This window comes from Pholcus phalangioides, unplaced genomic scaffold, assembly GCF_987345545.1.
Source record: "Pholcus phalangioides strain wild (caught in Gottingen) unplaced genomic scaffold, Ppha-v1.0 ptg000015l_1, whole genome shotgun sequence".
Lineage (NCBI taxonomy): Eukaryota > Metazoa > Arthropoda > Arachnida > Araneae > Pholcidae > Pholcus > Pholcus phalangioides.
This window is the reverse complement of record NW_028301608.1, coordinates 14,467,354-14,539,442: the sequence shown is the minus strand read 5'-3', so window position 1 is coordinate 14,539,442 and position 72,089 is coordinate 14,467,354. Positions and strand designations below refer to the sequence as shown.

The 72,089-nt window shown below is 37.3% G+C and overlaps 2 protein-coding genes across 2 annotated transcripts; one reads left to right on the top strand and one right to left on the bottom strand.

The window, feature by feature from the left end:
* The first annotated feature begins 6,900 nt into the window (after positions 1 to 6,900).
* Positions 6,901 to 22,778, top strand: LOC149075502 (venom peptide isomerase heavy chain-like). The gene is made up of 6 exons (XM_089245410.1): positions 6,901 to 6,962; positions 10,184 to 10,275; positions 13,089 to 13,198; positions 17,688 to 17,977; positions 20,486 to 20,643; positions 21,959 to 22,778. The coding sequence occupies exons 1-6, from the start codon at positions 6,926 to 6,928 to the stop codon at positions 22,115 to 22,117; spliced, it is 846 nt and encodes a 281-aa protein (XP_089101536.1). The 5' UTR covers positions 6,901 to 6,925; the 3' UTR covers positions 22,118 to 22,778.
* A 6,164-nt stretch (positions 22,779 to 28,942) lies between these two features.
* On the bottom strand, positions 28,943 to 68,241 carry LOC149075501 (serine protease 30-like). Its single transcript, XM_089242865.1, has 6 exons — positions 67,606 to 68,241; positions 46,126 to 46,214; positions 41,475 to 41,563; positions 38,198 to 38,475; positions 31,613 to 31,770; positions 28,943 to 29,594 (listed from the first exon to the last, which is right to left on the bottom strand). The coding sequence occupies exons 1-6, from the start codon at positions 67,976 to 67,978 to the stop codon at positions 29,427 to 29,429; spliced, it is 1,155 nt and encodes a 384-aa protein (XP_089098991.1). The 5' UTR covers positions 67,979 to 68,241; the 3' UTR covers positions 28,943 to 29,426.
* Between the last annotated feature and the right edge of the window lie 3,848 nt (positions 68,242 to 72,089).

The following is a 72,089-nucleotide window of genomic DNA, read 5'->3' as shown; positions in this document are numbered from 1 at the left end:
GATCAAATAACTTGGCGAGCCGCATTTGGCACGTAAGCCGGATGTTGTGCACCCGTGTTTTACACAGATCATTTAACATTCTCAAAGTATACTTTATTTTATTCATTTTCATAAATTTTAGATAGTCGAAATTTTGACAAAATAATAATAATAATAACCGTTGGTTCAACGGGATGTTGAAAACCAGCAAATGTTGCTTCAAAATAGATTGAATATAATTTGATAAATATGAGATGAATCCGTAATGTTTTCGACAATAGCTAATTTTTTTGAAATAAGATATATTTTGCTAAATATTTAATCTTCTCGTTTTAGATAATAATTGATGTGTTGCAATTTCCATCGTTATCGATCGCATCCACCAATTTACCATCTGCTGGTTTTTTTCTTTTCTAATTTTATGCGGGATCGAATCAAGAGGATACTGACTCTTCACGGTCGACCAGCTTATTTCATGTGATTATCCGATCTTTGACCATCAAGCTATGGCATCGATCTAATTTATTAGCAATCAATTGCTATGGGAATCCTTGATTCGCCATAAGCCGTAACTCGCACAAGGCTGTTACGAAACCTTGCGCACTCATCTCTCTTCACAACGAGCAATAACCTCATATCCTACACCGAAATTTCAAATATATAACCACAGTAAATTTACTAATTTCACCTCTCCTTGGAACTAGAACAATGGTTCTTAACCGGGAGGTGCAAGAGGTGGAAAGATTACAACATGTTGACTGATTATTCAGGGAAATTGAAATGATAAAAATTGAATTTTTCGATTCTTAAAAAAAAACCCATGAACTAGAAACAGAAATTTTCTGACACCTTATCTTTCAACTTTCGCTAGTAGAAATGTATCACATAAAATTTTGCGTTGCAAAAGTTTCTTTTTTTTTCGGTTACTTGTTTTTCATTTCGATTGAGAAAAAACACCATTAATACCCAAAATATTTCACGGTTTGTTTCACATTTGTATCCCCCCCCCTCTCTGTTATTAGCGTGTTGCGCTTAAATCTGATAATGTTGTGAGGATGGCGCTGGAAAACGTCAGAAAATTTAATCAAGTGCCAAACAAACATACATACAGGGTGTCTTGTAAGTCCTAATTCGGTCTTTATCTCACCATCCATTTGTCGTAAAGAGGTAGGTTTCTAATTTAGAAATATTCCCAAAATAAGTTCAGAAATCACTCTCTGCCAGTTTCGGGAGTGAAGATACAGTGTGTCATAAAAAAAATCTAAACTTTTATGCGGCCCCGTGTTCTTAAATTTCTAATTAGAAATTTGCTTACCTGCCTCTCCTGAGGCCAACGAAAAAAAAATTGTTCCATGTTTATAAGTGCAATATTCGCTGAGATATTTGAACTCAAGATCTGGAGAGAAGTTGGGAACGAACATCATAAACCAACGCACAACGCTTTTTTTTTCCTCGTTTATGCTGTTCTTTTTCCCTTTTTTCAGATTTTTGAATTTAAACATCTCAGCTAATATTGCACTTAGAAAGAGGGAATTGTTATTATTATTTTTTGTTGGCCTCTGGAGAGGCAGGGAAACAACTTTCTGATTGGAAATTAGAGGAAAAGGACAGTATAAAAATGTAGATTTTTTTTATTTTGAGGCACACTGTATTTTCACTGCCAACTTCCTATACTCTCATATGCCTGTGAAATCTGGGAACCCCATACACTCTATAATATAGAAAAACTAGAATCTATTCAAAATAAATCCACCTGTTTCATTTTAAACTGTTGGTCATCCTCCGTCTCCGCCACTGAACGCAAGCACCAAACTCAAAATATTCAACTACTTTTCACCCATAGACATTTCTCTCGATTAACTTTCCTTTTCAAAATCCTTCATGGCCATTTTCATATCGACACTTTCAATTTTTTAACTCCAATTTCATACTTTTCCAATAGAATCAATCATTCCCATAAATTGAAACCCATCTTTGCATCCACTCTGATTGTTTCAAATTTAGTTTCATTCCTCGAACAATAACCGATTGTAACAACCTCCCACCAAACATTTTGGATTGCACAACAGTTTCCGATTTCCTTCGTAACATCAACCCTCTCTTCTGTCAAACTTTACCACCGCATTCCCTTGTATAGGCCTCGGCCAAGCAATATTGAATAAATAAATAAATACTGGTATAGGGTGATTTCTAAACACATTTTGAGCATTTTTTGAACTCAATCCGTACATTTACGATGAACGGCTGATGAGATAAAGGTCTCGTCAGGACTTATCGGACACCCTCTATATTTTGTACCGACTAGAATTAATAAATGAAGAACAATTTATTGAGTAAAAGAGTTTGTGAGAATTAATTAATATTGATAATTAATGTAATTGATTACAGAAATAATGTCTAGAAAAGTATCCAACGGGGTGCGGGATGGAAAAAAGGTTAAGAACCACTGAACTAGAATATCTGTTGTTTTTATCACTTTGAATTGTCCCATATAAAAGTTTCTTTCAATGTGTAAAATTGGGTAATATCCCTCTTGGGCAAAAAACAGGTAAAAACTAGTCGAGATTCAAAGACTAGAGCCATGGTAACGCTCAGACAATTATAGAAATTGTGTTGTGCTGAATGGAAACATTGAAGATGGAAAAATATCTTGCGAATTGCTCTCACGTGAATTAAATGAAATAGATTAATTATACAGAAACTTTTTACATAAAAATTTCCACAGGCAAATTAGGATATAGTATCATATCACGTTATGTTTTTGTTCTGGTCGTAATGGGTTATTCGCTAGAATATATTCAGAACACAATAGAAGAAAATTTTTCAGCAATTAACTATGAAAACTCAAGAGCAATATACTTTCAAAACTCAGAACTATTCATTTGGTACTTGAAAATGGATCAATATCTGACGATTTCGTGTCAAATATACACTTGAGAGTTTCATAATTTCAGTCCGTGTACTCATTGACCTGGATAATTTTCCTCTCTTAACCTGCCCATACAACTAACTAGAATAAAGAATGATAAAATAGTATCGATGATAATTTTGTTTCAATTATATGAATCGATGATTATTTCAATTTACCAGATAATTAATGGTCTATTCGTTTCTATTACTCGGATATAGTGAGAAAATGTGATGTAGGTGAAATTTACCTCAACAGTAAGCAGTAAAATGCGGATTTTTCTATTTAAAATCCATCAAAAAATTGTCGTCGATTTTTTTTCTTCATTCAAATTTGAAAAAATTCATTTTGAAATTGCTAAATTGATTATTAATTATTTCTGATTATTTTTGTGCACGTAGAAGTTACCACGAACCTTGTTACAAGTTACTCTTTATGTTCCATGGAAAGATCATTCTTTTGAGTCATGTAGTTGTTTGTTTTTGTAATTGTCTTGTTTAGTTTTGTGTTATTTTGCCTTGTTTTGCCTAAATAAAAAATGAGAAATACAGTAAATAGAAAAAAAATCAAATAACAAATCTAAAAATAGTTCAAAAATTTTGAGAGGAGGTCGAGAAGTTTTTGGGCGAAGGTCTCCACCATCCCATATACGTATTTTACTGCGTTGTCCTAAAAGTTCTGAACGTTTTTCCGTCATTGGCGAGATAAGTTAAATAAACTTTTTTATATAAAACTTTTTTTATAAAATTTAAAAAAAGGATGATTGTCGGCTTGTCACTATATTGAATTTAAAAAAAATTAAGAGAATCATATGTGCTTTGAGGTATACTTAATTTTTTACCACAATATTCAGCGTTTTTTATGTACTTTCGGAATTGCGTTTCGGTAGAAATTAACTAGTTTCGAGACAGAAAGTTCCTCTGCACGGCTTTTGACAGCATCACTTCGGTGAGTGATTCATCATATAAAAAACCTTGATGGATGCGAAAAAATGAAAGATCGATGATGAGACTAGAAAATATGGAAGGCAGATGGCAGCACCGGCAAGAACACGAAACACGAAACAAGTACTACTCTGAAAACATGGATACGTTAAAGCCACGCATATCCACACACGCACACGCACGCGTTGCGGCATGTACGGATTCGTTGGAAAATCCACAGAGAAATGTACATGTGTGGTTTAGTAGTAGTAATAGTATCTCAGACGCAAATAATGAATATTTGCGAATTTGATTTTTGGAATTTTCAGTATCACTGAAAAGTTCCGATTGGTTAATTTTAAGATCTTTTTCATTTCTAACTGTAAAACATCGTGATCCTTTCGGATTTTCATTTTCGAACTGAAATTATCGAATTCGAAACTTCGTGAATCCATCAAATTATTGATACACATGAAATATCATCTCAAAAGATTCTAAAAATATTTATACCGAATTCTGTAACACAATATAGATTAAAAATAAATAAAAAATACAGACATCAAATCCCTCAAATGCTATTTTAGATCGGTCGTGTTAAACAATATGTAAGATACACCGATTAACGATAATAGCCGCATCGGACGTTTCAACTCTTACATGTTTTGCTAAAAGTTTTATTTTAGTATGATAAAAAGTCACACTGCGGCAGCGCTGAAAGCTTCGTCTTCAAAAACAGACAAACAGACTTAGAACTTTTGAGATGATCTAATACAAAATCTTAAGAGAAAAAGGAGTTTCACCCGTAGTACAACAGACGTTATGTTTGAAGACGACCACAACAACACAAGAAATGAGGACGGTTAACATAATAGTATGATATTTGGGGTAAGAAAAATGAGATAGAGATACAGGAGAAAACGTCCAGCTCACCATAAAAATGTATCTTTTACATTTTACAACATAAAATCTCTAAATTTAAAAAAAAAAAGGTAATTTGACAAAGTTAGTGAGAGCACGATACTGGCTTTCAATGCTTTCCTCTGGGAAAAAATCTTCTGCGTTGAAGAACATATAAAAATTTTCTATTCACTTTTTAGGCTCTCAATTTTTTTCCCCAAATTCCATGAATATATAATTCAACGAGAGTTTTTGGGATTTTAGTCGCTGGTTATTATAATTTTTTTTTCGAATTTTTTAAATTATACAAAATGAATTTTTTTCAAAAATCCCTTAAATTAACACCCATATTTTGAATCATTAATTTCTTTGAAACCATTTTAATGAAAAATCTTTTCGTTAACCGTTAAAAAAAATCACCTTAAAATTTCGTTATATGCCAAAACTATTATTTCTCACTTTTTCAAAAAAAAAATAAAAAAATTCATTTTTATAACATAGATGAAATATGGAAGGGAACTATTGGAAAAAAGTGTGTTATTAAATTAAAATTACTAATTAATCAATTATTATTCATTAAAATTATTTTTATTGAGATTTATAACTCTTTAGCAATTCAAAAAATATAGGTGCAACGATCAAAACTAAAAGTTCGCTTTGGCAAAAAAGAAAAAACGTTCGAAGAAAAGAGGCAATAGTAAATAAATGGGTGTGTAAACACACAAAGTTTCAGGCAATTTGAACAATTAGTGTTTGAAAAAACAAATTCCTTATCTAAACAAAAAACAAGTTTTACAGACATATAATGCCTGTCAGCATTTTATACTAAAGTATTTTAGAAATACTTCTAGTGCAGGTAGAATAAAAACTCGAACGCAGTGTTAGGTGCAAAACATTTTCTAGTATTTTGAAAACTGAAAAATATACTTTTTGGGCAAATTTATGCGTACCACAAACCCCTTAATTCATATTTTTAAAGTACCCGACTACCTTTATACAAATACAAAGTCACAGCAGGCAAAATGCCCAGCGAGGTGGCTGAGAAAAAATGCCACTCTGACTAGAGATTTAAAACATGAAAAAATAAAAATCAATAATTTCTTCTGAATTGACATTTTCATACTTTAAACTCTACATGCACATGAATATAACTCTATGCCGCAGGCATTTATAACACGACACAACAGCAGCTGGAACATACGCCTATAATTTTCCATAGACAAATTATCTCCACCAGAACATTAAAAAACAACTCAACTGCAAAATACTTATCTAAATTTGAAAAGGGGGAAATCCACATTAGAAACTAAATACATTTGGATTAACTATTTGAGTAAAAAGTAATGGGGTTTCCTTGAATCTCTAAGAGAGAGAAGGTAATTAAAAAACCATTATACATTATATAGTTTCAAAACCATTGTAGGAGTCACAGTTTGCTCGTTAATGCCAAATCATCCCGAGGTCAATTACTCAATAACATAATTTCGGTGCTGTTGACTTTTTATGGTGACTTTTTTAAGGGTTAACGTGGCGTCTTTTTTTTTTTTGGCCCACGTGCGTTTCTCAATAATTACTACTTTTTTTTTTCCTCTTTAAGGGCGCTGTCACCGTCGAAATAGACATCCTGTCTTTGACCTTCGTCTATTACAAACACGTGCGTACACTTCTTGTGTATGTATCTTTCGATTAGTTCGAAGGCCGTCGTCAGTCACATGAGGGGGCGGGAGGGCGATCGACCGCGCGACCGTGAATCGAACTAATGACTCTGCATCGAAATTTTGTCGGTAGAAACGCCCTGGAAAAAAAAAAACCGCTTGAACTTCAAAAAGAAAACGATTCTTCACCCAAAACAACTCTTGCTTTCGACGGTATGTATAGATAGATGGAGATTCGAAAAGCGGGTCAGTGGGCCAAACCGCCCTCACACGCTTGACCCACATATCTCTTGTATTCGACACTTTCTCTCTCTCCACCAAATATACTTTCTCCTGCTTCTCCGTCTCCTCTCTCTCTATTATTATTTTTTTTTTCGGGAGAAACACATCCAGAATACACAGCAATTTAAATAGAGTCAGTGTCTGTATCCCATCATGGAAACATCAAAAACTCATCGTCTCGGAGATCATAAACCGGTTAATCCTCACTAAATTTTATTCGCTTCTTTTGTGTTTGTTTGTGTACGATAATGATGGATTTATCGTTTGTTATTGTTGTTGTTATGACTGCTTCGTACGTCACTTGGTGTGATGGAGCTGGTAAGATAACTAGAATTATTACTGTTATGACAAAACTTACATTTTTCTCTAATCCAGCGTTTCTCAACCTTTCTGTGTCCAAGAGCTAGTATAATGTCTGGAACAATTGGATGGACTGCTTTTTCATAGCATTAGTGGTTTGACCGTGTGTCACAAGACATTCTTGTATTTTCATATACAGTGAAACCTCGTCAAAAACGATACTCTGCGGACCAAGAAAAAAATATCGTTGTAGAGAAGTTATCGTTATATCGATAGGTAGCATAATTACCAGTCGCCACCAAATTTATGCTGTTGTTCGCATTTCTTCTTAGTTCGCGTTGTTGGTACTACCATAAAATGCATTCATAAGTGTTTATTTACAATAAGGAATTGTAATTGATTAATCCATGATTACTAAAAATAATTATAATGATAATTATATTCGTCAGTTTCAGTTAGTTGTTCTTCACTGTGAAGTGGTTTACTGCACTACACTTAAGCAAGCTTAATAAATATTAACTTAATCTGTTGATTATTGTATGTAGAATTTGATAAAATTACATTATGTGATACGTGTATGGTAAGTAGCTGTTCAGCTGAGTTGAGACATTTTTTAGTTTTGACATAATTTTTACTTATTTTGCACAAAAATAAAAATAAATTTCTTATTCGGATGTTTTCATTTTGGAGAATCTCTTGCTAAAGTGATGCTGTCACAGAAACCCTTTTCCCAGCTAAATTCCGCGAAAGAGGGGATTCTGAAAAAAAAAACGCGAAATATTACTGAAAGTTGTGAGGAAAAATGAAGTATTTTTTCGAAGATAATAAGGAAATTCTTGAGCATTTTACTTCGCTCAAATAAATTAGAAGAAAAATTCTTGGAATTTTCAAGATGAGAGACCCAATAGATGAAAAATTGTTTACAGTAACTACGTGCAAGTTATGAAAAGAGTTATTTGAAAATTGTCGAAAATGATTTTATAAATTTATTCGAAAGAATGTTTTACATAGAATTCAAAACTGTTTTATTCTTGTAAATGCAATAGGTAGAAACATGGCTGATTTAAATAATCTGGAACAATGGTTTTTCAATGGCAACAAATAATATTCAACCGCGTTATTTGAAGATTCAATTTTTTTTTTTTTTTTTGCTACTTTATCCCACGCGAAACCAAATTCCTCAAAAACTATACAAGATATTCTCATAAAATTTTTTTAAATCATTTCAGATAACATTGGCACATTGGCTGTGTAGTGAACTAAAATCTTGGTTATATATTATCAGAATTTAACATTTTATAGCTCTTTTAAAAAAAATTTTTGAATATTTTTTGGCGAAACTTTACGTATTGTTTCACGAAATCTGTCATATCTCAGAGAGTATTTTTTGTACCTTATAACTTTCATTTCATTGCACAGAGAACAGTCATATAAACATATAGTACAAAAACTATTCCAATGTATTCTGTAGTTTTTAGTGTACAATATCTGGCGTAAGTGCTGAAAATAAGCAAATTTTGACAGCATAATATAAAATATCTGAAAAAATATTGAAATATTTCAGAAATTTCACTGGATTTCCTTGTTTTATACAGTATTATGATTAAAACGTTATGTGACTATATGTTATAAAGTTGGCTCCGTTGCATGTCATGTGGATGGTTCAGTCTGTCAATGATAATGTCTATCGAACTAAAGGTATAACTATTACTATTAGAATTATATATAGGTATTCTTTATTAATATAAGTATTAACATAAGTATTCTGTATGGGCATTGTATAATATTTTATCACGTGTATATATTGTTTATAATTTTTATTAATTGCATTTTTAATTGGGTTGCTGTATTTTTGAAATATATGACATCCATATTTTTATGGACATCTTTTTCTCAGCCACCTCGTTGGGCATTTTGTCTGTTGTGGCGTTGTATTTGTATTTGTATCCAGCCATTATGAGGAGTCTGAATGGAACTGGTGTGTTTTAAGAATTATGATATTTTTAATGTATGGTGTACGTCCCATAAATCCATAGATATAATGTAAATATGTAAGTTAATCTTATGTCTATGCATACATCCCTTGAGAAAGTCTTTCGGCCGAGTAATTGTGAAACTGTGAAAGAAACTGACCAAGAACTGAAGAAAGGGACTTTTGTTCTTACATTACATTCGTTTCCACTATATATAGGTGGGCCATTGCAAAAGAAACTTCATGCACACATGGATCATAGCTGCTAACACAATAATTTATGTCGCACCACGGTCATTTTCTGTACACGACGGCTCATTAGACCGGGACCTACAATTTATTGCCGATTCCGGACGGCAGCCTTTTTTTCATACTCATAGAAAGGTTGGTGCGCTAACCACCCTTGATGTGGGACTCCCTGCGGCAGTAATCTTTTTCGGTGGTCAAGTAACTGTTTCTGTCGTACAGGAAAGTTTTCTGACAAGGACGAACCGGGTATCGAACTCGCGACACCTCTAAACATCCTTTGGCACTTCAGGCGAGTATCTTACCGACCTGGGCTACCGCGTCCTGTAGCTGCTACTACTGTCCAAGTGGCATTGTGAACCGAATAGAGAAACGATTGCCGATGACGAAAGGGTAAACACTTCTGACCGCCTACATAGTCTTATAGGTTAATAACGATAATTTATCGGAGGAAAAGGTCTGATTCAAGCTCAGCGTCCAAATACCCAAAAAAATTTCTAACGGACAAAAAAATTTCACATAAAATAAAATCCTGATAACTATAAACGATTTTTTTCCCCATGTTATGATATTGAACCGTTCCGTTCTTTGCAAAAATCATAACAATTTCCGAATAATAACATAATCCATGATTCGAAGAAAGTGGTGTCTACTGTATTATTTCAAAGGGCTTTTTCAAATAACTTCCAGTAATCCGGCGATTTCGATAATCCGGCACAACCTGGTCTGATATGTCCCGGATTAGCGAGATTCTGCTGTATACTCAGTGTTAACGTGTGGAGATTTTTCATTAGTTTGAGATAATTTTTCTGCCAGAATGTTTTTTTTTTGGACTAATTTTATCCATCATCCTCATCGTTCGTGTCCCAGAGGGATTAGCTTAGGCAATGTTGCCACTAATTTTTGTCAAAGTATAATTGGTTTGTATGAATATTTTAATATGAGTGTAAGTGTAAAACAATAAGAAAATGTTTTGTGTTTGATACATATATATAACACATTTTTTTTTTTTCTGATATAGTCGTCAAAGACGAAAACTGTGGCAAACCGGTGGCCAGAAACGGGCGCATCATCGGAGGATCCGATACATCACCAGGAGAATATCCTTTTCTAGTAAGTACAGAAAAAGATTCACCCGCAAAAAAAATTTATTTCTGTTCAAAAAAGGAAAGTTGCTGGAATATTAGCAATCATTAAATCGATTTCATCTGGACTAGCTAGGGCCGATTTAGCTACCGGTCTTACAGATAGAGGTTATATAGATTTAAGAAAATCCCTACAACTTCTTTCCGGCTTTCCTACAATTCATAGGCTATAGAAATCAATACTCTTTATTGAATTTCATTGAACAATCAAGATCTATAGAGATGAAATTCTGGACAAACGAAATGCTCCGACAGCTGGGATATGCGAAGATGAATTTCGGGAAAGAAAATGTAACTGCCTCTGCCGGGAATCGAATCCACATCCAGTCACTTGCCGGGTGAGTGCGCTAGATCACTACGCTACAATGTCAACTAGCCTCTTTGCGTAGGCCGGGATTACACTATAAAACTTTGATGAAATTATCTTTTAAAAAACTTGAAAAAAAACAACAACAACAACCAATAAGTCGGCTACATTCACTCTTATGTAACCAATGCACTTCTTGGTTGCCAGTTTTTTAAGAGATTTTTATAAAACCTATATATATAGTTTAATGCCGGCTTTAGAGCGCGTTTGCGCTGAACGGGAACGGAAACAAAACTCATATTACTAACATTGCCTGAGTTAGGTCGGGCTGTCCATGTACGGTTAGATTCAGCGAATACGAGCTCTAGGGAAAGAGGTTAGTTGCCTTTGTAGCGTACTGGTTGAGTGCGCTCACCAGTGAAGTCAGAGGACGTGGGTTCGATTCCCCGCAGAGGCAGCTGAATTTTCTTTACTGAAGTCCATCTTTGCATCGGCCAGCTGACGGAACCTTCTCGTATGTATAGCGCAGAATGATATCACATCTTTGAATTATAGGCATTACGACAAAATGAGTTTAGCCATCTCTGGAGCGAAAGATGGCCACATAACAATACGAACACGTGTATTCATTGAATATGCTTATACAAAACATATGATTGGATAAGTTTTCTTTGAAGAACAACGTAGAGGCGTCGTAGAGATATGATTGAAATATTTAAGATTTTTAATGAGATCGGGGTATGACGGATTATGAAATATTGTTACGGCCATGAAACAAAAGCTTCGACTTGGAAACACTATTTTCGGTTAGTTAAAAACAGTTCAAAACTGTTGTGTATATGTCTGATGTGTGTACCACGAATTACGACACTTTCTATAATATACGCTACGCCCTACAGTTTTCCCCGTGAAAGTCAAGGAAATATAAATGTGGTCAGTTGAAAGAAACTGACCATTAACTGAAGATAGGGACACTTAATCCATAAACACGCATTCACGTAAATCGTGCGTTAGTAAAAAAATTACAAAAAAGCGCTAGACGGACATGGGTCATAGGGACTCTTATGACCCGATTAGAACATTGTGAATCTGAGAACGGAAATTTTTGTCAATAAGGGATCCTTCTGACCTCTTGCATAGTCGTGCAGATTGATAACGATAACTTATAAGGAAAAGATGAGTCTGGTTCAAACTCAGCTTCAAGATGTGCAAGACAGAAGAAACTTTCGACGTAAATAAGTTGACAACGTAAACCGAAGTCTTGATATAAACTATAAATGAACTTTTCTCATGTTATGATATTGGTCCGTTCCGTACTTAGCGAAAGTGCTGAACTGACCACCACCAGGCTATGTCGCTTTAACGATATAAGCTCATCGCCCCGTAGAACGTGATCGTGCCGGAAAAACCCCAATCGGGTAAGGAAGACAAAAGAAAAGTGAGAAATAAGAAAATAAAAGTAACAAAGAAAATGATAAAAAATGAAAACTAGTAACAAATTAAAGTAATGTAAAATTGCTGATAGCAATACCCAAGTGATAACATTATCCGTAGTCTTGTAATGAGCGGTGTCTATTGTAATAGACAGGGTATTCTGTAAGTGCTAATGCGGCCTTTATCTCATCAACCGTCCGTCGTAGAGGTAGTTTCAATTTAAGAAATTCTCAAAAGGCTTTCAAAAATTACTCTGGATCAGTTTGGAGTGAAAATACAGTGTGTCACAAAATAAAAAAAATTAAATTTTTGTACGATCCCCTTGTCCTCTAATTTCCGATTAGAAAGTTGTTGCCCTGTCACTCCTGAGCAAAACAAGAAAAATGGCAGATTTCCAAGTGCAATATTTGCTGAGATATTTGAATTCAAATAGCAGAGAAAATTCGGGAAGGGCAACATAAATGAGGGAAAGGAGCGTTGTCCGTTAGTTTTTACTGTTCTTTAATAACTTTTCTCTCCGGTTTTTGAATTCAAATATCTTAGCGTATATTGCACTTAGAAAAGTGGAATTTTTTTCTGTTGGCCTCAAGACAGACAGTACGACAACTTTCTAACTGGAAGTTAGAGAACAAGGGGTCCGTATAAAAGTTTAGATTTTTTTATTTTGTTACACACTGTATTTTCACTCTCAAAACTGGCACAGGGTAATATTTGAACGCATTTTGAGCATTTTTTAAATTGGAATCATAACTCTACGAATGGACGGTTGATGAAATCGAATCCGCCGTAGCATTTATAGGACACCCTGTATGCAATTCGAAAAGGAAACGAGCGTTAGGTCATTTGATTTCATTTCGATGTTAGTTTTTTTTCAATTCTTGAGTGAACATCAAGTGCGGCTTATACGATGCTGTTGTATGTGATAGAAAGAGTCATGACGTTTCTGTGAAAACTTTCTTAGCTTGTGTTTTAAACATCAATAGAAATTAGGATGATTTAATCCGAGTGCTCTATCGCTCTTTTATACCGATTATTTTTAGGTCTCTCTGAGAGGCCCGGAAGAGCCACAAGCCGTCCAAGTTTTGCATAAATGCGGTGCCGTTCTTTTGAGTCAAAGATGGATCCTCACCGCTGCTCACTGTGTATTCGAGTAAGTTTTGCGCCGTGTCAATACGACATTTTTCCTGATTTCTGCATCGGTGGTTCTTGACCTTTTTTTTCCATCCGTGTCCGGAAAATTTACCGACCAACAATTCACCGAATGGAAAATTCACCGACATTAGTTCGACATGAGTGAATGAATGATCGAGTGAGCGAATGAATGAGTGAAACTAGCCTGTCACTAGAGCTAGCTCGATCTCGCTCACACACAAGGTCACTCAGTGAATTACTAGGTCGTTCATTATATCACTCACTCACTAGGTCACTTACTTACTTACTTCATAGGTCACTCACTCAATGTCGCTCACTATGCCAGTCGATCACTCTCTCAGTAGGCCGATCACTCACTTGATCTCTAGGTCACTCATTTACTCACTAGGTTGCTCACTTTGTAATTTACTCATTAGGTCACTCATTCTATCATCAACTCACTGGGTCACTCATTCTATCGTCAACTCACTAGGCCACTCATTCTTTCATCAGCTCACTCTGTTATGCACTCAATCACCTACTCACGCACTCTGTCACTAGCTCACTCTCTAACTAGGTCGCCCACTGTTGCTCCCCGACTAGGTCAATCATTGTATCACTAACTTACCTGGTCGCTCACTATCACACGCACTCAATCACCAGGTCATGCACATAATGACTCTAGGCCACTCATTCTGTCTCTCGCTCACTCACTAGATCCCTCAGTCTACCACTGGGCCACTTATCATGATGCTCACTCAGTAGGTCGCCCATTAGGTTTCACTCACTAGGTCGCCTACTCACTCACGAGGTCGCCTACTCACTCACTAGGTCACTTACTCTATCGCTCACTCACTAGTTTGTTCACTCACCAACTACTGTATCATTTACTGATTCACTCAGTCGGCCATTTCCTGCTCACTGACTCGTGCCAAACTGTTGTCGGTGAATGAATTTTCCGTCGATGAATTGTTGGTCGGTGAATTTTCTTAGCGGTTAATTGCATGGTGATGAATTGTATCGATAATCAGTATTTTATATTTGTTATTTTTTATCTTCAATGAATTACATTAATTATCAGCATTAATTAATTTTCATAAACTCTTTTACTTATTATTTAATTCCTTTTACGGCTAATATTAATATTTAGTTTTGGCTTCTTTTTTCTTAATTCAAAAACTAAAAAACGCTACTGTTTTTTATTTTATACATTTTTCGAAATTTGGGGAAAAGCTTCAATGAATTGTTCTTCACTTACTGATTCCAGCCAGTACAAGAATATACAGGATGTCCCGTAATTCCTAACTCGGCCTTTATCTCTTAAAGCGTTCGTCGTATAGAAAAATTATTCCAATTTAAAAAATGCTCAAAATGTGCTCAAAAAGTGCTCAAAAATCACCCTGTACCAATTTCGAGGGCTTTAAAAAGTCTCGCCACAGAGAGCAACAGACCTACAAACAGTACAAATGTAATTCAATCATAACACATCACTCACTTCACCTCTGAAATATAGATGGCAGCACTGAAAAATTAAAAACAACACTAGATACGCACTCAGACTGTTAGGTACACACATTTACACTTCCGGCATAACTCACTAGGTAGTAAATCACCCATAGATGGTGATAGACCTTTGAAAAAAAAGAGTGTGATAAAAAAAATGAACCCCTGTCCTAAAAACAATCCCCAATTAATGAAGTTCTTGCTTCTGCCTCTTCTGAATCCAAAAAAAAAATCACGTTTTTTACGGCCGTATTCACCAACACAGTTTAAACTAAAATCGCAGGTTAAGGTATCCGACTACCTTTCTTGTCACTTTTCTTTAAAATGGTTCTGGAGTCAACTTTAAATACATTTTTTGATAGAAAGTGTCTCAAAATGATGAAAACAGTGACAAATTTTGGTCTATCTATTATATGAATAAGTCTATCTATGAAAAAGTCGTTTTTGTGTCAAATTTTAGGCAAAATTCATGTGATATTCGAAACACGATTGCAAAAAATTTTATCAATGAAATGCTTTGTGATTTTCACAGTGCATTTAGCTAGTAATGTTGCTGGTTATGAACTAAAATTTAAAGAATTGCATGATATGTTCATAAGTTACACCAAAATATGTTTAAGTACGTGTGAATTTTTTGAAATTTCATTCTACATTTTGTCTATAAAACATTGTAATTCAAAAAATATATCTGATAGACCTTAGATTTTGGTTCATAACCTCAACAATACATAGCAAAATATCACACTAAAATTTCGTAAGGATGCAATGCATCAATTTTTATAAATCATGTTACACAGTCAAGTAAAATGTCAAAAAAAAAGTAGCATTCTTCGTGAAACACGTTTAAAGTCTTTATTCGCGTATTACTTGTATGCAAAAACGCAACAATAAAGTGAACGTAACTTTGATTCTAAGCATCATATAAACAAAACAAGGCCCGTTTTGGAATCACAACAAATAGGGCTTTTACAAAAAAATAAAAAAATGAAAATCCATAATTTTTCTTCCAAAATGACGTTTTCAACGTAGTCGGATACCTTAAATAGGATTAGCGATGGAAACAGATTGGTTAAAATCCTCAATTTAATCAATCCGTTTCGATCTTCAATCCTTTCACCTGCGATTGTAGTTTAAACTGTGGTGGTGAATACGGCCATTAGTGATATATGAGGGGTTCACAACAATAGTAGACCAAGTTCAGTTATCTGCATCATGGATAGTAACACCGTAGTCTTTGATAGATAATTGATTCAGTTCAAGTGATGTAAAATAATTACGTATGTCAAAATGCAGTTACAACTGTAATTTTTTAGTGCCCTGCTTTTAAAAAATTTGTGAAAGCACAGAGCTTTTACAAAAAATTTAAGGTGTTGTTATCCATAATAAAAATAAATGGACTCGGTCTACTAGGGTTGTGAACCCCTCCTGTTTGAATTAAAAAATCTGGAAAAGTTGGGAAGTAATAGCATAAACCAGTGGTTCTCAACCGGTGCTCCGCGGCCGCTCGAGAAAAATAAAAAAACCAGTAAATTTGAAAAAATAATAATTGTAAATATTTTTTTAAATAATAGAAATCAATCAGTAACTTTTATGTATAAATAAAAAAATAGAACACCTAAAATATGGGGCTCCACCATAGAAAATATAGACCAGAAAGGGGTCCGCGAGTCAAAAAAGGTTGAAAACCACTGGTATAAACTAACGGACAATGCTTTTTCCCTCATTTATGCTGCTCTTTCCCAATTATTCAAATCAAATATGTCAAATATCTCCGCGAATTATTTTGCACTGAGGAACGTGAATTTTTGTTGTTGTTGTTGTCCTCGGAAGAGACAGGAGCAAGAACTTCCTCTATATAATTCGGTTTTTTATGACAAAGTGTCCATATAAAAATTTAGGTTTTTCAGATTTTTTTATTTTCTGACGCAATGCTTTTTTTGATCTCGACATTGGTACAGAGTGATTCCTGAACACATTTTGAGCATTTTTTAAGAGGGTTGGTGAATCTTGGCTTCCCATACTTACCTACGGGAAAAGTGGCCTTCCTTTAAGGAACATTCGAAATTTTCTATATTCACTCATTTTTTTTCTCAAATACTACGAATATTTTTATACAATTTAACACGAGTTTTTAGGATTTTAATTGTTGGTTATTTCTTGAATTCTAATTTCAACCTGCAACTTCTTCAAATATCACCAAAATGCTCTCATATTTTGTGCCGTAAAATGTTTTAAATACAATTTTAATAAAAAAAATCCTCATGTTTAAGTATGTAACACCATAGTGTTGAGAGACACACACACAAAGTTTCAAGACATTTGAATGAGTGGTGTTCGAAAAAATGTTCCTTATCTAACAAAAAACTTAGTTTAGGGAAAACAGCATTTTAGTGGAAAACGGGCTGACAGCGTTTATATTAAAATATTTAAAAAAATATTTCTATTACAGGGTACAGAAAAAACTTTAAAGCAGAAAATTTCATAGTATTTGAAAATTGAAAAATTCGAAAAAATGTGGTTTTTTTTTGGAAAATTTACGTGCACCAACCCCCTTAAATTAAAACCATACCTCTACGATGAATCTTGTTGATGAGACAAAGGCCAAGTTAGGACTTACAGGACTCTATGTATATGTTTGTTTGGTATGAAATTAGATTTTCTGACTTTCTCCCTGAGTCATGCTCACGGCAGTATCAAATCTAAGCGCAACATGCAAATAAACCGCTACATATTTTAGGTATAAATGGTATTTTTCCCAATCGAAATGGAAAACAAGTGCAAACGCTAATCGATAAAAGAAACTTTTGCAATACGAATGCCATGTGTGATTTCTACTAGCGAAAATTAAACGATATGATGTTGGAACGTCTCTGTGTAATATCTTTTTTTTTTTTTTTTTTTAAGAATTAAAAAATTGAATATTTTTCTATTGCATGAACAAATGTTATTTTGTTCAAAAATGAAAAAAAAAACTCTAAAATATTTTTCGATTTTCGTTCGATTAGATACAGGAAGAAGAAGTATCTCCGCCGACTGAAAGCTCGACTGGGTGGCCACGATGCCACGAGTGATGAACTTAATACGGCGCAAGAGTTCGGTGTCGAGAGTGTCGTCACCCATCCCAAGTACATGCACCCACACAAGCTAAGCAACGACATCGCCTTGCTCAAACTCAACACCGATGCCCACATTGGCTCTGCAGTGTGGCCGGCTTGCCTTCCTGACCCTCAAACTGTGGTGGAAGGACTGAATGCGACTGTTGCCGGTTGGGGGAAACTTACATTCGCTGCGGACGGTAAGTCTTTGAGTTTGACATGTCTCGGGGTGATCTTAATGTATGGGCCTACTGGTAAAACAAGTGCACAGGAGGCGAGGCCTCACGTTAAAGAAAACCAAAATGCAAAATTAAAATTAATTAAATAAAAAATAATAATAAAATATAGCCTAATACAACATGCAAGTTTCCAAATAGAGATGGCTAGCTCTTTAAGTCTGTCGGTAGAGGGCTCCAGAGAATCTCCTTGCACTGGAGAGATCAGGGAAGGACAAATCTATTGCCCAAGGCATGTGGAAATTCTTACCGGGCAGGTATTTTTTTACACCACATGCACGATCTATCGTATAGAATATTATTTCGGGCATGTATAATTCTGCGTGTAACTTTTTGGAGATTCGTCCAGCCCTGCTGGAAATCATGGTACTGTTAAAGCTAGGACCACACTCATGTCCAGCCTGGCCCTAATACGTTCCATGGACAAGTAGTGTTGACACTTCACCATTGGGAATGATCGTCAAATATTGGAGGCTACTTCACCTACTCTGACCATATCGTTATATTGCAATTTACTGCCATTAATGAGATAGGTTGGAAATGAACGCGCCGTTTATTGGTGGTCGCCTCAAGTTCGTTAGGGAATATATCTTATCTATATCCTCCCTCGGGTTCGAAGCCGGGGCAGCAACATTCACGGTGGTAGACAAGCATCTTACCACCACGTCACTCAGTCATGAAAACAATATTGGAGGCTGGAAGGTATTGGAAAGCTGGTCGAGTACCCTACCGTTTCCAACCCAAGTCAAAGGTGCCACCTTCCTTCCCGATCTTCCAATACGTCTGGCGACACACTGGTCGAAGAACGCGAACAGTCGTAACATAGAGAGTATTCTGGAAGCGAATACTGTATTCGTCAAGGAACATTAGTCGAAGCTGGTCTTGTGACCAACCTATATGCCACTGGTGCTTCATTGCAGCCAGGGGAGACAAACATTTGATGCAAATATTTGCGAATGACTATTGGACCAGGATGGACATTTACATAGCCCTAGGTTAAGACCATTGTCTTGCTACCTTTCCAACAAAAAATAATAAAAGATCGAATCAATAACAGGGACTAATTATCTAAAACAGTTGTTCTTAACCTTTTTCAGACGTGACAAAAAGTCAACAGCATCGTCAATGCTGCGACCCATTGGTCTATATAGACAATTAAAAGTTCTTACTAAATATTTCTGATTGATAAAAAAAAAAATGTCTAGTTTTCGAAAATAATTAAACCAGTCAATGTTAAGCCAACAGGACCAGAGCCTAGACCCACTAACTTTGTCCATCAAATAATTGAAATAATTTGCTTTCGCTAATTCTGAAATTATTTCTGTAATAAATTCTGAATTTTCATTAATTCTGGAATTATTTAGCTAATGAATTTTGATTCATTTTTCATCAATTTTAAGATTCATTATAGTTTTAGAATTATTTTTCATAGATTTTACAATATAATTTTCCATCAATTCTGGATTAATTTTCCATTAATTATGGAAATATTTTTTCTCAGCCACCTCGTTGGGCATTTTGCCTGTTGTGGCAAATTGTATGTATTTGTCGTTGTATTTGTATTAATTCTGGAGTTATGTTGTCTGATTCTCATCATCTCTGGATTTTCATTAATGTTTGTTAGATGTGATCGTATTTTTATACAGGCCCCAGATAATTTTCAGCACTTATGTGCATCCTGTAATAATATCATGCCATTTTGGGTGCCAGCTTCCCAACCGCCTAAAACAGTACTGTGAAGTAGAATAATCAATGACTCAGGAGGACCTCAAAAATATTTGGGTCCCAACTCAGGCTGCTCAATCCTGAAACTAGTGGTGCAACGAATGGATTTATAACCGAATAGTAAGTGGATTCGTACGATCCATTGGGATTCGGAAATTTTGCCTCTGGCATTTCGCATCTGGAAAGTTTCCTCCCATACTCACAGATCACGTGACCGACTAGCGGTGCAGTTGCATATTAATTCAGCGGCACATTCCCAGATCACTTAAGTGACCCGTTGCATATCCACAAACCACTTGAATAACTGCGACACAGTCAGAGAACACTTGAATAAACCGCGACACAGTTACAGAGCACTTAAGCGGTGTGTGGTGCAGTTCCACATCACTCGCGAAACATTTACAGCTCATTTAAGAGGCCCGCGGGAAAATTACAGATCACTAAGTGATTTGTGGCACAGCTTTAGAGCATTCGAGCGGCCCCCAGTACAATTCCTCATCGTTACCCCGTGATGAAGTTCCAGATCACTCAAGCGTCCCGCAACATTTATCCAGATCATATAAGTGACCCAATTCAATTCAAGTGACCCGTGGCATATTTACAAACCACTTGAGTAAACCACGACACAGTTACTGACCACTGGAGCAAACAGCGACACAGTTACAAACCACTTCAGTAAACCTCGCCACAGTGCTAGAGGATGGGTATTCGCCAGAATCTGAATCATTTTCTTTTGTTAACTTGAAGGTTCTGGCGACTTGGCTAAGTACCTGCAGAAGGTGAATGTGCCCGTGATATCAAACAACGCTTGTAAAAAGATGTACAAAGAAGCTGGGCAGAGCTATCCTCTGGAAGAGAACCAATTATGTGCTGGATACAGGGAAGGAGGCAAAGATTCCTGCAGTGTAAGGACACATCATTGGTTCATTCATATTTCATTCAGTTTTATGGCATTCTTACACAGGCTGTTCCAAATTGTTTGCGCAGCAGATATCTCTGCAATCGTTGACTTTAGAAACATGCTTTCAGTTGAAAAAAAGTTTTCAAAAGGCATGTGGTTACCAAAAATGTCCTACATTTTCCAGTCATCGTATGCACAGAAAAATAGAAGAAATTAACTTCTCAGGTAGACCCCGTTTGGTAAAACTTCCAATTACTGAAATGTGAACGCGTCTCTCTGAGACGTAATTTACTAATAATTGCTTATTTTCAAATGCTGTATTAACAGAGATATTTGACCTTATATTTGACAGTGATATTTGAAATATCAGCATTCACCGGGGGCAAATGATTGAGGGTTTGATTCACAAATTGCGAAACGTCAATTAAATTCAATGTTTTAAAAAAATTCAATAATTATTAAAAATAATTGTCAAAAAATGTAATTTTTTTTGTTGCGCATAAAAATACAAAATTAGTTTATTCGATATTTGTATACAATCCCTATAAAAATCTAAAAAGGGACACTTTTGTGAGCCAATATAAGCTTGGCAATTCAGTGATAAATTGCCAATTCAAAGTGATTCTACATTCGCATTTAATATCTCAATAAATATTGCATTTAAAAATATGATTTTTTTTTCCCAAATGATTTTTCAGAGCGAGATCTGCATTTGAATAATTGGAAGTTTTAGCACACGGGGACACTGTATAAAAAGTTAATTTCTTTATTTTATTTTTTTTTTATTTATACGATCCTTCAAACAAATTTTGAAATATCGCGCGTAATTACGCGTCATTTAACCTTTCAAGCTCAAGCCAGGAAGAGATTTGAATGAATCTCATCTCGTAGATTAAAATGAAATCGCCGATTTTCGCAGATGTTTAGTTAAAAAATTGTAACTTTTAAACTAATCATTGAATTAATTTGAAATTTTTTACTTTCATAAAACAACGTCTCTTGTACTACCTAAAAAAGTTAATTCTTTTTTGGTAAAATTTGTTTGGCAGCAAACATTCATCACTCACAACAAAATATAGTAAATGAAAATAATATAATAATTATGATTGTACACAGCCACATTATTTCTCTTTCGAGTGATACCAAACATGCACAGAAAACCTTTTCTTTAACTGATTGGAAGCACGTTTGTGTAAAGTAAACTTTTGCAGAGATATATGCTTTGCAAACAATTTGGGACGGTCTGTATCATCGGAAGAGCTAAAGTTTGTCGTATGGGAAGTAAACAAGTTAATTATACTTTCTAATTATTTTCATAGGGAGATTCCGGAGGACCGCTGTTCGTGAAGATGAACGGAGCTTTCACTGTCATCGGCCTAGTCTCCAATGGCATCGGATGTGGAAGCCCGTTATTGCCTGGAATATACACCAGAGTCATCTCTCATCTCAGATGGATTTCCGAGCAGATGCTGCAGTGATGAAACGAGAAGAAACTGCTATTTTATCGTCACCAATTATTTTTTTAAAAATCAGTCATTTTATTTTTATGTTAAATCGTTCTGATAATTTGTATTATACATATATATACTGGTTGCGTAGGTAACAGGGCGTATGGTAATTTACTGGTGAACCGTTGATTCTAGAGGTATACTTCCAGTTAGGAAAAAAAGTATCCAAATAACGTGTAGTACTCACATATGGTCATTCATGGTGCAAGGGGTTGTATAGTTACTAAAATATAAAAAAATACACTTTTTATACCGTCCCAGTGCGAGGTTCCCTGCAATCCCCAGAATACCCACTAGAAAGTTGTCGCACTGTCTCTTCTAATACCAATAAAATAAATTCCACGTTACTAAGCGCAATATTAACTGAGATATTTGAATTTAAAAAAAAAAGAAAAACAGAAAAGTTGGGGGTAAAACGCGTTATTATATATATACGCGTGCATTGTGCAATGAGCATCTTTTTTTTTCCTTCAACATTCTTTTCTCTGAATCATTCAGGTAGAAGAAACATCGTATTAACCGATGTTTCACTGTACCCGATTATTTTATAAAAGGGTAAAGCTTACCAAAATAATCAATTATTTTGTAAATTGTTACGAAATTGATTTCTCGGATAAAAGAAACGATAAAGTGAAAAAATATGGCCAAAATTTATACTTGTAATATTAGAAAAATATATTCAAAGTCAAAGATAGATGGCGCTAAAAACCGAAACTAATTTATTTTGACACGCTTGAAATCGAAACTGAAACTGTTTCCAAATCGAATAAAATTTGTTCACCACAACAAAATAAAGTAAAAATGTATTAACCGATATCTGGCTACATCAAGTAGTACTATGACTGAGCTCAAATATAATAAATTTTATCAAAATAATAATTTACAGCATAAACTTATCCACAAAAATGGACAAAAATATATTTCTATGATATACACAAATTCAGAAATTATTGTTTTAAGTCAACGGCAGATGCCGCTAGTAAAAACGAAAGAAAGAAGGAAAAAAAAAAAGTATTAAATACGGGTAAACCGTTTTACCCGCATTTAATGTTTTTTCTTTCTTTCAAATTTTTCTTCGTCTTTCGAATTTGATTATTTAGGGAATACCACACTTAGAAACGTGGAATGTTTTGTTGTTATTGTTAGCATCAAGAGAGACAGGATAACAACTTTGTAACTTGGTTCTTGAGCACAGGGTGTCCGTATAAAAAGTTATAATTTTTATTTTAATAACTATACACAACCCCTTGGGACATGAATGGCATATCTGAGTACTGCACGTGATTTGGATACTTTATTTAATTAGAAGTATGCCTCTAGAATCAACGATTTGCCAGTGAAATACCATACGTCCGTATGCACTCTGTATATTTTATGTTGAGTGTTGCGTGTAATTTATATTGTTCAGGTGCCATAACTAAAATCAAAACTAGTCAGTAGTGTTACGTTGTTGAATAAAATTTATTTATACGTTGTTAATCGGAGTATTTAATGGTTTCGTTCTTGACACTAGCTGGAAGAATTCCAAATTAAACAGTATTGTGGTTGTGATTGCGTAAACAGCATGTACAGAAAGTGAGAAATACCAATTTTTACCCTTGGTTACCGACAATGCTGCCTCAAATTTCAATGCCGAATGCAATGTAATGCGTTCCTAGTATCCGCTTGGTTAGAACTATACAACAGTCTCTCCAGTGGAAAAGGTGATTGATTTTATATCTGTGGAACTACCCGCGCCATCTGTGGGCAAATAATTGGATTAGCAACTAATACATTTCGACTATCTTTCGTAAAAGTTTCACAGCGCTAGCATCGCTAGTTCGTTTATAATCACGTGACAATTGACAGGAACAATGGAGCAACGTGCCAACATTAAATTTTGTTTAAAATTAGGTAAAAGTGCCACAGAAACTTTTAAAATGATTCAGACTGTTCATGATAATGAAGCAATGAGTCGAAAGAACGTTTTCAAGTGGTATGCAAGATTTCGTGATGGGAGAGAGAGTACTGAAGATAATCTCCAAGGCGCCAGGACCATCATTGACAGTTCGAATTGAAGAAAATGTTCGAAAAGTGACAGAAATTCTTCGAAATGACCGTTGTGCGTCTACCAGGCTAATTGAAGAGCTCTCGAGAATTCCTAAATCCCCCGTTCATCAGATTTTAAAGGAAAATATGGGCAAACGGAAGGTCTGTTCTCGCTTTTTATGTACCACACACACTGACGAACGATCAAAAAGATTGCAGAGTGGAGCACAGCAGAGATTTGCAAAGAGCTGCTAATACGGATCCAGACTTCACGTCAACCATTTTAACAGGTGATGAGACAAAGTGCTTTCAATATGAACCCCTTACAAAGCGCCAAAGCTCGGAATGGAAGGAGGCCAAGATCTGCAAAACCGAAAATAGTGTGCTTGCAAGAGCCGAATCAAGACGCTGCTCACTGTTTTCGTTGATTCTAAAGGAATTGTCCATGAGGAATTCTTACTAGAAGGGCAAACTGTGAATGGTGACTATTAAGTGTTTGTTTTAAATCGTTTATGGGCCAGAATTGTTCGAACCGAATATCGGGAACAAAGAACACGATCGTTGTTGCATGACAATGCACTGGCCCACAAATGCAAGATTGTGCGCGCTTGCTTGGCCAAAAAAGGGATTGTGGTGCTGGATCAACTACCGTATTCACCTGATTTAGCTCCGTGCGACTTCTGGCTATTTCCAAAACTAAAATTGGCAATGAAAGGAAAGCGTTTCGACATGATTTTAGACATCCAGAAGGCTACGGCCGCGATTCTCGAGGCAATTCCAAAGAATGAGTTTCAGGCGTGCTTCAAAAAATTTCACAACCGCTTCCAGCGCTGTATTTACTCACAAGGAGTATATTTTGAATGAAAGCTAGAGTAAGTAAAAAATAAAACATTGTCTTTTATTCTATTTCTTATCAGTCCCCCTTTCCCGCTGGACAGACCGTGTATCTTAACAATAAAGGAATATCATAATTTTACAGATTGCTTGATACCATTGATCGCACACGATTCAGCCAACCCCCGTCTCAAAGTGGTGAGAAAAAAAAGTTAGGACAACAGAAAAAGACATCCTGAAAACCTGTGGATGTGTAGTAAATATGTGAAACTGAATGATTATTTCTAGTAGAACTAAACATTTTCCAGTGATGGTTGCTACATTGCTTTAGAAATTACTCTTGAAATTATAGTGGAAGTCGAATTCTGAGCAGAAATAAAAGAATCAGAACACTCCCATTTTGAACTGCTACAAAGAAACAGCAAATACTTTTCCGCAAGATGAATAAAAATCAATTAAGAACAACATTTGCATTTTAGGGAAAGAAAGATAGACATCTCAGCTTTCTTGAAACAAGGGAAACATATTTTCTGGAAATTATGAAGAGATGGACTCGGAAAGAGAAGTCATCTGGTTTCTGCTGGAATTCGAGCCTAGGCCCTCTTGCAAGCATGCTTTGCCCGGTTTGCAAAACAGTGTTTCTCAACCGCCGGGCCATGGCCCGCGACCGCGCCCTGACATCAGTCAAACCGGGCCGTGAATAGCTCACCGATTCATTTTTACCCATTTATACCCCCATTAGGCGTGCGCATTACCGGGCCTACTCACATAAAAAATCAACCGGACCACGGTCTTCCAAAGGTTGAGAACCACTGTGCTAGACGTCCTGGGTTTTGAGTCCCGGCGGAGACTAGATTACTTAAGAAAAACGCTGTTCTTATCAGTTTTTACATAAGTACTTTTTGACGTCGGAGAAAGAAATTTGCATTTTTCTAAGGTTGGCATAACAGCCGCAACTGTTTTGATCGGTTTACGGAAATTTTGCCTCCGACATTTCGCCCCTGCCAAATTTCGTCGCATACGGTCACTCACACTGCCAAGCACTTGGTCACCAATATAGTCCCCCTCATACGGCCATTCACTCACTCATATAGTCACTCACTGGATCATTCATATGATCAACCATACAGTTACTCACTCTTACTCATACGGTCACTCATACGGTCAGGGCAATTGAACTGTCAGGGGCGAAATTTCCGGATCCCGTTTTGATCAGTCCTGCTCTGCGAAATTGAAAATTTTGTTCCAAAAGTGTGAAGATACCAAAGGCATTTTTATCTGAAATTAAAAAGACAAAAATACTTTCTTACAGAGATAATTGGTGTCTCGTCACGATATTTCGAACAGAATTAACAGATTGAAGACTGCTGATTAGTTTCGTAAATGAGCCCTGGATTTACGGAAATTCACCACCATGCAATTTACAGATAGAAAAATTCACCGACGAAAGCATCACCGCTGGGAAAATTCACCGACACCAGTTCGTAACCAGTGAGAGAATAATTGAACTAATAAATGGACACGTGAGCGAGTGAATGAATATTTGACCAAACACAGCTGGTTATAATAGTATATAAAAGCAAACATAGGCGTATTCAGAATTTTCTCAAGGGGGGTTTTTCAGATTTTTTTCCTTCTGAGGGGGTTTTACGTTTTTTCTGCAAAATAACACTATAATCTTGGCTCAAGGGGGTTCTAACCGCCCCCCCCCCATTGCGTAAGCCAATGAAAGCAAATGACGTTAAATGCAGCCAATGAAAATTGTTTAAGAAAATTAGATTAGTAATATACAGAACAAAAAACACACATTATAAATGATTGAATATAATAAATAATTTATTAGCATACTTCATAAAAACGTGATTTGCACAGTGAATAGGAAAATAATAATAATAATAATCAACAAAATATGAATTGAAATGTCCTACACAATATAAAATAAAACACCATATAGTGCTATTTATTTTTAATATAAATCTTATACAAAAACGGTGAAATTTTTTGGTGCATTAAACGAACCAAATGTGTACAAACAAAAGAGGGCACACACACACCAGTAAAGTAGTCATCTTTAGTAAACTATTTACTTATGTGAGAATATTATACTGTTATCTATTTACTTATTATATGTGAGAATATTATACTGTTATCTATTTACTTATTATATGTGAGAATATTATACTGTTATCTATTTACTTATTATATGTGAGAATATTATACTGTTATCTATTTACTTATTATATGTGAGAATATTATACTGTTATCTATTTACTTATTATATGTGAGAATATTATACTGTTATCTATTTACTTATTATATGTGAGAATATTATACTGTTATCTATTTACTTATTATAATGATGACTCGTATGTGCCCTTTCAACCAATTTTTCACCGTTCGAGACAAATGTATTTTGCCGTCAACATTCTGGAACAAGTGCTTCTTTCTGCTAGCTTTCTGCTAGCTTTCAGAAAAAAAAATGTCTATTGTTAGGGCAAATATGGTCATTTAGGGTCTTGAAATACTCAGTTGACTTCACTTTATCGCTGGGTCGTAGTCCAGAACGACTCCCGGATCATAACGCAGCCTTCTGAGACTTGCATGCAGGTGCAATAGAATACAGTATTTTTATTTTCACATAGGACGACGATCTCGTATATAAGACTAAGTATGATTTTAGAGAACAAAATAAAAGCAAACTAGATTTATTCATTCAACTCCTTATTTCGTTTATTCACACATATAATTAGCGTAAGATTTTTAGGTTGAGACGACGCAAGTGCAGGGTGACGTAAGTCGGGGTCAGTGTTATCCGAAAATATAATTTTGAAGATTAATTTCTCTTTTAAAACACATTTTTCATTCACATTTTTAGAATTTTAAGGGGTAGTTTTCAAAAAGAGGACAAATTTTTTTTAAAAAACTAAATCTTTAGTTTTGAAAGATTTTTTAAAAACAAAGAAATAACATTATTAAAAAAAATCCGTGAAATTTGAAGGAGTATTTTCACCCCTCAGAGAAATTTGGAGGAATAAAATTGAATTTTGATGTGTGAATTACGAATCTAGATACGTATTAGAAAGCACTGACACGCGGGTAGCTTATAAACAATCCCTACATTTCTAGCTACATTGTAGAAATTTAGCGCATCGTGATTGGCCGAAATGAGTGATGAACCATTACGTCACTCCTGGTGAAATTTTTGCTGGCGACGTTTAAAAATAGATACATTTAATTGTGCTGAAATTAACATCCACCGTTGGAGTAATGGTTACACAACGAGACTCGAGTACCGAAGTTTTGGTGTTCGATTCGCTCTGAAACTCATCCGGTTCCTATTGCTGTCATTTATTGATTTACTAAAAAAATGTTTCCACTTCTCTTTCTGATTTAATCAAATGTCATTCACGTGTATTGAGAAGACAATAATAAGGGCTCGCGAAGCTTCGTTTACTGATTCAAATTAAAAATGCTTTAATTTTTTGTCAATAAACTTTGAAATTGTTTCGCCCAAAACTCCACCTCTCGTGACGTTTTGCTCGCAGTAACCAGTCACCGGCGTGCTAATGCTTCCTGTGTTTCTCAGAGAGTAGGGATTGTAATTACGCGTCCGGGTATTATTAAAAATAAGATATTAAATAAATTCTGCGGTTGCTTAGAATGGTGTTATACTAAATACAGCGCCACAGGCTCTGACAACTCTGTTGGGATCCCTGTGTCTGGCTGAGGGCTCTGAATCAAATAGGAAGGGGAGGGGCAAAGTATTGGGGAAAGAAATCAAATCCTGAAATTATGGCTTTCATAAATTCTGAATTTTCACTGATTGTGGAAATATTTCTCTCATCAGTTCCTGATTATTTTATTCATCAATTTTCGATTTTTTTATTCATCAATTTTCGATTTTTTTATTCACCAATTTTCGATTTTTTTATTCACCAATTTTCGATTTTTATATTGATTAATTTTCAATTATTTTGCTCCGATTCTGATTCTAATTTTTTCATCAATTTTGAATTTTCAATGAATCCCAAATTAACATTTTCAATTAGTCAAAATCTCTTTTCAAAATCAACCCATTTTCTTTCCCGCACCCCCAATGCAATGCGACTTACCTTATAATAGGCTGAAATACCATAATGGAAGAGGGACAACGACGGACAACTCAAATATGTAAAATAAAAAAAAAAGATGCTCACAGCTTTCCAGATCACAAATAACATTTGACTAAAAAAAAAATGATTAATTTCACACGCAAATCAAACATGTGTTCATATGCAGAGGAACTTGTGGCACCAACAATCATTTCACAACATCATGAGGATTATGTCTTTTACCTATATAACACATGCGCCCGAACATCGGACATCATAATACCCGCGTATATATATATATATATATATTTAAATGTGTATTCTTTTTAAAGGTCCTGAATGCCGGTCACATTTTTTATCCAAGGAACAAACGAAGACACTCGTGAATAGATGCCAGGCATGTGTCTCCTTGCGCAACCAACTCCTGCGGACACGACCCCGATTATGGTGAAGCGACCACCTTCTTTCAGTATCAGAGGACCACCGGAATCACCCTGTCCGAGACAACAACAACAAAAAAATCATCGTTAGAACAAAAAATCTATCAAGACAATATGAACTGGTAAATTATTTTAAATATAACTCGATTAATTTTCATTAAGATAATTTTTCAAGTAATTTACTCAAGCTACAACCGACCCAGTCTACTTAGAGCATGCGAGAATAAACTATTTGTTAGACATCAGAATCCATCTGAATAGATTCGAGAAGTATACAGGGTGATTCCATAATTCTCTTTGCCGCATTTTACTGGTGACCCGTTGATCCTAGAGCCCCTGAGGGCCCACGCCCTACAAGTGGGCTATTTGAGTTTTTCTATCAAGGCTTTGAACATTCCGAACTCCATTTTTTTAATATAAGTTCAAATTTTTAATTTTCAAACAGTTTCTTGATGACTTATTATTATTATTTGTTTGTTTTGCACTTTCAGTGGAAAGTGTTTAACTAAGGATTCTTAATATCTTGTGTTCCACGGAAAATTTGTGCCAGTAATATTAAGTCCACGGGAACCCCCCCCCCCCCCGCCAATAAAATGAAGAAAAATGAAGGGCATAAACTCCTTTAAAAATAATATTCTCTTCATAGCAATGTAAAAGCAATAAGTTAATTGTTTTCTCATAGAAACTCCCAGACCCCCCCCCCCCGAAGTCTCTCCGACGAACCCTGATTAAGGGAGAAAGAGAGACTTTTGACTAAGTAAAAGTAGGCAGAAATGGGGAAGGGGCAAAGAGAGACTCCTGGTTTTAAAAATGTAAGGAGGCAAAGCAAAAACTAATGGTTCTTACATTTAAAAAAAAACCCTTGAAACTATGAATGGACGGATGGGGGGGGGGGCACCCTCTGAAAAAATTCCGAGGGGGATATCTGGATTTCAGATATGCGTTGGTGGGGCATGATCTAAAAAAAAGGTTGAGAAATACTGTTCTAGAGGCATATTCCCAAATAACGTGTAGTACTCATATATGTCATTCACGTTTGAAGAGGTTGTTATTAAAACGAATGAGTTTTTATACAGTTTCCCGTATGCTTAAAATCCCAATTAGAAGACTGTTGCCCTGTCTCTCCTGATGCAAACTAAAAAAATTCCGAGTTTCCAAGTGCAATCACTGAGATGTTCAAATTCAAAAAACTGTGGAAAAAAATAACATTAAATGCAGGTAAAACGATTTGCCTGCACATTTAATGCTGTTTTTCCCCAACTTCCCCACGTTTTTTAAAATTTGAATTGAATATTACCCCCGAATATTGCAATTAAAAACGGTGCATTTTTTTTAGTTGGCATCGGGAGAGACAGGGAAACAACTTTCTAATTGGGTTTTTAAGCACACGGGGACGGTAAAATTTTAAACTGCGATTAACAATTGAATGGATTTATTGACCCATATTTACCCATATATTGACCCATGATTTATTTTCTCGTCCATACCTACAGAAGGGCATAGATCTGGTTAAGGGGTTGTAGAGAAGAGCTACGCGTGCTCTTCTTCACACAGAAGTAAAGGAAAATACCAGGTTTTGGTGTAGCAGTGAGTTTTTCCTGTAATAGGGTTGTGAATAAATGGAATAGCTTACCTCCGGGAGGGGAGTCATGAATTCTAACGCAATTGACGCGTTTAAAAGAAGTACGATCAACATAGTGGGATGAATCGAGAAGCTATCCATACTTAAATAAAACTACGATCTTTTTTTAAGGGCAGTGTGTAATTATTATTATTTTTTGGTGATATATGCTTTTATATTGCGTTGCTGTATTTTGGTTATATTTGTGACATCCATATTTTTCATGGGCATAATTTTTCAGCCACCTCGTTGGGCAATTTATCTGTTCAGGCCCTTGTGTTTGTACTTGTATTAATTGGATCAGCCCTAACTTAATTGGCATAATGCAGTTACCGAGCAATTTTTGCTACTACAACACTCGGTATAACGATCAATCCCTCTACAACGAAAGCAAAAGGAATGCAAGGAGAGTTTTAAAGTGCATACAACAGAGTTGATAAATATACTATACCTGACAGGAATCTCTTCCGCCTTCTTTGTATCCAGCGCATATCTGGTAATTATGAATTTCGACGTGTCCCTTGTATTCCTCGGAATACCATTTTTCGCAGAGACTGTTGTTCAGGACAGGAACTTGCACTTTCTGTAGCTTCTTTGCCACGCTTTTACCTACAAAATAAAATTCAGCGAATTTTTAATTTGTTTATTAAATAATTAAATTCGATTATTTGATAATTTGATCTTAATGTAATCAGATATCATGAAATTTTTATTTATGATAAAAAAAGGAAAAAAAAATTACTTCAAATTAATAAAAGTAATAAAATTCTTGAGTACTACTTCAATTATAACGTATTCTTGTGTTACTTATCCCTTTTAAGTCCCGAGAATTCCTTTTTTTAAATTTTCGAAATGTATATTTTTTTTGGTTTTTCTTTTCTGAAATTTTTAATTTTTTTCGTTAACAAATAATTCACTCAATGAATTTGTTTTCAGCCAAGATGATGCACGGTATATTCGATATGCACGGTATCTTCACACACAATTTTTTCCAGAACTTTATTGCTAAATTTTAGGTAATAAATCACACTTTTCCCCCGGAGGCCCTTTCTCCTGGAAGCCGTCTTAAAAAAACTTAGAAAGTTCAACGCCGGAATGCTTCTTGGAAACGGGGTCTGTACACCTGGGTGAATGGAAAACTCAAATTTTACAGGGCATACCGGTTTTTTTGAACATCTGACTTTTTTCATAAAATATCCACCGTTCATATAGGCGCCGGAACCTAGGGACTGAGGTCATTTGAACCCCCCCCCCCCCAATGTTTTCTTCATGTCAGCGTCTCTGCTCTCACACACTTTCAAGTATTTTGCGTGAGAAGCTGCTTGAATTCATAATCTTAATTGAAATCATTGAAGATGATATACCGTATAATTACTTACAAATTGAATTATGATACTTATCCCTATAAATATTCATGTTTGCTATGTTCAAAGTTTTTTCTTTCGTGAAATATAGGGTGGGCTTAAAGTCCATGACATATTTCAAAAAATATCAACCAATTGACATAAAGAAAGTGCAGTTCGCACTGTAACACTAATCATAGCACGGAATTTTTTTTTGTGATAAATTAAAAAAATTGTTCGAAAATTCACTCACAGATGTCACTGTATTACAAACATTCCACATAACGCATAAAATGCGACACAAACAGTGCAGAGTATAGTTAATGTTTATTCATTTCGTCTTATATAATTTGATGACGAAATTTAGGATTTTTAACCATTTTTGACCCCCCCCCCCTTGTCAGCAAAATTTCGTCAGCACTGCCCCCCTACCGCATATTGGTGGGATCAGAAACGTACGCGGGAGGGGGCATAGGGGGTTCATGCGCCCCCCCCAGACAAAAAAAAACACATTTTTAAAAAAAAATTAAAATTTCGAAAGAAAATAATTTTACATGTTATTATAACCGATTTCTGTTAATTTCCATGCTATTTGAAGGGTAAGAGCTAATTCATTGCGACCCACCCTTTAAGCCATATTTGGTAAACCCTTGACTAAATGTGGCCCCGTAGGTTATCTGGTGTGGCTTGCCCCCTCAAACCCAATTTTGTAAAAATTAACTAAGCGGCACCTTTACAGATCTCTTAAATGACCCGTGGCACAATTCCAGAGCATTTAAGTGGCCCGTGGCACATTCAAAGATGACTTAAGTAACCCGCGACACAGTTCCAGAACACTTAAACGACCGGGGCACATTTAGAGATCCCTTGAGTGATATGTGACACGATTTTAGAGCAATTAAGCGGGTCCCCAGTGCGGTTCTACATCACCCAAGTCACCCGCGGAACATTTCCAGATTACTTGAGTGATCCGTGGCATAATTACGGATCACTTGAGTCATGCGTTACACAGTTCCAGGGCACTTAAGCGGCCTGGAAACATTTCCATAGCACTTAAGCAGCCCGGACACATTTCCTGAGTACTTCAAGGATCCATGAAACATTTAGAAATCACCGAAGTGGCTCTGTAAGGGAGAATGTTAGTTTAGGTGCCCATAAACTATCAAAAGGTTTTTTTTTCTTCGTTTTTGGCCGAGTAAGATGTCATTTAAAATATTTCATATTTTCATAAAGGGTGGTTAATGACGTAAGCATCATGCAAACCCCCCCCCCCTTGTCATCAAAAATCAGCAAATTGGAAATTCCCCCATCGATGCTGACGTAATACTTGAATATGATCGCTTAATAAAACTACCCCGTGCGTTTCAATATGAACACCTTTTTTCTCGTTTACATGTCGCTCACGCCAGGGGCGTAGCCAGAAATTTCGTTCGGTGGGAGGGGGGGGGGGGACCGAAGTGACAGAACTATGGATTTGGCCACCTTTTTCCCTTTTTTCGGTCATTTTCTCACATTTCGGGGGGGGGGGGACCAGACTCCCAAGTCCCCCCCCCCTCGCTACGCCCTTGGCTCACGCTAAAATAGGCACTGATGTGTTGAAACGTAGTAGTTTTATGAAGCGCAAATTGTGATTGACATTAACCTTTTACTGGCCAAATTAAGATTTTTTCGAATTGATTTTCTCTTGATTGTTTTTGTTACTATACCTTTTGATCCTTTACTTTAGACATATCAAAAATTGATGACAGATGGCAGCACTACACATAACAAGCATTAAACAGTAACAAACTTCACATCAGGTTCTCAACACGTAAGCACACATTCCAACATATACCAACTTGTTAGAAATTCCGCGGAAGAATGCGTGGTTTATTAGTTTATAGATATCTGCCATAAAATATTAATGAAAAAATTTCCTTGAATGTTTTCAGGTCTAGATTATGTCCATAGAAACAAAATTAAAATTAAAAACAAAAAATAAAATTTTATTCGTCAGTTATCAAAGTAAGTTTTCCACGGTTTGTATCGCATTTTATACATTACTCCAAGTTTTTGTTGATGCAGCGCTACCTGTGAGCAAAATTTTGAACTTCTTTTATATTATTTATTTGAAAAAAGACTCTATGCTTGATAATTATTTTGGTTTTGAACTACGTCTTTTTGTGAATTGGGTGATTTTTATTGATTGTTCAAATGTGTTCAGGATTTTTTACCCCCCCCCCCCCGTACATTTTAAGTTACTGAAATTTTGCAGTATCTAGTCATCTATTTTGCGCTTACTAATAAATTACATTAATAATAAAATTGTTTCTTAAATGCAAATACAAATACAAATACAACGCCACAACAGGCAAATTGCCCAACGAGGTGGCTGACTTAAGAACATCATGGATCCCCGAGCCATATTTTGGAGGCCCTACCTACTACTGCTACACCACACATGCACAGCTATGCTACAACATGCTACAGCAAATGCTATGCCAATTTTTTTTTACAGAAAATTGGCGAAGGCCCGAATTTAAGTTATTATCTTCACCCCCGATTTCCAATATTTCTCCCCATAAAATATGATCAACTTATTTTTTCTCGATTTTGCTGAGGGAAGAAACGAAGAATTGTCAGGTTTGTATGAAGAGATGTTATTTTTCCGGCCTGAAATATACTGAGAAATTACATTTTCTGGATGTTATGCCGAAACTGATATTTGGAAAGAAACAAATCCTGGAAGAGACAAATCACTTTTCTTTCCAAATATCAGTTTCGACATAACATCCAGAAAATTTAATTTCTGAGAATTCTCGGGTTTGTCAGTATATTAACACGTCCAACCAACACCACCTATAGAACAATGCATCCGCACGAAGCTCGTGACGTCACTGAAGAAGGCCATTTCACCTATTGCCATTGGATATAGCAGGCCGACGCATTCGCCATATTTACCTTCTTTTGCAGTGCAGTCAAACCTCGTTAACACGTCACTCCGCTTACCGGGTCACTCTTTGGAAGTTCCAATTGTCCTCAGGCAGGAATTGTCACAGCTATGTCTTACTCCGTTTAACGAGTCGCTCCGCTTACTGAGTCATTTTTTTGCTCTCTCAAGAGTGACTCATTAACGAGGTTTGACTGTATATCCAATGGCAATAGCAGAAATGGCCTTCTTCATTGACGTCACAAGCTTCGTGCGGAGGTCTTGTTCTGTAGGTGGTGTTGATCCAACGTCCGGAACTTTTCTTACCCCCTAAAACGCCTTTTCATAACTTTTTTTTAACTATGAAATATCTATAATTTCTAAAACAGAGAGATAAGAGACCTCTGAAATTCATAAAAAGTCATAAGTTTGTCAGGGGAGTAAAAATAACATCCACATCATATTTTTTAAAATTCAAAGATGTGCCAAAGATTTTAAATCGGACATTGTAGTGTTAATTTGCCGTAAATTGGTTACCCGCACCAAGTCACTGCGTTCTCAGTTACTGCCACAAGGCAATTTCAAAGGGTGACAAAATAGCACTGAGCGAGAAAGATTTGATACAGAACCACTGGAGGCTCTCACAAGACCATTTTAACTTATTAAAAAAATGAACGGAATCGTCCGATGCCACGTGATGTGACGAATCTACGTCTATTCCCGTTCTTGGAGATAGGACAGGACAGTGGTTCTCGAATTTTTGTCACCCGCGGCTCCCTTATCCGATCATGGTTTATCTGTGGCTCCTCACGATAGTCTAGTAGATATTTTCACTCATAAAAGAACCACTGGAAAGTGTAATTAGGCACACACACACACACACAAAAATCAATATCTCCAGTTCACCGCGACGCACACTTTGAGGAAACACTGGACCGACAAAGGATCGGGATCACAATCATCATGAAGAACCAGAGCCACCCCTACGACAGGTGCGGTCGCACCAGTCCCGAGTCTTGGGAGTTCCCGCACTTACGGTAATAAAAATTTCTTCCATAAATTCAGAATTTACATCAATTCTGTAAATCTAAATTTTGATTTCAATTAAGGAATTATTTTTTTCGTTCCTTCTGATTTTTTTATGAATTCTAGAAGTATTTCTTTCACTAATTCTTGATTTTCACGGGGGCTGGAATTATTTCTTCCATTTATTGCGAATTTTCATCGGTTCTGGAATTATTTTTTTTCATTTATTCAGAATTTTCATCAGTTTTAGAAGTATTTCTTTCATTTATATTGTGAATTTTCGTCAATTCTGAAATTATTTGCGCTCATTTATTCTGAATTTTTATGGGTGCTGTGCGCGTGCGCGCGTGTGTGTGTGGAATTATCTCTGTCAATAATTATTTTAATATTTTCGATTCGTTGATTCTGAATTTCATTAATTCTCAGACAATTCTTCACTAGGTTCTAATTTTGATTGGTTTCGGAATTATTTCTTTCATCAATTTTAAAATTTTCTTCAATTTGAAATTTTTCTCTTGATTCTTTTTTTGTTAATTTATATAGATAGTTAATTATTGGTATAGATATTTTTCAACATTTTTGTATTTTTTGTGAAGATTTAAGAGTTTTTGGATGCCACACGAGTCTTTTCTCTCACAGAATATAAGGGGCCTCGACAGTGGCGTATTTACAGGGGGCCCTAGCGGACTATAGCCCAGTGCGGCAAGTTCAGTGGGTCGGCGAATTTGAGAAAATTAGTGGAATGGGAGAAGGGCGGCAAAATTTGTATAACTCTCAATAAATCCACCTCTGCCCAGACAGCGAGGGGCTAGGTCAGTCAGTGACCAAGAAAGTGACCAAGAGAATTTGCAAGCACAAGTCTAACCTAGAGAGTTTGAGTGAGCAATAGAATGATTTGGAGCGTGAGCAAGCATGTGAATGACCAAAAGGAATGACCAACAGAGCGAGTGACCTACAGAGCATACAAACATGTTAATGACCAAAAGAGTGATCTATAGCGTGTGTAAGCTTGTGAATGGTCAAAACAGTTAACTAGAGAGCGTGCCAGCATTTATGAATGATCAAAAGAATGATCTACAGAACGAGGGACCAGGCCAGTGAGTGACCTAAAGTGTGGAAGCTTGCTTGACCAAAAGAGTGATCTAGAGCGTGTGCAAGCACGTGAATGACCGAAAGACCTAGACTATGTATAAAAGTGTATAATCAAAAGAGTGACCTAACAAGGAACCATGTCAGTGAGCAATCAAGAGTGACCAAAACAATGTGAAAGCACGTTAATGACTAAAAGAGTGACTGATAGTGACCAAAAGAGTAATTCAGAAACACAAAATGTACTAGCAGGAGTGGGGGGGGGAGATATAGGGCGGGTTATAGCACAGGGTGGCGAATTCGAGGAAAGAATAGTCAAGAGAATTAGACTAGAATGGGGAGGGGGGCAAAACTATAAATGCGCCTCTGGGCCCCCGAATTTATTAAGACGCCTCTGGCCCAGCTATTATTTTCGCACCGGGCCCCCGCGTCTAGTACAGGCGGCCCTGTGAATAAATATATTTCAAAGAGCAATTTAATCCTTTTAACAATTACCCACGGCGGAAAGAAAAAAAAACTAATGTGGCCAAGCTCATCCTTCAAATTCCCCAATTCGGTTTTTAAAATTAGTTTTGCGTAAGCACACATTTTTAGTTCCGAAATTCTTGGAGATACAAAGGCGTGCGAGTTACAAAGAGACGGTCACATGTAAATATAATACAATTATAACCTTTATCAACCTCATTTAGCCATCCCCATCCGACGACGGTGGCGTTCTTGCCGACTAGATCGCTTTCGCTCGAAGGTAGGCAAATGGGCAACGTGAAAGCGTTGAACTTGAGCGGCTTCTTGAGTTTCAGGACGGCGATGTCGTTGCTGTATCGCCTGGGCTGGCCGAATTCAGGGTGGACGGTGATCTGCTCGACGTGCATGTCGATGTCCGGTCGACTCTCCTCGACGTTGATGTCGTTCTCGCCCATCCGTATGCGGAAGTACCTGGCACCGTATCTAAGAGAGATATCAAAATTAACACTGTAGTACACATAACTTTTGATACAACATGTTAAAACACTTAGCTTGAAAGGAAGACTGAATACCGAATGTGGACTCGGTCTGTGTGTCCCCAAAGCAGAATATACCGAAATTCGCGACGTACGACGCGAAGCAATCGGTGCTTCGGCAGAACAATTCGGAAGAATTTTAAGAAAAGTGTAGAAAACACAATTACGGGGATTTTTATTGAACAGAAAAACATTTCCAGTCAGCCGAGGGCTCGTTGCAGAACAATGCAAAGCATTCTGCGTTGGTAGGCTGACCATATTTGCTTGAAAGAAATACGAGAAATTCGTCTTCGAAATACGGGAAAAATACCGGACATTGCTAATTATCGCCAAAAGTGAACACAGTTGCCAACTCGTGCTAAAAATCACAGAAAAATTGCCAGTCGAGGGAAATGAGGCGCCACTTTAAATTGCAACGAATTAGAAAGAGAAAAAAAAACGACAAATATACGTGAAATATTCTTATTTGTAGTCGTAATTAATTATCGTAATGACATTTCTGAGTTGTAAACATGATTTGAGGAATAAAAGTCATGTTGCTTTGTTGAAAATACGTAAAAAACCGGGAAATGTTTTCGAAAATGTTGGGACAGTGAGGAAAACGAAAAAAAAAAAAAACCGGGACTGTCTCAGCAAATACGGGATGTATGGTAACCCTACGCTTTGGGGAGACGACGGGTTTTTCTAGTCAGTTTCGGATTCTTATCTAGGGTTACTGGGCATCCCCATTTTTATGTCGGTTTGAGTGTGCTCAAACGTGTTTTTTTTTTTTAATTTCTCCATTTTTTAGTCATTTTTAGATTTTCGGAATTATTTTCATTTTCCCTTCTAGGAGAGAAAAAAAAAATTACTGTGAAATGTACTTCTCATCCCTGTGTGTTTATACGTGGGTAAGGGCTGGATAAATCCCAGGCGCGAGGTCGCCATGGCGAATAAAAAATTGGTATTGGCGCTTTCCCAGATTGCAAGTTAATATAAGTTAATAGCAGTTCTTCTGATATAATAAAGAAAAAATAATAATTTTATCTCTGTGGTATATTTTTGTTAGTGCATTTGCCCGGATTGCATGAGGACATTACCGGTTGAGAGAGACAACCTGTTTTTCTCTCTGAAGTTCATCATGACATTAACGTCACTGGACAACAATGAAAATGTACGCTTCCGAATGATTTTGATCTGATGAACGAGAATATCACCATGAAAAAGTTTTATTAACTCTTGTTTTTAAGATATTAGCCTCTTTAATAGTTCAAAAGTGCTTTGCAAGCGTTATTGTGGGGTTAAAAAATGGTGACGACCATTTAACAAAGTTACGAAGGAAAATTGTCGACCTCGATTCTGGCTGACTACTGTTGGGCAATTGCAAGCAGTGCCGTCTTAACGCATATGCACACCCGGGAACGGACCGGGGCCTCTGGTGCATAGGGGGCCTCATGATAATCAGATATCATGATTAAGATTTCTAAGATTAAGCATGCAAATTGGTAAGCAGGCACTTCTAGTCAGCTAGAGAGGCCTCAAAAAAAGATTTCACCCCGGGGGCCCCCCAAGATGCTCTTACGACGGCCGTGATTGTAAGAGATGCTCTTTTTGTCCTGTATAACACAATGCGAAACGAAGTACGTGTCAGACGCCGATAAATAATTAAAATTATTGTGCTATAGTACATTTGCATTCCTATGTATTGTGTTGCTATGTATTTGTTTTGTGTTTTATGTACATTAATGTTGTTCCTCTCTATATTGGTGGAGTTTCCATATCGCACACCGCCAACAATAACGTCACAACTAAAAAAAAAAATCAGAAATTGCGGAATAACGAAAATAGACTTCAATAGAAAAGGTGATCTTTTAGAACGTAGCTTTGTAGCTACAAAAATGTCAATATTACCGACTAACATGGAAAAAATGTTTTTTGAATATGGAATTAACTTAAATTCTGGAATTTCTGAGTTTTGACGTTAATTATTATATTATAGTTATTCTTGCCGGTGTGGAATAGATATTTGCGTTGTTTTTTTTTCTGTCCATTTATTTTGTTTCCTATATATGCAGTGTAGTGGAATCACGGAAAGATGGCCTCTGACCTTGTATGGCGCCTTCATGGTATAAAAAGAGCGTGTTCATTCTTCAGTAGTGAGAAATGGAGGGGGGAAGAACTAAAGCAGTAAACCTTGAGGATTTTTATTTCCTTTCCCTCTTTACTCCACTTCTTCCTACTGATGAATGAATCCTCTCTTTTCCACATAAAGACCATACAATGGCAGAGACCATCTCTCCGCTGGTCACACTATATTTATGCTGTATATACAATATTTCAATTTTGTATTATTGTGCAATTTCCGAGGGAACCGTCACCAATCCAGCTTTTTTTTTTATGGTCAAACTCGTGTTCAGCACACCGAATTACATAAGAAATGACCATTTCTGGACGCATATGACGGATGTAGAAACTTCGTCAAAATTTTTTGTTAAGCGCATCCAGAAAGTCTCTTTGTTCGATGTCTTTTGGGCTAAGAAAATAACATCTCGCTCAAATAGCAGTTATGTTTTGCTGAGCAAGTTATTACTGTGATCTCTTACTTTTGCGTAGGTGCAAGGGAACAAGGAAACAAATACACAAAAGTGAGAGGGGCGTAAAAGTGAATGTCATTGTTATGTTATATCTTTGACTAGGAATGCAAAAAATCGTCTTATAACTGTGATAGGTTATACATGTGAGACCACTGTATTGGTTTTTGGCGTAGTGGCGCCATCTCTTGTTAAAAGAAGTAAATGAGTAGTTGCCAAAACTGCACGAGCATGCGTCCTCATTTTAGAGTTCTGAAGCGTGTAACCCTATTCTTATCTCAAAAGGAAACTCGCAGATTAAAAGAATATGAATAAATAAGCAAATTCATCTAAATAAAAGAGTTTTCTGATTGGCCATACACAAAAATAATATTACCTCTTGACGCAATGCGCTGCGGTCAGAATCCAGTGCTTGTTGATAATGGTGCCACCGCAAAAATGAGTTGTCAGCAGTCGTACAGAAACCTAATATTAAATTGAAACAGGAATTTTTTCAGTAATCACAAAACGACATATGCACAGGAATTTATATCATTAACGCTACAGCCAATTTAGCGAAGTGGTTGACCATTTCTTTGGATATTATATAGGCTGGAATATCTCCGTACATGCACTAAAGGAAATATCAACGAAGCTGCAAATTTAAGTTTATTCCTGTGTGAAATAAATTGAAAAAAGATAAAATTTCATACAATTAGGCCAAATCGATGCAATTCCAAAAAAAAGTAAACTTTTATTATAAAATTTGTGTAACAGTTAATTGAATTAGAAATTGACATTTTTCCGCACAAGTTCTATTTAATTCAAATTCATTTCCTACAAGTAATTAGTCCATTCCATTGGTTCCTTCGAATAAACCAGTGCTGGAAATTTAGGGGAATTAAATTTCAAATCTCTAATTACTTTGCTGCTAAGTTTATTAATTGATATTTAAACATGGGCGGGGGGGAGCAATCCCTTCCTAGCGTCAAAGAAGGTAAAACCGACTGATATAACGTATCTGCGTATATATGAATCGACATCATCATCCCCCCCCCCAGAAATCATAGTGCCCCTTCAGACTTTCAAGTCTATCTCCGCCTATGTATTTAAATTACATGTAAACAATATCAATATTAGGGAAAAGGTTTAATTTCACTATTTTAATTTCCCTCGAGATATGATGTGCTGCCATCTTCCGGAAGAAGGTCTCATTCAAAATGTCTTGCAGCGAAAAATTATTTTTCGTTAATCATTCAGATTAATTGACAACAACCCTTAAAAAAATATTAATAAAAAATATTTTTCGCAGCTGGAAATAACTATTCAATATATAATTCAGAATAATTAATTGATTTTCTTGTTTTCTGATTTTGCACCGTAAGTGGCATTGGACTTTGAAATGGCCATAAATAACTACTGGACAAAATGTTATCAAACTTGGTAACAGTTTACAGGAGGTCACGGGCATGGCCCGCACATCCTGAAGCAGGGCCCTAGGCTGGGATCTTTTACGCGTGATCTCCTTTATAGCGTGAAAAAACAAAAAAAATATTAAAATCCTCAGGGCTGAAGCCTTGCCAGCCAACCCATTGTGGGGGCCATGGTCACGGGATTCAATTTTCCACAAAAAAAAAAAGTTCAAAAACTCAACACCAGCAGAAAATGGTGCTTCGATATCTCAATGAGATGGGAAGCGGGTTGTGATGCGATATTGTTATCGAAACGGATTGGGATTTTAACCAATCCGCGTTTCGATCGCTAATCCTTTAACACGCGATTGCAGTTTAAACTGCGTTGGTGAATACGGCCGTAAAATGTGTTACAAAGCGTTTGTGAAAGCATTACCGTGTTCCAACAGTAGCTTTTAGCATATCAGGAGGAATGTTACAGAGGGCGCGGTAGCCCAGGTCGATTAGATACTCGCATGAAGTACCAAAAGGATGTTTAGGGTGTCGCGAGTTCGACACCCGGTTCGTCCTTGTCAGAAGCTCTCTTGGGTACAACAGAAACGGCGATATGACCACAGAATAAGATTGCTACCGCAGGGAGTCCCCCATCAAGGGGTTAGCGTACCGACCTCTCGATCGGCAATAAATTGTAGATCCCGCTCTAATTAGCTCTCGTGGGCAGAAAATGGCCGTGGTGAGACAAAAATGATCAAATGAATGTTACGGACATGTCGGTGTATCGCACTTTTCAATGCCACCAAATTGTTTGTAAACGGTAAAAAACCCTTTAAACCGATGTCTTATTTGGTTTAGCATTATTGCATACAGCGCCATTCCCCACTGGTGGTGAGTTTTTGAACTTACGGAAAATCGAATCCCATGACCTCCAGTAAACTGTTACCAAGTTTGATAACATTTTGTCCAGTAGTTTTCCTCTTATGGCCATTTCAAAGTGGAACTTTAATTATAAAGACCCTGTATATATCAAGGAGCTCTAAGCTAACACCTTCTATAGCAAAAAGCCTCCACGCAAAGCTCGTGATGTCACTGAAGTTGTCCATTTCACTTATAGTCATTGAATATACTGCAAAAAAGGGGGAGAGATTTTGCATACGTCGGACTGCTATAATCCAAGGGCTACAGGTGAAATGGACGACTTCAGTGACGTAAACGCTTCGCACGGAGGCGTTCTGCTATAGAAGGTGTCTATGCACACACACACAAAAAAAACGTGCTATTTGGCGCAGAAAAATACGAAAATACCCACTATTGGAGCAGAATGGCGCAGAGTCTTGGATTTCCCTTTAGGAATTGTATAGGAGCTGTATTCACATGACACTTAAAATTCAATCATTTTTTTTAGGGAAAAATTAACCGCACTTTAGTTTGTATCATCTCCATCACAGAACGAGTACTTTTACGAGAAAAAGATCCTATGTTATGTGGAAGTCTCCCCAAATTCCCTATGTGCGGAAATGCACCATTGCGGATCTGTCTTTGCGCCGCCTGCTCAATGTGGAGAGACTTTTCGAAATGCTCACATTCAGACCTGAAAAAATCGCAGAAAACCTGCTTCAGTCAACCACCACTGTGTCATCAACGGGGTTTGAACCTGGATCCTCACAATCAGACTCCATCGCGATGGCCACACGACCGCACAGCGGCCTCACACACTACTACTATAGTTACTTTTTCTACACCGCGCATGTACCTCGTAAACATTCCTCTGAGAAACTTCTAACAAATTGGTGTTTGCTGAATCGTGTTTTTATGTTGTGTTCCTTTCGTCAAATTTGTGCCTGAGCAATGCCTGTCATGTGTTCCAGATGTGCTGTCATAGGTCTTCCGAATCAGGAAGCGAATGACTCGACAGTTTATTTTGCTTGTATCACGTACAATGCGTGAATTTTAAATGCTGTAGTCCTGGGTTTTTTTCCCTCTCTGTGGGGAGGCATTTTTTTAATGGGAGATAGGCTCACATTTGCTGCCCTTGAAGTTAGAAAACCACAGAAAACTGGGATTCCTCCAAACACGGCATCCCTATACTGATATATATATATAATCAACGCAACTTCTGCGAAACCATCACCATCGACATTGAGCATGCGCAACGTCGGTAGAAAACTTGGAGCAATCGCCCTATTGAATCATATTAATAACTAACCATATGTGGTTTTCTCAGTAGAACCCATTACTTTTGGATACTCTTGGCCCGGACATCCTGTATTTAAATCGGGATCTGGAAATTCCGCCCCCCCCTGGCATTCTGGCCAGGACATTTCGCTTGTGCTGACCAAATCAGTGACTATGTAAGTGACTGACTGTTTGAGTGACCAAGTAATTGAATGAGTAACCACATTCACTTGGTCTCTCATACGATTACATATGTCACTCATTCATACGGTCACTCACATACTCACTTGGTCATTCATAGTTACTAACATGATTACTAATATGGTCACTAGCATGATCACTAATACGGTTACTAACTTGATCATTAATGCGGCCACTCATGCGGTCACGCACCCCCTCACTTCGTCACTCACACGGTCAAGGCAGACGAAATGGCCGGCGCGGAATGTCAGGAGCAATATGTCCGGGGGGAAATGTCAGGGACAAAATGTCGGAGGCGAAACTTCTGTAAACCACTTAAATCACATAAAGATCAAACATAGTAATTACCCTACAAAGGAAAATCTGATGAGGACTCTTGAGGGGGAGGGGGCATAGCAAGCACCCATATGAGGATTGTGTTGGCAGGACTCCAGCTTCGGGGAGGGGGGGAACCCGAATATATATATGTATCACATTCAAATTCATTCTCTTGTATAGGCCTCCTGGGCCACCAATATTAAATAAATAAATAAATGATCTTTGTTGAAGGATGTAGGGGCCATGGCAAGGGAGTCCAAGGATAGCTCTTCACCATAAATTTAGAAAATTAATGTAAGCAAAAAGCCACTGATGGTCATGGCCTACAAGCTCAACAAAAGATGATGGGGGAGGGAGGGGGCGCTAAAAGTGCGTAATATAAAATTACGAAATTCAGAAAATGAAACTTTACATTAAAAAAAGGTTAAGGGGGTTGGTGTGCTCGCAAATTTTCCAAAAACACATTTTCCAATTTTTCAGTTTTTAAATACTATGGAATTTTCTGCGTTTAACTGTGTTGAAGTTTTTGTTCTACCTGTATACTAAAAAGATTTTTAAAATATTTTAATATAAACTGCGGTCAGGCATTACACATGCTAATGTTTTTCTCGCTAAAATGGTTTTTTTGTTCTCAAAACTAAGTTTTATGTTAGATAAGGAAAATTTTTTTCGAACACCACTCATTCAAATGTCTTGAAACTTTGCGTGTCTCTCAACACTATGGTGTTACATACTTCAACACACGAACTTGGGATTTTCATTGTTGGTTTTTTTTTTTCTTCAACAACATGCAATTTTTTCAAAAATCACCAAAGTTTACTCATATTTTGTGCCATAAATTTCCTTTTTGGGTAATTTTAATAAAAAATCCTCGTGAAAAAAAAGAAGTGTTTTTTGCAAAATTTGCATGCACCAACCCCCTTAAGGTTGAATTGGATATCTTACTGTCCAAGGGAATTCTCCTTCGTAAGCATCTTTTCCTCCGACGATTCTACCAGCGCGGACAAGACGTCTCCCACACTGTACTCTATGCTCTGAAAATAAATTGATAAATAAAATACAGATAATATATACACAGTATATTGTATATGTTACGGTAAATGTGATAAATCGTTTACTATGCATAATAACCGATTATTATTCATACTTACCAATCGTCGTGGTGAGTTCGATGAATTCATCGGTTTCACCAATGAATATGCATAGCACCCAAATGCTGTTGGTAAATTTCATAAATTTCCACTGAATTAATAACTTTTACCAGATTTTATGTATAATAGACTCTTGTGTCGTTAATAAATTTGATTAATGCTTGAAGTTTACCGTTTTTATCTGTGATTATGCATAATACTTTAGTATTATAGGCGTACGCAGAATTTTGTCGAGTCGGAAAGGGGTTTTCAGATTTTTTCCCTTCTGGGGGGGGGGGGGGGTTACGTTTTTTCCTGCAAAATAACACTATAACCTTGGCTATGGGGAGGGGTCAGAACCCCAAACACCCCTTCGCGTACGCCAATGCTTAGTGTAATTGGTGAACTTGATAAATAAGAAAAGAATTCCAAACGAGTCTAGTTTGTGATCAATTTAGTCGGAACCCGATATAATTGTTAAAAATTTTACAATCTTATCCCGATATAATGGTGCAATACATGTATGAATTATCATGTATAGTATATCCTATATCATATAGTACGATTTTTCATTTTTACCAACGACGCGACGTTGACTATTATGCATAATCACAGGTAAAAGTAATAATTTTTTCTTTGTACTTATTAAATTTACCAACGACACTTGGATATTATGCATAATCACCGTCAAAAGTGATAAATTTAGGGAAATTTATCAAACTTAAAATGCTCGATGATTATGCATAATAACCGGTTATTATTCCGGATTTACCGTAACTTATACACTGCAGTGAGATTTTAAAAAACTTCAATCCAGATGAAAAATAATGATTTAAAAAAATAGTTAGAATTAGAAAAATAATTCAGACAATTATTCATATTTGGGGTATATCTCATCTCACATTAGGTCAAGTAAACATCAAACTATTTTGTTGTTCAATTTGTGAACGATCCCTGATTGTTCTCTAAAACTTTAAAATTTAATATCTCGGTCAACATTCATAGCATTATAACGGTACTTGCTCTCTGACTATATTCTAAAGAAATGCCCGGTTTTTTTTTAACGATGCTTCCATCAATTTCTAAAATTTACTTTGCATTTTCGCTATGTTGACCTTTTTTTTTTCGTGGAAATTATAATAACTGACCGAGATTTGTAGAAGCCCCCAATTCGCCGCCTATCAAATACGCAGTTATGGTTTTGCCACCTGCGGAATACACGAATTTTGCCGCCCTTCCACCATTCCTGTCTACTTTTCTTGACTACTCTTTCTCGAATTCCCCACCCCGCGCATTAGCCCGCTTTGCCTCCCTTCACTCCTCCACGTACACCTGTGTCCCTAAGTCATGATTGCACACTATTTTGGTCACTCACACATACTCTAGGTCAGCGATCTTCAACCTTTTTCCAGTCGCAAGCACTGCCTGTACCCCATCATCAAAAGAAGAGAACCCTTGATGCAAGTTTTACATATAAATAGATGAAAAGACTATTCATGATTTCACTCCTTGAATGCAATTGCTGCAAGTTGTTTAATTGGAACGTTGATCAAGTGCTCGCGAGCACGAAATTGGACACGAGCATCGAGCATTCTGGGTACTTCAGGGAGCATCGTAATGCTCGCGAGCAACGGGTGGAAGATGCCTGTTCTAGGTCACTCTTTGATTGCTCACTGACATAGTTGCTTGCTGCTTCTTACACGTTTACACATGTTCTAGGTCACTGTTTTCGGTCATTCACAAGCTTGCGGTGAATTCTTTTTGAAACACCCTGTACAATGGAACGATTAAACATTTTGCAACCAATTATGCAATTATTGTCCCGTTTTACCAATACCCGTTCGACCAAACGTAATGTATGGTCTTCGTACTTGCAAACATCACTTTTCGGATATAGTTATCGTTCGGTTATTGTTATCAGAAACCCCGATCCCCGGTATGATCACATTAAGCAGCGTTATCACTATCGTTAAAGGAAAGTCTATTGGTGGTATATTTGCCGCTCTCTCCGGTGATCGAGTGACCGACTCGCATTGCGAGGACACAGGTTCGAACCCCACCGTTGCTACAGTGGTGGTCGGCTGATTCGATTTTCTGGTGTTCCCAACTTCAAGGCGCGAATGCGAGCCGATCCCTCCGTCGAGAAGCCTCGCCACAGAGAACAACAGGCCTCTACACAACAATACGATTATTCAATCATTAAACTTCAATCATAGTTCGAAAAAATTAAGAAAAAAATATATAGTTAAGGCAAATGGCACAGCACGCACTACATAACAAGCATTACACAGAAGCCGTCTTCACAGCAGGTTCACTACACATACATGCACAGCTTCCAGCATGGCACAAGTCTTCTTCGCGCGACTATCTGCTTATTTTTGAGACAGAGCGGCGGTTACGAGGTGTCATATTTGGCACTATTGGACAGTAAAAACCTCTTTTGCTTGTCCAAAATCAAAGCCATGAAAATTAATAAGTAAATAACGTTTTATCACGGAGCCTCGTCAGCTCCCCGTGGAGGGGGAGGGGTGACATAAAAACTAATGCTGTTGATCATACATTCATCACTCACTAAAATCACAGTCCGGCTGTATTATCAGTCAAGGAGCGGGACACTCTGAAACACGTAAGGTTGTGTTATCTAGAATTTTCACACGAAATTCTCGATAACAATGCGTTAGTCATTTTTGTTTTTCCTTCGCGTTGTCTATTTTTTCACCTAGACACATATTTGCGTTGTCCTTCGCGTATGTGTGTGTGTTTGAGGACTGCATATATATCAACACACGAAGACGTGCAAGGACGTATAATTAGGAAAGGCCATTGTGTTATTTAACGACCCGGTGTAATGTAATGTTCGAAATACGCCGAAGGCTTCAGTGAAGGCCTCTCTCCTGATTATGCGGGTAAACATCCACAAACTCATTTTTAAAGCACAAAAACACTCTAAATTTGATTTTTTTCTACTTTTGTTATGGTTTCCAAATTTCAAAAAAGTAAAATGCTCTTCGCATTTTTCTCGGAGAGCAGTTAATTGGAAATGTGAGTGCAACCAAATGGCATGAACGCTCATGTAAGCAGGGCATGTTTCTCTCATAGGCAAACGGGACATGAGGATAGGGCACATAAGTTTTTGGGGCCCAAATCGGCATCCTTTCGATATTCTGCTTTTTTTACAAAAATATTAGTGAATATTTTTGTTTTTTGATCGTCTTGTGTGGAGAGAGGGCACGGGTTCTCTTCTAACCCTGCGTACGCCACGGCATCAAAGAAAATGTTGTAGGGTCCCCAAATAGTCGCGTTTGCCCAGGGTTCGAACTTATGAGGAACAAGCCCTGAGTATATGATGTCCTGACTGGTACACAGCAGCAGATTTCTTAGACCGAGACAAGCATTTTGATATGTAAATAGGGTGGAAGGTGCAGTGCAGTCTTAAGTCTGCTTAGGCCCATGCCTAAGCAGACATGGCTCGGGGCCTCATAAAAAGGAGATCTGTTTGAAATTTTCAAGTTTTTTTTGATTGCCTGGTAGGGCCCATGATGCTATTAAGATGGCCCTGGATCGGGGAAGGGAGACTCCGGATATAGCGTCATAAAACTCTATATATTATAATCTGTAAATGATAGTTACATCTATATGATAATTTTTATGATAATAATTAGACTCTGACGCTGGATAAGTGTAACCGCTAATTTCATTAGTGCAAATTCAACCCGGCGTCTATGTTGGCGAAGTCAACACCACTTGTTGAAGTTATGGGAGTAGGTTTGAGATAAATCATGATTCTTTTTTTTTTAATGGTAATTCTTTAGACTTAATTTCTCAGTATATAATTTTCGAGATTAATAGGATTTTTACTTGCAGATGAATTCCACTTGCCCCAATGAGTGGGGCAAGTGGAACCTATTTCTGTTTTCACTTTAGAATCATCCAGAAAATGGTGATCATAAAAAATGATCATAAATGAAAGTGCAAACTAGGGCTTGACAAATCCCAGGCACCAGGTAGTCATAGCGACTGCAAAAAATCTGTATTGGTGCCTAGAATTTTTCATGTGTGGTAACAACTAAATTGAGGCTTGAGGACAAGATAAAATTTTCAGAATTTATTTCAGCTCGTCCAGTAACACGGAAAGACATTATCAAGTCTAAAAAAAATCATTCAGAGGACCATTTCATTTTTAGCTCCTAAATTTTTCTTCATTTCATCAATCCCTGCTGGAAAAGGGAAATTTTTCAACCATAAAAAAAGCCCGAACTTTCTGTTACTCTTAAAATACAAAGCTGATTGCGAGATTTGCACCTTAGCACGTGCAAATCTCACAATGTGATATCCGCCGGAGCTCCCCCCCCCCAAAAAAAAAAAAAATTACCAACATTATTATGAGGAAAATAAGAAAGGAAATGTGAATTTTTGCATTCTGTCTTAACCACCTGTAATGATATTTTTGTCTTTAATGTTGGGCCAATGACAGGCAGCTGTTGTAGCGATTCTTAAAAACTTTGTTTCCATATACGAGTCATAACCCTTAAATCAGTGTTTCCTCAAAGTGTGCATCGCGTCAGCTAGGGGCGTCACCAACCTTTGTCAGGAGCGTCGCGACTTGATGGGGATATTGATTTGTGTGCCTATTTATGTTTGAAGTGCTTCTTTTTTGGGGGACATATCCATCAATATTCTGGGAAGCCACAGATGAACCATGAGTTAGGCAAAGAAGCTGCGGATGGCAAAAGTTTGAGAATCACAGCCTTTAAATGCACGATATTGTTCTCGAGCTGAAATTTTTTTTCATAGTTACTGACACGTATAGAAAGCCGGGGAAATCATTTGAAAACTGTTTTTTTCGAATACAGGTCCTCATAAATCGCGTGTAAAGTAAATGAAATAACATTACTTTCCATATTCAGGATACTTCCATACATAAAAAGTCCGTAGAAACTTTAGAAATTAATAAAAACAGGGAAAACAACCAAAATAAAAAACGGTTTGCAGGGTTAGCATCGCTAGGTCACGGAAATTTTTTTAAAACAGAAGAAAAAAAAACTCAAAACAGCCGATAGGTGGCGTTGACGTACACAAGTCAAAGGAAAGATACGCAAATAACGAAAATAATGCCTCCATATCGTTTATTACAGCAGTATGTGTTCCACATGACCGCCACCACAGGGGATAACACATTGCAGGCGAGTCGCAAATCCAGCAACGGCAGAGTGCAGCAGGTCCACACACACGGTTTACAACCGTGAACTGATTGTGGATTAGGAGCGCAAGTCCTTATAACCCTATCATTTGCATATTTCCACCGAAGTCGCTTGTACCAGTGCTACCTATCGGCTGTTTGTTTTTCCTGTCTTAAAAAAATTCCCGTGACCTAGCGATGATAACCCTGCAAACTGTTTTTTATTTCGGTTATTTTTCCGGTTTTTATTCATTTTTAAAGTTTCTACGAATTTTTTGCACACCCTGTATATAACTACCTTTCTTGTGATTCAAACTATAGTAAGACTGGACTGGATATTCGGACTGGAAATTTCAAAGTAAAACCAAAAAATAAATATTATAAACAAAACATTTTAACAAACTAGCGAAACCACACATGCTCTGCAACAAAGAATTTTTGCTGGTCGCGTCAACTGGGACATCTACCAGCGAATTCAAAATATAAAATGGAAAGAAAAGTTATTTTTCCCTTTTCCCATTGATTATATTGCTCAATTCTGTTCTCAAAGATATTTCATTGATTTTAGGATGATTTTGGGCAGGGCCGCAACTGGGGGGGGGGGGTCTTGTGCCCCGGGCGCTGGACCCGAGGGGACGCAAATTTCATACATCTCCTTCAACATTCCAGGGGAGCAGCAACATGCGCGCTGGCCCCGGTTGACCAAGCATCTAGTTGCGGCCCTGATTTTGGGGCACTGATTCCGAATCTGGTATTGGTTCTGTCCGATTGGCTCTAGTTTTTAAGATAAAGTGGAAATTAAATTTTAACGGTCATTATACGGGCATAAGACACACATTAAAACTTTGTGTTAAAAATAAATGCAGTAGATCATTGGAAAAGATATTTCAGTGATTTTGGAGTCATTTTGAGGCTCTGATTTCGAATCTAGCATTGATTTTGCCGAATTGGCTCTAGTTTTTGGGATAATGCATACTCCCAACAATGTGATTTGTATGCCACTTATGTGTCACCATTAAAATTTGATTCTCACTTTATCTCAAAAACTAGAGACAGACACAATCAATTCCAGATTCTGAATCAGCAGCTCTAGTATACCTTAAACGATAAAAAAAATTCCCTCAAAAAAAAATTGTGAGCAAATGCCTTTTTTAATGCTTATTTTATACATTTTTAGAGCCTTTTGCCTGTCTATTTTCACCGTTTTTAGTGACTAAACATCCGGGCTCTAATAATTACAATATAATGGGGCACATTGAATTACATTATAATGGCACATTAATAGATAATAAGAAAGGATGAACACGATCAAGGCCGCAACTAGAGCAAGGTTTTCCACGAAACCAGGATTCCGGGAGACCTTTTTTTTGGGGGTTCCGCGGAATCAAAAGAGATGGAACCCAAAAAATCTCGGAACCCTGGTAGCTTCAAAAATTTTCTCGTTAATTATTGAGAACGCGTGTACTCTAAAAAAATTCAGAGAACATATTGAGATAATCGACCAGAAGGAGGCAATATTCGTTTTGGGTCTTTTCTTTCTTCCTATTCTGGCACACAAGTCCTTCAGACAACAACAACCACGAAGACTTCCTGGGAATCGGTATTGCCAAAACTCTCAAAACCTACATGCAGATTTTATATGAGGGCCTTACTTCAAAGATTCGGAAGTATTAAATTGTTCTTTTGCCTTCTGTGCCCCCACCAGCCTGCCTCTCTTCCTTGGGATCGCCAATTGATCTTCATATTGTCGGATTCGGAGACAGAAAAAAAAAGGAAAAGCTTTATTTTCTAACTTGCCTGAAGTTTTATTTCTCCCGTTCTACAGATTCGTTACCACAAATGAAACCTCGTTCACACGACGTTCAAGGGGTCAGCTTAGAACGTTGTATAAGGGTGAAAATCATGCAATTGAGACTTCTTTAAAAATAACCCCCCCCCCCCATAGACCTCAAACAAACTATCACAAAAATTCAATGGTTTCAATTGCATTTTGTTTGTTGTATAATAATTCTTGAAAGAATTACCCACAACATTAAATTTTTCAAAATCATGTTATAAATAACTTTTAAATAACTGTAATTAGCATTACATGACCGTTGCTTAAATGTTGAGTATTTTTATATTATTCTCCTGAAGACGTAAAAGAAAAAACGTAACTTTTCACTTTTTTTCCCGCATTTAAGCAAAGCAGATAATACATCGTGTCCAACTCCTTAAAAGTTATCTAAAAGTATAGAACCGAAATACTGTATATCAGTGTTTCTCAAATCATGCGTCGCGGCTCTCAAAGCCAACCTTTGTCAAAGACATCGGGGCAAGCTGTAGACATTGCTGCTGGTTGCCTGCTTGGTGCTTTGAAGGTGTGTTTTTTCTAAACTATTCTAGGCAGGGCCGCAACTAGGGAGGAACTTAGGAGTTCTGGTGACCCGAGCGCCGGACCGGGGGGGGGGGCACAAATTTCACACTTTAACATCTTCCTCAACATTGAAAGGGAGCAGCACCTAAATGACCAAGCAACTGGTTGCAGCTTGATACCGTATCTTTGTCAACAATCAGTCAATCATCAAAGTTTAGGGCTCTTGAAGTGACAAATTGCAAAGAAAAACTATTACAGCAACACATTTTTGTAATTCACAATAATTACATCGATTCAATGTAAAAAAATTATCATTTTCCGTGAAAACGTCGAGTAATTGAAGTTTTTGCAACTTATAAATGTCCTGTTGTCACCTTTCTTGCTTCCGACCTCGTCTGAGAGCAAAGCCGCTTGAAAGTTCCGGCCATGAACAGCATGAAGGGGGAGATCTTTGTAGATACTTCTCGGAAGAAGGTCTCGAAGAAAGGCATTGACATTGCACTGCTTTTTTTTTTCTTCCAATTATTTTTTGTTTAATGTTGAAAGAAAAACATAAGGTGAACTTCCCACGAGTGACCATCATTGTACGTGGGTGAGTTCACCAAAAATTTCGATTCCCACCCCCAGTAACACAAAATCGCTCTCAATATCCAATCAGTACTGTGTCATGTAACACAGGCAAACATCACATGACAAGCACACATTTAACATGTTCCAGGAAAAATTAAACGTACATGGTCAATTGCTAAAAACTAACCGTCCTTTCACTTTCATGTTTTTGCTCATGTTGGAATTTTGTACTGCAGCTGGCTAAATCATGTACTTTAGCTGAGCTCAAAATAGAATTATATACTGCAACTGGGCTTTTTTTTGGAAAAAATGGGAAAACATTTTTCCCATCACCCTCATTTTCACCCTCATTTCCAGTAAAATAGTTTGGTTTTTCACGGAAAAAGGGAAAAAGACCTTAATCTGGCCAAAAACGCAAATACTCTCTTATGGGAATTTCTTCTTCCACACAAAAATATCAAAAAAATTTATGATCCCTTCTGCCACCTATAAAATAGAAAGTAAACTATCTGTTATAAGTAAAGTTAGTTTTTGGTTTCAAACCGTTATGCAGCATGAGAACGAACAAAATATGCTATGGTACCATATACTATTTGTTTCTGTGCTGCAAAGCGGTGTAAGTTTTATACGCCATATAAATATCGGTTAATATTTTTTTAGGACCGATGTCTTGATCCTTTTCCTTTTTAATTTATTTCATCTTTGATTCTAAATTAAAGGTTCGAATAAATATTATAGGACCAAGACAAGGGGTTAAGCAATCCATAAGATGAAAGAAAACAACACAACACTTCCGTGAACAAGTAAATCAGAGTCAAATTTTACCTTTTAACAATTAAAAAGGTTATACAGACAAAATGCAAATAGCTGCCGAATGAAGGTCAAATTTTCCAAAACAAAAAAAAATCGTTGCAATGATTGAAATTGAAGAGTTACATATTATCGTTCAGTCCAACAGTCCGTCGTTAACCGGCGAGAAATCAGGATTGTAGGTTCGAATATGACGACCCGCAGAAGGAGACGAATTGTGTCTACTGATGCGGACGACAGCTGAATCTCGAAGAGGTGAATATGAAGGTTTTAATGTCAGAAGACAGTGAACAGTCGATGGACGAATTTGGAGTTAATGTAGGATGAAGGCAGCTGAACGTGAATGCACTTCTGAATACACAAGTTCGCCCCCCTTTTTGAAGAAGACCTCGGCTCCGGTCTGATTTTCATGAATAGTTACATTACGATGGTCCGTGCCATCAAACAAGAGGACCCGTGGACGAACCCTCGGAAAGCTGTCATGTGGTCGCCGATTACCTTGTACGTTAATTTCACTCCGCACTGTTTACGGTTTACCGTTATTTCACATTACACTATTTTCTTGCGTGACACCGAAGAACGGAGACGAGAACAACCTACATTTCCGGTAGCGTAAATACAATCAAACTAGCACATTTACAAATTCGAATTATCAGCGAGCGAACATACAACTCGCTCATAGTATGAAAAGTATCGAGAGTTTACATCGTTGATTCACACTGCAATTACAAGCGAGAAAAAACGACTCTCACCCGCCAGTAGCGTAGAAAAATATCAAGTTTTTTTAGAGAATTTTTCTAGAGGATGTGTTAAAAAAGCCCCTTGGCGATACAAAACTATATTAAAATGTACTAGGTGCAGATCCTGAAGGGAATTATTCGGCGTTTTAATTTAGAGTTGGCGGAGAAGGGAGAGAGGGGGGGGGGGGACTGAGGTACAACAGAAAAAGGAGAAAATCTTAAGGGGACCGTCCTGACCTTCGGAGGGTGTGATTAAGGGTCCTTGGCGAGAAGAAATTCTCCGAAGGTCAGGACGGTCCCCTTAAGATTTTCTCCTTTTTCTGTTGTACCTCATTCCCCCCCCCTCTCTCTCCCCCTTCTCCGCCAACTCTAAATTAAAACGCCGAATAATTCCCTTCAGGATCTGCGGGTGTGGGTCACAATCCCGACAGACGAAATCCCGACAGGTCAAAATCCCGACAGGGTCGAAATCCCGACAAGTCAAAATCCCGACACGGTCAGAATCCCGACAGGGTCGAAATCCCGACAGGTCAAAATCCCGACAAGTCGAAATCCCGACAGGGTCAAATTCCCGACACGGTCAAAATCCCGACACGGTCGAATTTAAAAATTCAATTTCGCCGTATAAGCCGCACTCCGCGATTTCTGTCGGGATTTGAATTTCTTGCGGCAAGGGGCGTTGGGGTGACGATGAGAATGGTGAATTGCGATCAAATAAAATTTCCAAATTTTAATTTTGTCGTATAAGCCGCACTTCGTGATTTCTGTCGGGATTTGAATTTCTCTCGGCGAGGGGCGTTGGGGCGACGATGAGAATGGTGAATTGCGATCAAATAAAATTTCCAAATTTTAATTTCGCCGTATAAGCCGCACTTTGCGATTTCTGTCGGGATTTCCGTTTGTCGCTGCAAGTGGTTTGTGGTGCATACCATGATCAATGGAGATCAATAATTTGGAAATTCATTTACTTTTCCAACTTGGCGAAAAGCAAAGGATTCAGGGTTGCCTTTTTCTGGCATTTATCGATTTTTCTATCCTCCACAAATACTGCTATTCCTTATTATTTTCTTTGAGAATTTTTCGAAATTCCTTCTCGCTCAAGTTTCAAATAGACTTAAAATGTCAAATGATTTTGCACAAAGTTAGACCGTATCATGAAGATCTTAATTTAAAATTTTCAAGGTTTTCGAAAGCAATGTAATAGTAGAGAAATATTTTTATTCATATGTATAAAATTACATGTCTTGACAGCTTAATTCACTGATTCATCGCCGAGCCGCAACCACTGAAGGTCAGGCCCGTATCGAGAAATTCCATTCGGAGGGGGGGGGGGGAGGACAAGGTGGTCAAATAATATATTTGGCCATGTTTTACCTTATTTCAATCATTTTCTCTCATTTCGAAGGGACCGGATCCCCAATTCCCCCCTCCTCACTACGAAGCTATAAACATAAAATTCTGTCAGTAGTTTTATTTTATACTGTTGAGACTCCCATAAAAATTTATTAAAATTCTATCTCTAAGTTGGTCTTAAGGCTTTGAAGAGAGTATGCAAATTGTGTGGTAGTGTAGTTGCATACAGGGTGTCCTTTAAGAGTTAGTACGGCCATTGTCTTCTCAACCATCCGTGGTAGAGATGATTTCAGTTTGAAAAAATGCTCAAAAGGCGTTCAAAAATTACCCTGTACCAGTTTTGAGAGTGAAAACACAGTGTGTAACAAAATGAAAAAATATAAATTTTTAAAACTTCTAATTATAAAGTGACTGCACCGTATCTCCTGAGACCAACAAAAAAAATCTAAGTTGACAAGTACAATGTTCGCTGAGATATTTGAATTCAAAATTCGAAGGAAAGATGGAAAGGACAGCATAAATTTGGGGAAGGAGCGTTGTCGATTAGTTTTTGCTGTCTTTTCATAACTTTTCTCCAGTTTTCGAAGTCAAATATCTTAGCGAATATTGCACTGAGAAACATGCAATTTTTCTGTTGGCATCAGGAGAGACAATGCAACAACTTTCTAATTGGAAGTTAAAGGACGGGAAATCAAAGAAAAATTTAGATTTTTTTGTTTTGAGCCACACACACTGTATTTTCCGAGGATGATATCACTTTCCGCTATCCATACAAAGGTTTCAACGGTTGGCTGATGCGAGATGAAGTTAGGAAGGAAAAATTCAGCTGTGCTCTTGCTAGGAATCGAACCCACGTTCTCGAGCTTTCTGGGTGAGCCCACTAGACTACAAAGGCAAAGAATATCAATTTTTCCTTGGAACTTGTATGCGATGAACGGTCGGACCTAACTCAGGCCTCTGGAATCACGAAGTGCGGTTTATACGGCGAAATTAAAATTTGAAAATTTATTTGATCGCAATTTATCATTCTCATCGTCACCTTAACGCCCCTTGCCGCAAGAAATTCAAATCCCGACAGAAATCGCGAAGTGCGGCTTATACGGCGAAATTGAAATTTGAAAATTTATTTGATAGCAATTTATCATTCTCATCGTCACCCCAACGCCCTTCATCGCGAGAAATTCAAATCCCGAGAGAAATCGCGAAGTGCGGCTTATACGGCGAAATTAAAATTTGAAAAATTTATTTGATCGCAATTTATCATTCTCATCGTCACCTTAACGCCCCTTGCCGCAAGAAATTCAAATCCCGACAGAAATCGCGAAGTGCGGCTTATACGGCGAAATTGAAATTTGAAAATTTATTTGATAGCAATTTATCATTCTCATCGTCACCCCAACGCCCTTCATCGCGAGAAATTCAAATCCCGAGAGAAATCGCGAAGTGCGGCTTATACGGCGAAATTAAAATTTGAAAAATTTATTTGATCGCAATTTATCATTCTCATCGTCGCCCCAACGCCCCTCGCCGCGAGAAATTTAAATCCCGACAGAAATCGCGATGTGCGGCTTATACGGCGAAATTTGATTTTTAAATTCGACAGTGTCGGGATTTTGACCGTGTCGGGATTTCGACTTGTCGGGATTTTGACCTGTCGGGATTCTGACCGTGTCGGGATTTTGACTTGTCGGGATTTCGACCCTGTCGGGATTTCGACCCTGTCGGGATTTTGACCTGTCGGGATTTCGTCTGTCGAGATTGTGACTTGTCGGGATTTCGTCTTTCGGGATTGTGAACGGAACCCCTCTGAAAAACAAGCATTACCTTATATGGCTCGATGACCAGCTCCTTCACTCTCTTACAACCCTTTGTAATTTGATCCGTGTTTCTGATCTGGGGCCCGAAGGCAGCAGTACTGTGTACAGCTGTATCACTAAACTTTCTATAGAATATAGATTTTGCTTTCCACTATTATTATTATTATTATTATATGATACCTTAAAATATACAATTAAATATAGGTATAATCATATGATTAATTATGTAAGATTGCGCTGTACAAATAAAAATCCAACATCCCATAAAGCAAAAATCCATTCAATATATAATAATCTTTTCTTTTCTCGACAATTAAAACTATTTTAAGATTAAGTTAATGTAATATTGTGATGAATTTTGACAATTCAACATAACACCGATGCTAAATCATTTTTTTTACTCCGTAATCAACAATAACATGGCACATAAACCCATTTTATTTTAAGAATTATAACATAGTTTTTGCTCTTATTCAAAAAAAGACAGTACGGGTCCCAGCTTAACGTAGTTTTAGTACTTATAATAGCAAAGTATTTTTACGAAATATTTACTCAAGTAAAATATTTTTCAGGCATGTAAAATATTAATTCGGGCATCTATTTCATCAAGTTACATGCCCGACCAGACAAATTTTCGGAGATTTGTCCAGCCCCGATAACACAAAAAATCGAATTCCGCGAGAGCTTTTACGTTGGAAACCTCTATGCTATAAGCATGTTTAAAATAAATTATGTCACACTAAACATGTGGTATATAGTCAGAGTTCGAAAATAATTAGCTATATGAAAATAAAAACAAACACGACATACGTGACCGGCATATTAAGTATGTTGATCCTAAATACAGTGTTTATTACGGAAGTTAGGCAATGGTCATCAAGTCAATGGATTCCCACAAAAACGGGTATAACGAGCAAATTAAAAAAAAGGCAACCGTGTAGGTCAGTTACCCCCTAGTGTAAATCAAGTATGTACTTTCCACCTATGCCTATTGCTTTTAGGGGCGGGTCGAGGTAGCATATATGCCTGCCTATCAAGTATAAATATTCAACAGGTAGGTATTTATTACCCTGAATCCAAGTTACGACCAAGATCGAGTTCTCGATTCGAAATTAAATGGCAGCCATCTTCTTGCATGGAGACGACAATTAAATGTTGACATGCGATCATTTATCGAGAAAGTCACGATCACGAAAGCAGCCAATTAACGATACATTCAAAAAGCAAAAAAATTAATGGTGGGGATCGTCAGAGGATCGTGATAGTGATGATCTCTCTCGGCGGATGCCTGCTCTATTTTTTCACGTGCAATTTTTTTTTTGTTTCTTTTTTGCTCATCCTTGTTTCAGCAGCGAGTTGTTTCCATTATGTCATCTACTGTATGTGGTGTTTCCGGGCCAACGTCCTGACCTATTCTCTCTCTCTCTCTCTCTCTGTCAGAGCCTACCTATGTATACATTCGGATGCCGTTATTCGTGCCACCATTTTTACTTTCACAATATTTAGAGGAAAGAAAAAGAGGAAAAATTCCAAGAGAAAAGTTTTTTATGTAACAGAAAAATGCCCTTTGGTGCCCCCGTACGCCCCTTCCCGCAGTCATTTTCTTACTCTTAGGAATGTGGAGGCTTAATCTATAGGATTGATAAATGAACGAGTATCTGACTAATAAATAGCGCAATTCGAGCATAACGACCAGTGGATGATAGCGTTTCAACAAGTGGGCAGGGTATGAAAAAATCATGATTTTTTTTAAACTAAGAAAAATCTGATTTTTTTTATATTTAAATCACATTTTTTTTATTAAAATTAACTGACTGCTTATTAATTGAAATTTTTTTTGACATAAGTGCTGAAATGAATGAAATTTTTGTTTTGTAAATTAGGTTTGCAATCTCTCACCTTCAGGGGGTAAAAATCAAATGTTTCAATGTAGGAAAAAATGTTTTTTTCTGAAAACCTATGTTTTCAATTGCGAACATTGGCCGTTAAAATTTAAAGAATCCAAATTTTCATATATCACCTACCTACTTTCTCTCATAATCAAGAGAAGCATCAATGAATAAACTACAAACGAACAACAAGCAAACGAACTGCAAGCATGAAACATGAACACAAAAATCTGTTTTAACATGAAAGGTGGTTGTTCCCGAATTTTATCTTCGTGGATAAGCATTTTTCTTGTAGAGAAAAGTGCATTTATTCGTGACGCCTCCCCCCCTTCCCTCTTGTAAAGTGCATGCCTGCTGGCAACTCAGTATGGTGCAGATTTCTCGATTCACTCCATGTATAACCAAAGGTTAATTCAACATCAACTAAATGAAAAACATATTCTATTGACAAGATTGCTTGAATTTCTTGCATGAATTGGGGCATTTATTATGACTCGTTTCCGACTTTCGTGATGTTGCTTGATGATTTACACATTTTTCTTGTTTCACAAATTTAATGAGTTTGGTAAAAAAATGGACAAACAGTAGCAGTGTCGCAACTGGGGGGGGGGGGAGCCGGCGGTTCTGGTTCCTGGGCACTGGACTAGAGAGGGAGCGACAAATTCACCCTTTAAGTGCCCTTTCTACATGACACGGGAGCGCAATAAATGGTTGCTTGCCTCGGGTGACAAAGTATCTAGTTGCGACCCTAAACACTAGACCTTTTTCCCCTTTTCGTGTCCAATAGGTATTTAAGTTGGTACAACATTTATTATTATTTAAAATCTGCAATTAGGGTATAGAATTCACGAGACTTTATACAAAACTATAATTTCTGTTTTTTTTATCAGGGGAAGTCTAGTGCCCCATCATAATGGTCCCAAATGCATTGCAAGTACTTATTGCAGTTATATCTACTAAGTTTAGTTCCTCATATTGTTCTGAAATTTCTTCCATGCACGAAATCTAGAAATAGGGCAGTCATCTTTCTGCACTGTATGTAAGGATTTGGTTCATGTCTGTATATTTACTAGACCTTCGGTATTTCTTTTGATCAACAACTTTACAGCATTTCAATAACATGCATGCGCCATACTAGGTTACTTTCACCTCAATATCATTAAAGTTGAATAAAGGGAAAATGAAATTTAAATTTTGTGATTTAAATCAATGATTTTTTTTAAAAATCAACCTGATTTAAATCGGTGAGGGGGCTCTCAGCCAAGAATTATAAAGAAGCTCCCCCCCCCTCCCTCCCTAAATTATTGAGAACTTTTGATAATATTGAATTTCCAGTGATTCTGAAATTATTTCTTTAATTATGAATTTCCATTAACCCATTATTTAACATTGTCCCTTTTTTTGGGACGCTTGTTTCTATTTCTATTTTAAGCAGTGGAAATTTTAGTTTGTTGAACCTAAATTTTCAACAAGGGCTACAAACGTTACGAACTCATTAAAAATATTTTAAAATTTTTAATAAATAATAATCAATTAGTAATTTAAATTTGATAAAAAAAAATTTTCCTGAAGAGTTTTACTTCCGTATTTCATTTGAATCATATTAATGTTTTTGGTTTTTTTTAAAAGTGAAATAATACAGTTTTGACATACAATGGGTTAATTCTGAAAATTTATAGCAATTCTGAAATTATTTCTTTCATTAATTTGAAATTATTTTCTCTGGAAAATTTTTAGTTTTTTCTTTCATTAATTTTTAATTTTTTTCCATCATAAATTCTTCTAAAATTATTTGTTTTCTTCTGAATTTCGGTATTTCAGAATCAGTAAAATTAATGAAATTAAATTCTTTCATAAATTTTACATTTTTATTGATTATTAAACTTATTGCACTTTTTTCCAAAAAATTTCTTTCATCGATTTCAAAATTTTTGGTTCCATTAATACTGAAATCATTTCTCTGATTACTTGAAAATTTTTTCTTTCATTGATTCTGAAATTCTTTTTTTTTCTGAATTTTAATGAAAGGATTTCCGAATCAATAAAAATCTAAAATCAATGGAATGACACTAGATTTTTTCATTAATTTTGAAATTTTTCATTTCTGAAACTATCCTTTTCTTGCTGAATTTTACATTTCTTTAAAAAAATTCCTTTAATTTTAAGTTTTTATTAATTCTGGTATCATTTCTTTAATTGCTTTTGAAATAATATTTCTTTCTTTCTGAATTTCAAATAATTCCGAAATAACTTGATTCACTAATTCCGAATTTTCATTATTTCTGATTCTCCATTTGACTATTTCAATTTTTCAATCGACTCTCTAATTTTTAATAATTCTGAAATTCTTTCTTTTTTATCACGTCTAAATTATTTTATCAGTTCTAGAATAATTTCCTCCATCAATTCTGAATTCTCACAAATTCTGTATTCTTATCAATTTTTTTGTTCAATAGTATCATATGAATATTGGTTTTTCCCATTGTTTTGGGACAAAATTATTGATTTCTTTATTTCACACGCATCTACCACAAAATAATCATTCTGAATATTCATTGATGTTTTTCGAAAGCTCCAGGCTCAAATTTTTTTTAGGGGAGCCTTGAATTTTTTTTCCCGAATATGGAAAATCAGGGGCCCCAACCCCTAAAAAAAAATTTGAGCCTGGAGCTTTCGAAATCGTTACGACGGCCCTGACAACGTAAACTGTTGTTGTAAAGAACAATCCTTCATGCAAGGCCTGTTCCGCGCAAGTTCGGGTCTTGGTCAAACGTGAATTTTTCGGATTAGTACATGCCGGAATGTGCGTACACGTGTTGTGAACCTGACGTGAAGTTTGTTTTTGTGTAATGCTTATTATGTGTGGTTCTGCCATCTGCTATCTGTTTTTTTTTTCTAATTATGAGTGAAGTGTGATGATTGAATAATTTAACCGTTGTAGGCCTGTTGCTCTATGTGTCGATATATGCATATACTGGAAATAATTTCTGTATATTTTGTATTTAGGTATTTTTAATTTCTAGTTAGTCGTGACTGTGCTCAATAAACGGAATTGTCAATAGCAAACGAATTCCGAAGCTATTTCTAAAAAAATTTAACACTTCCCTCGGTATCTCTAGAAATAGCGTTACAGTAAAACGGCTAATATTTGGGAAATATATATATACAGTGGATCCCGCTTATAACGTTTAACAAAAAAAAAAAAGGTCCTGAAAAAAAAAGCTGGAAGCGGGAAAATCCTTTAAACGGGAAATATTAATGAGAATTACTTAGAGTTTGGACCACGAAAATAAGTTGTACTAAGCGGGAAAACGTTCCCCCCTTGGAACTGGGACTCATTTTCGTGGTCCCAACTATAGCTCATTAACATTTCCCGTTTAAAGCATTTTCCGGCTTACAACTTTTTTCAAGCCTTTTTTTTTGTTAAACATTATAAGCGGGATTCACTGTATATAAAAAAGTGACCGAGCCTTGAAAAATATGCTCTTATTCTGAAAATATTTTGATTTTACGCATTTATATGCTAAAAAAAAGTCAATATGTAAATGTTGCATATGTGTGTGTTTTGGGATCTAATAATTACTATCAAAATATTGAAAATGAATTCCACGTTATACAAATACTCTACTGAAAGAGCCAAAATATAAAAGAAAGCATATTTTAGAGGCTTATAAAATTTTGTGGGCCCCAGGTGTGTGTGTGCCCTGTTTTCCCATGCGAGAAACAGGCCCTGCCTGCTTGTACTGTATTCAAATTCAACACGTGGTCTTCACTATTTCGTCACTCTTACTTAGAAGCATACAATAGGATTTCTGAACTACCCTCCCAGAGTAGGCAGAACAATAATCACCCGAAACCTTCCGTCAATCAAGTCTTTCAGGCTTTGGATTATCGCCAATTACTCACAAAAAGGCCTTTTGAATAACTTATCTCCACTATTTCTTAAAATACAATACTTCAGCTGGTGCACGATGAATCATGCATCTGTGCCTTCACCCCCCCCCCCCATGGATGAACGTACAAGGAAAATACACTAGGAAAAACAAAACCTGGATTTCCTTGCATCTTTTCAAGCGAGGATCTAAGTCAGGCATCTTCATCCCGTGGCTCACGAGCACCACAGTGCACGATGCTCGTGTGTAATTTCGTGCTAGCGAGCACTTGATCAACGTTACAATTAAACGAGGATTGAGTTCATGCATTCGTATATGCAAAAATTGCCGTGAGGGTGATCTTCTCTTGATGATGGGTACACGGCAGTGCTCTCGACTAGAAAAAGGTTGAAGACCTCTGATCTAAGTAAAAGAATCCTTTCCATGGTCCCCACATCAGGGCCCCTAGGCTGGGATCTCTTGCGGCTTCCCCAGACCATACTTTCACAAGCCCCTTTACGATGATTTCATAGCGTGAAAAAACAAAAAAAGAATCAGCCCAGGCCACGGGACTGGAGCTTGACATTTCAGCCCCACCCTTGGGGAGGGGGCATGATCCTTCCCGAAAAAGATGCGAGGATCCAGAGGCGTCGTCATGAAAAAACATTGAGGGGGTTAAAATCATTCCTATTCGTTGCGTATAAGCCCTACGGAGGAGGATCGATGCGTTCCATTGCATATTCACGAACTTCGGGAGGGCTCAGGCCCCCCCCCCCCCCACAATTTTATTGGGGAAGGACTCAAACGGCCTCAGCCCCAGGTTCCGGTGCCCACGCAAGCGTCCATTTTACTAGCTGAATGTAGAGCCCCCCCCCCCCCATTAAATACTTGGTACAGTCGACGCTCGTTATAACGACCCCACGTTATAGTGACCATTCCATTACAACGACCGGTAGGATAAGTCCCAGATGTTTTCATAGAACGACTATCATTATATGTTTTACTTCCGATATAACGATCCTCCCAACATAACGTCCGTTTTCGATGGGACGAAGGGGGTCATTATCTCGATCGTCGACTGTATGTCTAGGCGCCTTAGCCGAATGTGACGTACAAATGGACCCTGGGCAAAGGTTTATTCACTGGTGATAGAAAACACCGATACGTGCAACGAAACAGATAAGATTTCTTGGCAGATTAAATTGTTCCTTTCAGATTCTACACAAATCCTTTTAGGGAAAAAAACCCCCGATTTTGTAACATTTTCACTTAGCTATTATGTACGTACAATAAATCAACATGAACATGGGCCTTAATACCCTGATGCTCCTAGTGCTGTGACTCTTAGCACACAAGTAACCTATACTGATTTTACAGTAAGTTTACAGGGTAAAAAATTGAGAGGTTTATGCCGATCAACATTCAAACGGGTTTAAGCCCTGTTTTAGCCTTATCTCTTTTGGAAGAGCATGATTTGGAACTGAACTGTGCTTTTAATCATGCTGTCATTGACTACAACAAAGTTCTGTCGGGGCATATACTGTGTATACATATATATAGCCAGTGCCGTCTAAAGGCATGGGGCCCACCCGGAGGCCTCAAGAGAAGAAGGAGCCTCACAAAAATTAGATCTGACGTTTTCAAGAATTTGCCTGGTAGGAATGATGCTCTTAAGACGGCCCTGGGTCATCGAAAGTATTTCAAACCTGTGAGTGCTCCGCTCAAGTGTTATGTAGATTTCGGTTTCTGAATTAATTTTAGGGGTGCTCAACCTTCGAAAATAATGTTCGAGCGTTCCTAGGATATTGAAAGGATGGTAATTGCCATATCCAGCAATCCATATACATATCCATGTACAGCAAGGATCGTCTTAACGCATGGCCCTGGAGTCGCAGATGGATAGGAGACATCTCCATGGACGTAACAAAGAGGGTGTGGGGGGGGGGGGGTGCTGGACCTCCTGCTCCCTCAAATATTAAGAAATGGGTGATTTTTATAGAGTCCCGAAAGTCGGCTCCCCCTAAAATAAATTTCTGGCTACAACCCTGGGCATCTCTATAATAATGGTGCTATGGTTTCCCTGGTATGTTCATTTATTAGCTCATATTTCCAGTTTGGCAGAAGGGTCTGAGGGAGCACTGAGGCTACAGCTAGGGCAGTGCCGTCTTAACGCATGGGCCCACCCGGGGCTCTCAAGAAAAGAGGGGCCTCAGAAAAACGAGAATTAGTTGAATTTTTCAAGAATTTGCCAGGTAGGGTCTCAGAAAAATCACTTGGCCCGGGGCCCATGATGTTCTTAAGACACCCTGAGCTAGGGTGGTCTCAAGAGCCCTAAGCAAGTGATGTTCAGGGACATTCATGGTCTGGAATTATCAGCATGGCAAGTTTACGTACTTAAAGGCTTTCGGGGAGCACAAAAATGATCTTCCCGAGAAATTTTGAGTTGCCACCCTTCAAAAACCTTTTAAATTAACAGAAATTGGTTTATATAGCATATTGGTTTATAACGCATGGGCCCACCCGGGCACGGCCCGAGGGCCTCACGAAAATGAGATCTAGTTAAAATTTTCTAGAATTTATCTAGTAGGGCCTCAGAAAAACCCTTTGCCCCGGGGGCCCCATGATGCTGTTAAGACGGCCCTAAACATGAGCAAACATTTCAAGGCAAAAACTTACAAGGCTCACAGCCAATATCACAACAACACTTACCTTTGGGTTTACTGGTAGTTCGAAATTCTCTTTGGCGTCGAGCATCCGTTGTACTTTCGGTGGTAAACAAAGTTTGCACATCTTCATCATCATCGGTGGTTGTTGTCGTTGTTCCAGCAGTAGTCGTGGTCGTCGTCGAATCAACAGTCGCATCGCTCGGTACTAAAGTCGTATAAACTGTCGTTTCGGTCGCGTTATCATCTGCATAATACGCGACTGAAGAAGTATCGTTCCCTCGCAACACTGGAGTAGTAGCGGCAGTGGTGGATACAACGACGGCACCAAAAACGCAGCAAATATTCACGTAAACAACAACGAGAACTATCAACAGTATCCATTCGTGCAGATGAGGCCGCCGATTCGCAGTCATCATCACCCACAGTCGGAACTCTTCTCGAACATGCGTTGACAGCTGACCATAGTTTAGCAGCGGCTGGAAAGAGGGGACGAGCTGACAGAAATGGAGGCAGTCGAACTTTTGATGGCCAATGTGGGTTATTGGTCAGGGCGTCTTCAACAGGTGTGGCGGCGCCATTGTGCTGTCCTACTGACCCGGATCGCCAATACAAGAGAGACACACAACTCTCCTCTCTTTTTGCTCGACATCATCGACACACAGTCGTTTTCTATGGAGGGAAAGAACGGGAGGCAAAACCTGTAAAATATATATTGTGTATTATCTTTTTTTTTTCTTTTCCTTTCCCCCCCTCGTAAAGATATGACCCCTCCCCCCCCGCAGAGGCTTAACCTGCTCTTGGACACGTGGTGCACGGACTTGAAAACACCCTCGGGACCACTTTATCAACACATTATGGTCTTTTTATCAAAGCTCATTATCATCGCGACTGCGCTGGATGACACTTTCACCGCTTCTTTCTTCTATCCAACAAGGGCAAAGAACTAACCTCATCCAGGATAAAAGACTGCCAAATGTTGCAAATTTATACCATACAAAAGTACTTTTCTTCTCCTCCTCTTGCGTAGGGGGAAATAATTTATAAGTCGCCGCCGTCTTGGAAAGGTTATTACGATATTTAGCCCATATTCAATGGAATCCGTAAAACAGTGAGAGTTATTTGGGAAAAAGAAAACGAACATCCAGCAGGAATAAAAAGTTTCATTGCATTTCCCGCTAAAACCACTTATCTCGGTTTTTGTGTGTGTGTGTGTATGTATATGCGTCAACATATTGTTTTGTGGATGAGCGAAATGGATGAAAGATGTCAACGCCCTCTTTGTCGAGTTCCTCTTTCACGGTGATGATAATTATTCCGCGTATTATGCCTACGTAATATTGCAAGAAAGAGTCCCACACAAAGTGGAGTAGTGATACCTCGGCTAACGAACGCTTCTGCTTACGAATTTTTCGACCAGCGAAGATTTCTTTCGACATTTTTCTACCTCTGCTAGCGAACATTTTACTTGATATGGATGTATGGATGCTCTAACATAGCCACGTCGTGAGCTGAATTTTCGTGCCAGTCAACATGAATCTAATGAGCATAAATGCCACTCTAACCAGATTTATTTCACGTTCGTAATCGCTTTTCCAGATAGTATATCTTTCTCCTTCGGAAAGATTTTGAATCGTTTCATGTAGAATGAATGATCTAGTTAAGAGGGAAAAAAAAGAGAAGCTCTGGACTTGAATGGTTTCAGTGCATACGGTCAGGAGGCATATCCGAATTGACCTTTGCAGGGGGCACAAAAGGCTTTGGAGCGAGGCACAAAAATTTTCTTCCAGAGAAATTTTGAGTTATCACCCTCCAAAAAACATTTAAATTAACATAAATTGGTTAAAATAGCGTATAAAGGGTATTTTCTATTGATATTTTAATTTTTTCCCCTAATTTTTGGTCGGCTTGGGAAAGGGGCCCTGGCCCAATGTGCCCCGATTCTCCTGCGTACGGCTCTGCATACGGTGAGACTTAATGCCCAACTGAACATTCCTAGACATTCTAGATTATATTTTTCCCAAATGCGAGAGAGGGAAATGAGCTGACTGTATCACATTGCACACCACCTCACACACTTTTTCCCTATGGCTGACGAATTCGACTACGTAGTGTAAAACAGTGGATTTCAAACTTTCCTCGCCCACGACTCCCTTGCCCTAGTCAGTGGTCATCCACGGCTCCCCACGATAGTCTAACAAAAAATCACTTCAAAGCACAGCATTCGCATCCGAAACAAGGATGCCTGACAATGAAGTTGAGCTACTCATCATAAAAGCATTATCCTGTTCAGGGCTCTATCGACCAGGTTGATCAAATGAAGAACATGAGGTGGGCGCAGCCGAGTTTTGGCTCTCGTTCAGATATCTGGCATGATACAAAGACTGGATCAGTGGTGTCTTGAAATGCAGAGCATGAAAATGCTGCTTGAAACGAAAGCACATGACATTCTAACTTGATGTTCTTATTTACTGTGCTTTCCTAACATAAAACTATGTTGTTAGTGGAGATGCCTTGGTTCCCCCGGGGGGCAGAAGTACTCACGTTGCTTCTTGTGACAGAGCCTGGGTGTCTCGCGGTTTCTCCAGTTGTTCTGCATCGAATAATATGATTAATAAATATCTTGCAAGTGAATATCGGCAGCTTGTCGCGACGCCCTTCACCAAGTTTTTCGATTCCCCTAGTAGACCACGACGTCCACTTCGAGAACCATAGGGGTAAAACAAAGTTTCCCAATCTTTTTGTTCCGTCACCCATCATCAGAAATTTGTTTTTTCTCATCCACCCCCCCCCCCCCAACACAAACCCATAGGATCCTATGTTATACCCGTAGCTTCTACCGTCCCCCGCACCATTCCATCGCCCCTCAGCGGGCGATATTGCCCACGCTTGGGAAAACACTGGTTCATAATAATAGAAAAATCTTCATTTTTTTTTTCACACCTTCCTTTAAATTTTCCCTTCATCCAATTGTGAAGTTTGTCTTTATTTTAGCCTTGGTCAGTTTCTATTCTTTTTTTATATTGCTTCTTATAGTGTTTTATGAAAGTTATTTTGAAATTTTGAGCAGTTTCTGGAACGAATCAAACGATTTGCCATAGAAACCTGTGGGAAATCGCATTTCGGCTAACGAAGATCCCGGCTAACGAATGTGATTCTGGAACGAATTGCTTCGTCAACCGAGGTATCACTGTGTTATGATAACACATACCAATTATATTCAAAGGGGGATATTTTCTCCACAACTAAATTATCCAGAAGAATTCTCGAACCATTTGTGATGTTTCAGAAATATCACATGCGTAATTTCGTAAACATTACATCATGTTTATTTACGTTTCTTTGCCGTGGATAATTTTTTTTTTGTCATTCTGTTCGTGGTTTTTTAATGCATCTGATCTGTAGGACGGGGGTCCTTGAGAAATAACCGTCAATTAACTTCTAAACTCAAGTCCCGTTCGTAAATAAGAGTACAGTGAATAATAATATCCTTTTTTTTTCGCGAGAAATAAGTGTAATAAGCGTGAATGTGGCCGTATCATACCCTAATCTAACCCCGTTTTACGGTGGTAAAAATGTCGGATGTGGAATTCTATAAGAGAAATACCGTTCTCGGAAATGTTTTTGTAAGGATTTTGGATGAGAAGAAATGTGTCTTCCGTTTCGGAAATCTTACATTTGCTTCTGAAATACTTAATTTGAGAGTCGGAAATAATTTTATCGTGGTCTTTTTTTTTTTTTTTTGCGATCTTGTGGACTCACTGCCAGCGAGGATCCGGAGTGATGTGTCGGTAGGCTCTTTTCATATTAATGGTCGCTACAGGTTATATCCCCACTTTTGATAAAGATAATGTTATCTTATAGGGATATAAGCTTTTATTATCTGATGTTTAGAGATATATTTTATAATCTGATGTTAGGGATATAATCTTTTGTAATCTGATGTTATAGGGATATAATCTTATCTTAGGGATTAATAATATTATAATTTGCATAATCTTATCTATAGGGAGTGTTGGTACAGGACTATTTTCCTCATATTTATTGGGCTCTTCAGAGAGGGCGACACACGAAAGTATTTCAGTACCGTGCCCTCAAAAACCCAAGTAGAATTATTTGATAATTTTGTCGCAACACGTTCGACATTTTTGCATTTTTCATACCCATCGCGAGGTTGGTGCCCTAACCCCTCTGTGTGGGACACCCTGCGGTATCAATCCTTTTCTGTGGCTATGGAGTCGCCGTCTCTGTTGTACCTCCACGTCAGGAAAGTTTCTGACAAAGACGAAATCGGATATCGAACTCTTTGGTACTTTAGGCGAGTATCTTATCGACCTAGGCTACCCCCACCTCAATTAGAACGTTGTTGCCCTGTCACTTCTGAGGCCAACAACAACGACAAAAAAATTCCGTTTCTAAGCACAATATTCACTGAGAATGTTCGAATTAAAAAATCGAGAAAAGTTGGGAAAGAACAGCAAATGTAAAGCGAAAAATTAGCTTTTCCGTTAGTTTTTATGCCAAGTTTCC

Bases quoted from the DNA above. Each gene is read 5' to 3' on its own strand.
- LOC149075502 (XM_089245410.1), top strand. From the start codon at position 6,926: ATGACTGCTTCGTACGTCACTTGGTGTGATGGAGCTG. The intron at 10,276-13,088 runs GTAAGTACAGAA...GATTATTTTTAG, and splicing joins CAGGAGAATATCCTTTTCTA to GTCTCTCTGAGAGGCCCGGA. The intron at 20,644-21,958 runs GTAAGGACACAT...TTATTTTCATAG, and splicing joins GAGGCAAAGATTCCTGCAGT to GGAGATTCCGGAGGACCGCT.
- LOC149075501 (XM_089242865.1), bottom strand. From the start codon at position 67,978: ATGATGACTGCGAATCGGCGGCCTCATCTGCACGAATGGATACTGTTG. The intron at 38,476-41,474 runs GTAATATTATTT...TATCTCTCTTAG, and splicing joins GCAGCGCATTGCGTCAAGAG to ATACGGTGCCAGGTACTTCC. The intron at 31,771-38,197 runs GTTATAATTGTA...TTTATTTTGTAG, and splicing joins GCTAAATGAGGTTGATAAAG to GTAAAAGCGTGGCAAAGAAG.